The 60,948-nt window shown below is 45.3% G+C and overlaps 1 protein-coding gene and 1 non-coding gene across 2 annotated transcripts; both read left to right on the top strand.

Moving 5' to 3' along the window:
• The first annotated feature begins 490 nt into the window (after positions 1-490).
• On the top strand, positions 491-41,411 carry ZNF783 (zinc finger protein 783). The gene is made up of 7 exons (XM_049893707.1): positions 491-555; positions 2,875-3,273; positions 3,363-3,489; positions 3,628-3,747; positions 36,013-36,141; positions 37,138-37,248; positions 40,170-41,411. Exons 1-7 carry the CDS (start codon positions 532-534, stop codon positions 41,036-41,038), a joined length of 1,779 nt encoding a protein of 592 aa, XP_049749664.1. The 5' UTR covers positions 491-531; the 3' UTR covers positions 41,039-41,411.
• Positions 41,412-51,609: 10,198 nt separating this feature from the next.
• On the top strand, positions 51,610-51,681 carry TRNAC-GCA (transfer RNA cysteine (anticodon GCA)). Its single transcript has one exon. It is a non-coding gene; the product is annotated as a tRNA-Cys (tRNA).
• The last annotated feature ends 9,267 nt before the right edge of the window (positions 51,682-60,948 follow it).

The raw sequence follows: 60,948 nt of genomic DNA, 5'->3' as shown, positions 1-60,948 counted from the left end.
GGGACCCACAGGGCGGAAGGGCAGGTCCGGGAGCGCGGTTCTGGGGCCAGGGACGCGGGGGGCCGAGGAACGCGGTTCCGGGTCCGAGTCGGGTGGGGAGGCGGCAGGTCCCGGCCGGGACGCGGGGCTCCGGGACGGTCCGAGGCGCCGGGTCCCGGGCGCGCGGCTCCAGGCCAGTCTGGGGGTCTCGGGTCTGGCCGAGTCGGGCGCGGTGGCTCGGCAGCGCCGGGCGGGAGCGGGTCGTGGCGGAGGAGCGCGGCCAGGGTCCGGGGGGCCGGCGGCCGGGCGGCGCGGTCCTTCCGGCTGCAGGGGGCGCTGTGCGCGGCCGCGGGCGCGGCTCCGGTTAAAAGGCCGGGGCACGTGGCCGGGACGCAGCTGGCGGCCGCCGGCGGATCCCGCGGCCTCCTGTCCGTCCGTCCGTCCGCCTGTCCGTCCGTCCGCCCGCGGAGCCGCCCCCGGACCCGCCCGCCCCGCGCCCGCCCCGCGCCCGCCCCGCGCCCGCCCCGCGCCCGCCCGGCCCCGCGCGCAGCCATGGCCGACGCGGCGCCCGCCCGGGTAAGCGCCCCCAGGCCCCGCGGCCCGTCTCCTGCCCCGCCCGTGGCCTCCGGGCCCCGCCGGCCCGTTCGCCGCCCGCGTGGCCCAGACCGCGCGGCCCAGACGCGGGGCGCCCGACGGCGGCCCGGGGCGTCCGTGCGGCCTGCAGCCGGCCTCGTGGAAGCGCGGGCGGCCACCGCGCGGGGGGATGGGCCGGGCCGGGGCGCCGGGGCGGGGGTGGGGGTGCCGCCCAGGTGACAGCGGCTCGGCCGGCGGAGGGGACCGGCCCGGGGCACCGTGCCTGGCCCGCCGAGACCCCCTGTAAAGCCCTTTACGTCTCCCCAAGGGGAGGATGAATAAATACGGTCTACAATGGGATTGTGGGTGGGTATTAGCAAACGGCCAGGTTAGCAGATTGGAGAACGTTGCTTCGTAGTGCGCAGCCTGTCGAGTTCCCAGCGGAGAACCCTGTGCTGGTCTTTGACACACAGCAATAGCGCTTGTCAGGAGCTCAGTAAGCGGAGTTTGCTGTGATGAATGGATCTCCAAGAAGTTTTTGAAAGGCTGATTTCCCCAGATGCTCTTTAAGGGGAACCTCCTTCCCTTTAAAGTAGTGAGTTTGGTGCGTACTTCCTGGGTATGGAGCACAAGGAGCAGAGAGGTGGGGGCTTGTGCTGGCCGCCCCCTGGGAGGAAGAGCCCCGGACCCATTTACAGCCCCTCCTGACATCCTGCGCACTCAAACCTTTGACCCGGGTCCTGGAAACTACCCAGACAAGATCTTGCCCTCCACTCTGTGAGCCGGTCTTGTGGTCTCTTCTTCATATGTTTCCATGCAGGGCTTTTCTCCTGGAGAGGGACGGATCACCTCCAAACTTTTCTGCATCTCCACCATACCTTTGCTGTGATCAGTGTTCACAAATGGCACTGAGTGAACTGTTGTTCAGCTGTTCAGTCGGTCATTTGTGGGAAAAATACTTACTGAGCCTCTGCAGTGAGGAAGCCCTCCTTTAGAAGCTGGGAACGCACCAGGAAATAACAGACCCTGCTAGGGGAAGAAACCACAGAACCAGCAGACAGACACACAGCAGTGGATCAGTGCTGGGACACACTAGACAGGAGCAGACAGGGCCTGCTTGGGATGTGTGTGGGGGGAGTCTCCTGAGAGGCTGCGTTGAGGCTGAGAGGAGCCAGGTGTGCAGGATTGGTGGGAAGAGTGCAGGCAGAGTGGGGAGAGCTGGGCACATCCTGGGACCGCCTAGGAGGCCATGTGGCTAGAGTGTAGTAAGGAGGGAGATAAGATACGATGTGAAGCTTGGATTACCTCTGTTCGTAGGCACTGGGGACCCCGGAATGAAAGAGGTGGAGGGAAGAAGGCCACCTAAACGGTTCCCTACTGCATCCCCAGTAGAGCCATCTTGTCATCAACACCACCACCGTCACTGTAGCCGTGTCAGTCACAGGACGCACAGTTACCGAGATCTGCCACGTGCTGGGTTCTTGGTATCTGTGAAGGATCATCTCACCTAATTCTTACTACCATGTTATGTATTGCTAGCTGCCATTGAGTTGGCCCCTGACTCATGGTGACCCCATGAACAAGTGCTGCCTGGTCCTGCACCATCCCCGTGATTGGTTGCAGAGCACATAGTGATCCAAAGTGTTTTCACTGGCCGATTTCTGAAAGTAGATCGCCAAGCTTTTCTTCCTAGTCCTTCAGCCTGGAAGCTCCGCTGAAACCTGTTCAGCATCGTAACAACACATAAGCCTCCTCTGATAGACAGATGGTGGCAGTGCCTGAGGTGTGTTGGCTGGGAATCGAACCTGTGTCTCCCACATGGAAGGCGAGGATTCTACCACGGGACCACCAGTGTCCCCCTGCAAGCTGAGTAGGCTCCATTATTACAGTGTTCATTGTCTAGGTGTGGGAGGAAAGGTGAAAGACTTGAAAAATCAAACACCGTGGCCAAATCAACTAGCTGGTGAGGAGCAAAACTGCACCTTGCACCCGTGCTGTGCTCCAGAGCCTCCTGGGTCAGCCTTGTCTCATGCTCAGGACAGGAGACTAAGAACAAAGAAGGAGGCCTTTGTCTCAGACGGCACATACCTTTTCTCTTGGATTGTGTGTTTCCTCCTCTTTCCCACATGCTGACCCCTTGGTCCAGCTGGTATCTCCTCTTGCCGAGGCTGGACTCCAGGCTGTTGCTCGGCCTCACTCCAGCCCCCGCCCCACCTTCTACCTGAGTGTCACTCAGGGTTCCAGAAGCCTTTCTGAGGTTCCTTTTGAAGGGGGACATTTGATTGTATAGTTGCAATCACATCTGTCTTTTCTTGTGAACAGGATCCAGAGAGGGACAGGCAGACAGGGGACCAAAGGCCCTCGACACCTTCATTGCCCCAGCTGACTGCTGAGAAGAGCTCCTACCTGTACTCCACTGAGATCACACTCTGGACTGTGGTGGCCGCCATCCAGGCCTTGGAGAAGAAAGTGGACTCCTGCCTGTCCCGCTTGCTGACTCTGGAGGGGCGCACGGGGATGGCTGAGAAGAAGCTGGCTGACTGTGAGAAGACGGCCATGGAGTTCGGGAACCAGCTGGAGGGCAAGTGGGCCATGCTGGGGACGCTGCTGCAGGAATACGGGCTGCTGCAGAGGCGGCTGGAGAACACGGAGAACCTGCTACGCAACAGAAACTTCTGGATCCTGCGGCTGCCCCCGGGCAGCAAGGGCGAGGTACCCAAGGTCAGCTCGTGGGCATCCTGGGGTGGGGGAGCCAGAGCGGCCAAGCCTGTAAGTGTGTGTGTGAGCGTGTGTGGCGCTTGTGGTTCCAGGTGCCCGTGACCTTTGATGATGTAGCCGTGTATTTCTCGGAGCAGGAGTGGGGGAAGCTGGACGAGTGGCAGAAGGAGCTCTACAAGCACGTGATGAGGGGCAACTATGAGACGCTGGTCTCCCTGGGTGAGGCTGGGTCACTCTGTCTACAGCTTGGCCTTTGCGTTCTCTGCTTCTGTTACTTGGGGCTTCTCTGCGTCTCTTTGGGCAGGAGGGGGGCAGATGTCTGGTCCTGACCCAGATTCTTCCCCCTTCGGTACACAGACTACGCTATCTCCAAGCCTGACATCCTCACCCAGATAGAGAGGGGAGAGGAGCCTTGTCCTGAGGACCAGTGGGGCCAAGAGAAGAAGGAAATGGTGTGCCCCAGGAAGACGGAATCTGGTGAGTGTGGGAGCACACAGAGTGGTGCCCCTCTCCCCGGGCTTCCAGGTGTTCCACGAAGCCCCTCTGACAACCCACGGTGGGACACACCCTGACCGAGGCCACCCCAGTCAGGACGGGCATGGGGCTTTGTCTCATAGTGTGGTTTCTATGTCGGTGTGGGGGTCATGACGCTCGCCTCTCACGGTTGGTGTGGATTAGTGAGATGGTCAAAGTAGAAAATACATGCAAGTAGAGAGAATAACATGCTGAACTTCCAAATGGTCATCACCAGATGTAACAGTGGTCATGATTTTACCACACTCACTTCATCCGTTTTTTCTTTTTTGGAAGCAAAACCACAATACAATTATTACACCCAGCAGACTGTCATCTGACATCTAGTCCACGTCTCAAAGTGTTTTCTTTATGGATCCTAATTCTAACAAACCAGGGTCCCCATATTATAGTTGGTTTGTGTCTTTTAAGTCTCTTTACCAAAGCTGCCCCTTTTTAACAGCTTTATTGAGATATAATTCATTAAAAGTATATAATTCAATATTTTTCTGTGTATTCACAGATGTATGCAACAATCACCACAATCTAATTTTAGACCATTTTCATCACCCGTGTCTATCTCTGGCCCCCAGCCGTAGGGAACCACTAATCTATTTTTTGTCTCTATGGGTTTGCCCATAGTGAATATTTCATATAAATGGAATCACACAATATTTGTCATTTTGTATCTGGCACCTTTCACATAGCTTAATCTTTTCAAGGTTCATCTATGTCGTAACATGTATCAGTCTTTCATTTCTCCTTATGGCTGAATAATGTCCCGTTTTATGGATAGACCACATTTTGTTTATCCATTCATCTCTTTTGCACCCTCCACCTCCTTTTTAATGTCATTTATTTATTTATTTTATTTATTGGAAAAAAATTTTTTTTGTAGTTTTTAGCGGTAGGTGGGGATTTTTTTTTTTAATTTTTATTGTGCTTTAAGTGAAAGTTTGCAAACCAAGTCAGTCTCTCATACAAAAACTTACATACACCTTGCTGTATACTCCTAGTTGCTCTCCTTCTAATGCAAGAGCACACTCCTTCCCTCCACGCTCTATTTTCATGTCCATTCTGCCAGCTTCTGACCCGCTCTGCCCCGTCACCTCCTTTCTAGACAGGAGCTGCTCACATAGTATCATGTGTCTACTTGAGCCAAGAAGCTCACTCTTCACCAGTATTATTTTCTATCATGTAGTCCAGTCCAATCCCTGTCTGAAGAGTTGGCTTTGGGAATGGTTCCTGTCTTGGGCTAACAGAAGGTCTGGAGTCCATGACCTCTGGGGTCCTTCTAGTCTCAGTCAGACCGTTAAGTCTGGTCTTTTTATGAGAATTTGAGGTCTGCATCCCACTGCTGTCCTGCTCCCTCAGGGGTTCTCTGTTGTGTTCCCTGTTTGGGCAGTCATTAGTTGTAGCCAGGCACCATCTAGTTCTTCTGGTTTCAGGCTGATGTAATCTCTGGTTTATGTGGCCCTTTCTGTCTCTTGGGTCATAATTACCTTGTGTCTTTGGTGTTCTTCATTCTACTTTGCTCTAGGAGGGTTGAAACCAATTGATGCATTTTAGATGGCCACTTGCTAGCCTTTAAGACCCCAGACGCCACTCTCCAAAGTGGGATGCAGAATGTTTTCTTAATAGATTTTATTATGCCAGTTAACTTAGATGTACCCTGAAACCATAGTCCCCAAACCCCCACCCCTGCTACGCTGGCCTTCGAAGCGTTCAGTTTATTCAGGAAACTTCTTTGCTTTTGGTTTAGTCCAGTTGTGCTGACCTCGCCTGTATTGTGTGTTGTTGTTCCCGTTACCTAAAAGAGTTCTTATCTACTATCTAATCAGTGAAACCCTTCTCCCTCCCTCCATACCCACTCGTAACCATCAAAGAATACTTTCTTATTCTGTTTAAACTATTTTTCAAGTTCTTATAATAGTGGTCTCATACAATATTTTTTGTTTTGCAACTGACTGATTTCACTCAGCATAATGCCTTCGAGGTTCCTCCACATTATGAAATGTTTCACAGATTCGTCATTGTTCTTCTATTGATGCATAGTATTCCATTGTGTGAATATACCATAATTTATTTATCCATTCATCCGTTGATGGGCACCTTGCTTGCTTCCATATTTTTGCTATTATAAACAGTGCTGCAATGAACATGGGTGTGCATATATCTGTTCACATGAAGGCTGTTATTTCTCTAGGATATATTCCAAGGAGTGGGATTGCTGGGTCATATGGTAGTTCTATTTCTAGTTTTTTACCAAAAAATCAGACCCGACCAGTGCCGTCGAGTTGATCCCGACTCATAGCGACCCTATAGGACAGCATAGAACTGCCCCATAGAGTTTCCAAGGAGCGCCTGGCAGATTCAAACTGCCAACCCTTTGGTTAGCAGCCATAGCACTTAACCACTACACCAGCAGGGTTTCCCTAGTTTTTTAAGGAAGTGCCAAATCAATTTCCAAAGTGGTTGTACCATTTTACATTCCCACCAGCAGTGTATAAGTGTTCCAGCCTCTCTACAACCTCTCCAGCATTTGTTATTTTGTGTTTTTTGGATTAATGCCAGCCTTGTTGGAGTGAGATGGGATCTCGTTGTAGTTTTGATTTGCATTTCTGTAACGGCTAATGATCATGAGCATTTCCTCATGTATCTGTTAGTTGCCTAAATGCCTTCTTAGTGGAATGCCTGTTCATATCCTTTACCCATTTTTTAGAAAATTTTTATTGTGCTTTAAGTGAAAATTTACAAATCAAGTCAGTTTCTCATACAAAAATTTATATGCACCTTGCCATATACTCCTAGTTGCTCTCCCCCTAATGAGGCAGCACACTCCTTCCCTCCACTCTCTCTTTTTGTGTCCGTTCGGCCAGCTTCTGACCCCTGCTGCCCTCTCATCTCCCCTCCAGACAAGAGCTGCACACATAGTCTCATGTGTCTACTTGATCCAAGAAGCTCATTCTTCACCAGTATCATTTTCTGTCCCATAGTCCAGTCCAATCCCTGCCTGAAGAGTTGGCTTCGGGATTCGTTCCTGTCTTGGGCTAACGAAGGTCTGGGGACCATGACCTCTGGGGTCCTTCTAGTCTCAGTCAGACCATTAAGTCTGGTCTTTTTAGGAGAATTTGAGGTCTGCATCCCACTGCTCTCCTGCTCCCTCAGGTGTTCTCTGTTGTGTTCCCTGTCTGGGCAGTCATTGGTTGTAGCCGTCCTTTGCCCATTTTTTAATTGGGTTGTCTTTTTGTAGTTGAGTTTTTGCAGTGTCATGTAGATATTAGAGATCAGACGCTGATAGGAAATCTCATAGTTAAAAACTTTTTCCCAGTCTGTAGGTAATCTTTTTACTTTTTTGGTGAAGTCTTTGGATGAGCATAGGTGTTTGATTTTTAGGAGCTCCCAGTAATCTAGTTTCTCTTCTCACTTTTGTGCATTGTTAATATTTTCTGTAGTGTTTATGACATGTATTAGGGCTGCTAGCATTGTCCCTATTTTTTCTTTTATGATCTTTATCGTTTTAGACATTATATTTAGGTCTTTGATCCATTTTGAGTTAGTTTTTGTGCACGGTGTGAGGTATGGGCCTTGTTTCATTTTTTTGCAGATGGATATTTTGATCTAGTTACACCAGCACCATTTGTTAAAGAGAATGTCTTTTCCCCATTTAACTGACTTTGTCCTTTGGCAAATATCAGCTGCTCGTATGTGCATGGATTTATATCTGGATTCTCAATTCTATTCCCTTGGTCTATGTGTCTGTTGTTGTACCAGTACCAGGCTGTTTTGACTACTCTGGCAGTATAATAGGTTCTAAAATCAAGGTAGAGTGAGGCTTCCCACTTTGTTCTTCTTTTTCAGTAATGCTTTACTTATCTGGGGCCTCTTTCCCTTCCATGTGAAGTTGGTGATTTGTTTCTCCATCTCATTAAAAATGTCGTTTGAATTTGGATCAGAATTGCATTGTATCTGTAGATGGCTTTTGGTAGAATAGACATTTTTACAACGTTAAGTCTTCCTATCCATGAGCAAGGTAAGTTTTTCCACTTACGTATGTCTCTTTTTGTTTCTTGCAGTAGTGTCTTGTAGTTTTCTTTGTATAGGCCTTCTACGTCTCTGGTAAGATTTATTTCTAAGTATTTTATCTTCTTGGGGGCTACAGTCAATGGCAATGATTCGGTGATTTCTTCTTGGATGTTCTTTTTGTTGGTGTAGAGGAATCCAACTGATCTTTCTATGTTTATCTTGTATCCTGATACTCTGCTGAACTCTTCTATTAGTTTCAATAGTTTTCTTGAGGATTCTTTAGGGTTTTTTGTGTATAAGGTAATGTCATCTGCAAATAGAAATACTTTTACTTCTTCCTTACCAATCTGGATGCCCTTTACTTCTTTTTCTAGCCTCATTGCTCTGGCTAGGACCTCCAGCACAATGTTGAATAAGAGTGATGATAAAGGGCATCCTTGTCTGGTTCCCGATCTCAAGATGAATGCTTTCAGACTCTCTCCATTTAGGATGATGTTGGCTGTGGGCTTTGTATAAATGCCCTTTAGTATGTTGAGGGATTTTTCTTCTATTCCTATTTTGCTGAGAGTTTTTATCATGAATGGGTGTTGAACTTTGTCAAATGCCTTTTCTGCATCAATTGATAAAATCATGTGGTTCTTGTCTTTTATTTATATGATGGATTACATTAATTGTTTTTTTCTAATGTTGAACCATCCCTGCATACCTGGTATGAATCCCACTTGGTCATGGAGAATTATTTTTTGGATATGTTGCTGAATTCTGTTGGTTAGAATTTTGTTGAAGATTTTTGCATCTAAGTTCATAAGGGATATAAGTCTGTAATTTTCTTTTTTGGAGTCTTTACCTGGTTTTGGTATCAGGGATATGCTGGCTTCATAGAATGAGTTTGGTAGGATTCCGTCCTTCTCTATGCTCTGAGATACCTTTAGTAGTAGTGGTGTTAACTCTTCTCTGAAAATTTGGTAGAACTCTGCAGTGAAGCCATCCAGACCAGGGCTTTTTTTTTTTTTGTTGGGAGTTTTTTGATTACCTTTTCAATCTCTTCTTTTGTTATGGGTTTGTTTAGTTGTTCTACCTCTGTTTGTGTTAGTTTAGGTAGGAAGTGTGTTTGTAGAAATTATCGTCCATTTCTTCTAGGTTTTCAAATTTGTTAGAGTACAACTTTTCATAATAATCTGATATGATTCTTTTAATTTCAGTTGGGACTGTTGTAATATCACCGTTCTCATTTCTTATTTGGGTTATTTGCTTTCTCTCCTGTTTTTCTTTTGTTAATTTGGCCAATGGTTTATCAGTTTTGTTAATTTTTTGAAAGAACCAGCTTTTGGTCTTGTTAACTCTTTCAATTGTTTTTCTGTTCTCTATTTCATTTAATTCTGCTCTAATTTTTGTTATTTGCTTTCTTCTGGTGCCTGAGGGTTTCTTTTGTTGCTCTCTTTCTGTTTGTTTAAGTTGTACGGACAATTCTTTGATTATGGCCCTTTCTTCTTTTTGGATGTGTGCATTTATTGCTATAAATTGACCTCTGAGCACTGCTTTAGCTGTGTCCTAAAGGTCCTGATGGGAGTGTTTCATTCTCATTGGATTCTATAGATTTCCTTATTCCATCCTTAATGTATTCTATAACCCAGTCGCTTTTGAGCAGGGTATTGTTCAGTTTCCAAGTGTTTGATTTCTTTTCCCTGCTTTTTCTGTTATTGATTTCTACTTTTATAGCCTTATGGTCAGAGAAGATGCTTTGTAATATTTCCATGTTTTGGATTCTGTTAAGGCTTGCTTAATGACCTAATATGTGGTCTATTCTAGAGAATGTCCCATGTGTGCTGGAAAAGAAAGTACACTTGGTTCCTGTTGGTGGAGTGTTCTGTATATGTCTATGAGGTCAAGTTGGTTGATTGTGGCATTTAGATCTTCCATGTCTTTATTGAGTTTCTTTCTGGATCTTCTGTCCTTCACTGAAAGCGGTGTGTTGAAGTCTCCTACTATAATCGTAGTGCTGTCTATCTCACTTTTCAATGCTGTTAGAGTTTGTTTTATGTATCTTGCAGCCTTGCCATTGGGTGCATAAATATTTAATATAATTATATCCTCCTGGCATATTGTCCCTTTAATCATCATGTAGTGTCCTTCCTTATCCTTTGTGGTGGATTTAACTTTAAAGTTTATTTTGTCAGAAACTGATATTGCCGCTCCTGCTCTTTTTTGTTTGTTGTTTGCTTGATATATTTTTTCCATCCTTTGAGTTTGTGCCTCTAAGTCTAAAGTGTGTCTCCTGTAGGCAGCATATAGATGGATCGTGTTTTTGTAATCCATTCTGCCACTCTCTTTCTCTTTATTGGTGCATTTAGTCCATTTACATTCGGCGTAATTATGGATAGATATGCGTTTAGTGCCGTCATTTTGATGTCTTTTTTTGTGTGTTGTTGACAGTTTCTTTTTCTCATTTAATTTTTTGTGATTAGTAGTTTATGTATTGTCTTTTCCTCTTATTTGTTGTTATTGATTTTGTTTCTGCTGAGTCTCTCTTTTTTTCTTGTATTTTATTTTGATGAGTAGGATTGTTAGTCTCCTTTGTGGTTACCTTAGTATTTCCCCTTTTTTTCTAAGTTTAAACCTAACTTTTATTTCTTTAAATTGCTTTGTCTTCCTCTCCATATGAAAGATCTATGAGTACATTTCTTAGTCCCTATTCATTGTTTTAATGTTGTCATCTTTTATATAATGACATCGCTGTTTCCCTGTTTTGAGCGTTTTTTTTACCTTGGTTAATTTTGTGATTCCCCTATCTGGGTTGACATCTGATTGCTCTGCCCAGTGTTCTAGTCTTGAGTTAATACCTGATATTGTTGATTTTCTAACCAGAGAACTCCCTTTAGTATTTCTTTAGTTTTGGTTTTGTTTTTATGAATTCCCTAAACTTCTGTTTATCTGGAAATGTCCTAATTTCACCTTCATATTTGAGAGACAGTTTTGCTGGATATATGATTCTTGCTTGACAATTTTTTTCCTTCAGTGCTTTATATAAGTCATCCCATTGCCTTCTTGCCTGCATAGTTTCTGTCAAGTAGTCTGAGCTTATTGTTATTGACTCTCCTTTGTAGGTGACTTTCTGTTTATCCCTAGCTGCTCTTAAAATTCTCTCTTTATCTTTGGCTTTGACAAGTTTGATTATAATATGTCTTGGTCACTTTCTTTTAAGATCTACCTTATGTGGAGTTGAGTGAGCATCTTGGATAGATATCTTCTCATCTTCTGCAATATCAGGGAAGTTTTCTGCCAACAAATGTTTAACAACCCACTCTGTATTTTCCGTTATCCCCCTGCTGTTCTGATACTCCAATCACTCATAGGTTATTTCTCTTGAGAGAGTCCCACATGATTCTTAGGGTTTCTTCATTTTTAGAGATTCTTTTATCTGGTTTTTCTTCAGATTTATTGGTGCCAAGTGCTTTATCTTCACATTCACCAATTCTGCCTTCCACTTGCTCAGCTTTGCTCCTCTTTCTACTGAGTTGTCTAATTCTGTAATTTTATTTGTTAATCTTCTGAATTTCTGATTGCTGTCTCTCTGTGGATTCGTGCAACGTATTAAATTTTTCATTATGTTCTTGAATAACCTTTTTAATTTCTTTAGCTGCTTTATCCATGTGTTCCTTGGCTTGTTCTGCATATTGCCTGATCTCCTTCCTGATGTCTTGAAGAGTTTTGCATATTAATGTCTTGTATTCTGCATCCATTAATTCCAGGAAGGCAACTTCATCCAGAAGATCCTGGATTCTTTGTTTTGAGAGGCTGTTGATGTGATCATGGTCTGCTTCTTTATGTGATTTGGTATTGAATGTTGTCTCTGAGCTATCTATAAGTTATTGTATTGGTTTATTTTATGTTTGTTTACTGTATCCTAGCTTCTTGCTTTGTTTTGTTTTGGTTATGCCCAAATAGGTTGCTTGAGTGAGCTAGCTTGATTATTTTTGCCTTTGAAGCTCTAATGTCCTGTCACCAGATGGCTGGAGCTGTTATCAGGTATATGAGCCTAGGAGTCCATTCACTTTTCTTATATTGATTCAGCTTAGGTGTCCAGGTAGTTGGTCATCAAGTGTGTAGTACAGGCGCTGTCCTACAGTCTTAGAGGGGCAGTGGGGATTGGTGTAAGTACAGGTATCTGGTTGCAGTAGGGGGCCATGCTCTGAACAACGCTGGGGGCTGACAACCATCCCCCAAGTGTCTATGTGGAAAGCGCATCTGTGTTCCCTAGAGCACGCAGGTGGGTGGGTTCTGCAGATGGACCATGGGCACCCAGTGATTTTGGTTGTAAGGACTGGGAGGTACCAGTTATCCTTGGACTCCTGTCATGGGTGGCTGGGTGACCTGAGTGGAGCCAGCAGTCCTTAGGCCCATGATGTGGGTAGGTGAGGACCCTGTTTAATAGGCAAAGCAGTGTCAAACATCAAACACCCACTTCACTGCCGCATAGCTGAAACAGTTGTAGTTTGCCAACAAGTGCCTATTCTTGTGAAATAGGCCCACACAGGTCCATGCAGAGGGGAAAGATATTCAAAGTCCATGGACTGTTTATGCCTGGACAGGAGCCACTTCTGTCTTGAGCTCCCCAGGTTAGTGGAGGTGGCAGATTATCTTTTCCCCAGTTGTGAATTTATTCCTTCTCCAAGGCCAGGAGAATGGCTCATGGTGCACAGCAGGACCTATCTCAGGCCCAAGAAAATCAACAGCCACTGAAGCTAGCTTGGAGGCTGGGGGAGCAGTAAAGTATACGCAAGTACTTAGCTTTTGCCGAGAGGGCCGTTCTTCTCTGGTTCCGGAGGTGTGAGTAAGCTGTACAGCTGGCTTTTCTCCCTGAGGAAACTGTGGCCGAATGGTACCACCAGCCCGCTGCAGCCACTCCCAGCAATGGTGCCTGAGAGCTCCAGGCGATTCAGGTCCAGTAACTCCTTCCTGCTTTTGAACCATCTCTCCCTCCCCATGCTGCTCAGTCCATTTTCTAACTTTGCCTTTGATGTTCAGGGCTCCTAGCTTGTCATAAATATACTCGTTTCACTTGTTTTTTCGGGTCTTTGTTGTAAGAGGGTTCACCAGAAGTGTCTGACTACTTTGCCATCTTGGCCCTGCCTCTCTATTTATTGAAATTTTTCATGTCATTTATCTGAATGTCTTTTTTAATGCCATCATGTTCCACATTCTGGATTTGGTGTCATTTACCACGTTCTTCTTGTTCCTCTATCTCCTATAATCCGGCAGGCAGATCTAGATCTGGCAGGCAGATCTAGAGGCTCGTTTAGATTCGGGTTCAGTTTACTTCAGAGGTGGCACTATGTACCCCCTTCTGTATCACAGCAGGAGGCACAGAAGGTCTGGTTGTCTTTCTTTTGTGACTCTAGGACTGCTTGGTGGGTTCAGGTGTTATCAGCCTTATCCTCCTATTTGAAGTTCCCACCAGCTTTTCACTTCATGGATTTTAGTAGTTATTGTAGGTTGTTGCCTAGGTTCATTATTTCATTAAAGGTTGCAGAATAGTGAGATTCTGTCATTACTTCTCTACTCAGTAGCTGGAGTTCTTTTATAAGGACTAATGTCCCTGATCAACTCTTTTGTTACCCTGAAATACAGTCTGTACAGAAAGGACAGAATAAATGCCTAATTCTTTCCCTTTGCCATTTTCAGAATGATGAATTGGTGCCTTAACAGCCAACAAGGGTGACTGGTGACTTGGCATTTTTGTCTTGTTTTTTGAGTATCGATAAGGTCACAGTTTGTTGAGTATATTATGTGCCAGTCCTTGCATTTGTTGCTTTTCATGCCTTTAGCTAGTGGGAGCACCTTCAAGTTACCTATAGGTCGTTAAAAAAAAATTTTTTTAGAAAATTTTAATGGGGTAAAACGTATATAACAAAACATTTGCCATTTTAACCATTTTTAATTGCAGAATTCAGTGGCATTAACTACATTCACCGTGTTGTCCTACCATTACCACTGTTTCCACGTTTTCATCATCCTTCATGGAAATGCAGTGCTCCTTAAGCAGTCACTCCCAGTCACTGCTCCCGCCACCCTTGCTGACCACTGACACACTCTGGTCTCTGTTCATTTGTTCTCAACACGTCATGTAGGTGGAGTCACACGATAGTTGCCCTCTCATGCCTGACTTTTTCAGTAGCATAATGTTTTCAAGGTTCATCCATGTTGTAGCATGTATTAGAACTTCATGGCGAAGTCATATTCTGTGGGGATCAATCAGATATACTGTTTCTGACACCAACAGAGAGAATAAATAACAATCTCAACTTTTCTGCTCTGACACCAGCTGCACATGTGGCACTTCTTCCTCTCACCCCCACCACCTGGAGTGAGGTCAGAGCTCACAAGTTAAAGGATTAGGCCCAAGGCTTCACATGCCAGCCACAAGCTTGGGAGTCCCATGGCTCTTCTCACTTCTGACCTTCTGGCTTCCGTTACTTCCTCAGGGTCTGTAATTCACTAGGATGATTCACAGAACTCACAGAAAGCGCTCTATGCTATACCTATGATTATAGTTTTATTGCAGCAAAAAGGGTATAAATGAAGAGATGCCTAGGGTGAAGTCTGAAAAGGTCCCAACACAGAGCTTCCACATCCCACAGAGGGCGTTATCACCCTCGCGAGAGCATATGCCTTTCACCAACCAGGAAGCTAATGGAGATTCAGGGTCTATAGCTTTTCCTCAGGATCTTCCATGTCATGTGAGGTGATCGTCATGAGATTGGTTCCTCTGGCCTATTTGGCTCCCATCCCAGAGTCACCTCATTGGCATATCCTGTCAGGTTTGGAGTCCTTATCAAAATTCCAAGGTTCTAGAGATTATCTCTTAGGCACCCAGGGCAAAAAACAAATTTTTGGGTAAAGTTAAAATTCCAAACCCCACATATTCCATTGTATGTATATATCACATTTTGTTTATCCATTCATCTGTTGATGGACATTTAGGTTGTTTTTGCCTTTTGGCCGTTGTGAATTGTCCTGCCATGAACATTTGTGTGTAAGTATTTGTGTTCCTGCATCCGCTTATTTTGGGTATACACTGAGGAGTGGAATTTCTGGGTCATGTGGTATAGTGGTTAAGTGTTTGGCTGTTAACCAAAAGGTGAGCAGTTCAAATCCACGCCACTCCTTGGAAACCCTATGGGGCAATTCTACTCTGTCCTGTAGGGTCCTTATGAGTCAGGATTGACTCGATGGCAATGGGTTTTTATGGTAATTCTATGTTTAACTTTTTGAGGAACCACCAAACTGTTTCCCAAGTGGCTGCACCATTTTACAATCTATCAGCAATGGATGAGTGTTCACATTTCTCCACATCCTTGACACTCATCTATCAGCAATGGATGAGCGTTCGCATTTCTCCACATCCTTGTCAACACTTGTTGCTTTCCATTTTTCTGATCATAGTGATCCTAGTAGGGTCGAAGTGGTATTTCATTGTGGTTTTGATTTGCATTTCCCTGATGACTAACGAACATCTTTTCCTGTGCTTATTGGCCATTTGTCCTCCTTCTTTGGAGAAATGTCTGTTCAAGCCCTTTGCCTATTTTTTTTTTAAATTGAGTTGTTTGTCTTTTTGTTGCTAAGTTGTAGGAGTTCTTTATATATTCTAAATATTAAGCCCTTATCCCATGTTTCGTTCCTAAATATTTTCTTCTAAATAGGCTGTCTCTTCACTTTATCGGCAGTCCTTTGATGAACGAAAGTTTTAAATTTTGATGAAGTCTAGTTTATCTGTTTTGTCTTTTGTTGCTCATGCTTTGGTGCCATATCTAAGAACTGTTGTCAAACACTGGATTCTGAAGCATTACCCCCTATGTTTTCTTCTATGAATTTTATGGTTTTAGCTCTTACATTTAGGTCCTTGATCCATTTTTCAGTTAATTTTTGTATATGGTATGAGGTATAAATCCAGGTTCATTTTTTTTCCAAGTTTTGTTTATATTTTGTTGTTGAGAATATACGGAGCAAAACATACATTAATTCAACAGTTTCTACATGTAGCATTTAGTGACATTGATTACATTCTTTGAGTTCTACAACCACTCCTACCCTTCTTTTCTTGAGTTGTTCTTCCTTCATTAACATAAACTCACTGCCCCCTAAGGTTCCTATCTAATCTTTCAAGATGTGGTAGTCACTTTGATCCCATAAATATATAGTTCTTAAAAGAGCATGATGCTCAAGGCAGACCTTTTTTACTAGTTAAACTAAACTATTGTTCAGTTTTGAGATGACTTCAGGGGCTATTTTTTTTTTTAATTTTTATTGTGCTCTAAGTGAAAGTTTACAAATCAAGTCAGTCTCTCATACAAAAATTTATATACACCTTGCTATATACTCCTAATTGCTTTCACCCTAATAAGACAGAACACTCCTCTCCACCGTCTATTCCTGTGTCCATTCAGCCAGCTTCTGTCCACCTCTGCCTTCTCATCTCCCCTCCAGAGAGAAGCTGCCCACATAGTTTCAGTGTCTCCTTGATCCAAGAAGCACTCACTCCTCACCAATATCATTTTCTATCTTATAGTCTAGTCCAATCCCTGTCTGAAGAGTTGGCGTTGGAATGGTTCCAGTCTTGGGTTAACAGAAGGTCTGGGGACCGTGACCTCCAAGGTCCTTCTAGCCTCAGTCAGACCAGTAAGTCTGGTCTTTTAATGAGAATTTGAGGTCTGCATTCCACTGCTCTCCTGCTCCATCAGGGATTCTCTGTTGTCACAGGATATTTTTGATTTAAGGTTTAAAGATTAACTCAGAGCAGTAGTTTCAGGGGTCATCCACCCTCCATGGCTCCAGAAAGCCTAGAGTCCATGAGAATTTTAAAGTCTGATCTGCATTTTCCCCCTTTTGATTAGGATTCTCCTATGGAATCTTTGATCAAAATGTTCAGTAATGGTAGCCGGGCACCACCCAGTCCTTCTGGTCTCATGGCAAAGGAGGCAGTTGTTCATGGAGGCAATTAGCCATGTATTCCATATCCTCCTCCTATTCCTGACTGTCCTTCTTCCTCTTCTGCTGCAGGTGAACAGAGGCCACTTGTTGTACCTTGGACGGCTGCTTGCAAACTTTTAAGACTCTAGGCACTATGCCTCAAACCAGGAGGTAGAACAGAAGCACTAAACAAGTTATTAGACCATTTAACTGGGATGTCCCATGAAACTGTGACCCTAAACCTCCAAGGAACCAAATCCAGTGAGTTGTTTGGTTGTACATAAGCAGCCTCAGCAGCTACTCTTTTTTTTTTTTTTTTTGTAAATATATCTATCATACAACTTTTGCCAGTTCAACTTTTTAGAGGTGTACAGCTTATTGACAGCAATTGCAATAATTGGCTGTGCAACCCTACCCTTAACCAATGCTATTTTTCCATCACTGTTAACCCCTCTGTTTCCCCTCCTTCCCACCCCTGGTAACCACTAATAAACCGTGGTCTCTATACATTTGCCTTTTCTTGTCTTTTTATATAAGTGAGGTTATACAGTGTTTGTCCTTTTGTGATTGGCTTATTTAGCTCAGCATAATGACTTCAAGCTCCATCCATATTGTAGCATGTATCAAGACTTCATTTCTCCTACTGGCTGAGTAGGATTCCATTGTATGTATGTACCACATTTAGTTTATCCATTTATCTGTTGATGGGCATTTAGATTGTTTCTACCTTTTGGCTATTGTGGACAGTGCTGCAGTGAGCATTGATATACAAGTCTCTGAGTCTCTGCTTTCAAGTCTTTTTGAGTAGATACCTAGAAATGGAATTGCTGGGTCATATCTGGAAACCCTGGTGGCACGCTGGTTAGGAGTTATGGCTGCTAACCAAAAGGTCGGCAGTTTGAATCCACCAGGTGCTCCTTGGCAACTCTATGGGGCAGCTCTACTCTGTCCTGTAGGGTCGCTATGAGTTGGAATCGACTCGCAACAGGTTTGGTTTTTTTTTTATGGTAGTTCTGTTTTCAGTTTTTTTGAGGAACTACCATACTGTTTTCCACAATGGCTGTCCCATTTTGCATTCCCGCCAGCAATGAATAAGGATTCCAATTTTCCCACATCCTTGCCAATATTCATTCTTTTTTTTGTCTTAGCCATCCTAGTAGGAGTGAAGTAGTATCTTGTTGTGGTTTTGATTTGCATTTTTCTGTTGACTAAAGAGGCAAAACATCTTTTCATGTGGTTGGTGGCCATCTGAATGTCCTCTTTAGGGTCGCTGAGTCAGAATTGACTTGATGGCAACAGGTATTTTTTTTGTTTGTTTGGTGAAATGTCTATTCAAGTCTTTTGCCCATTTTATAATTGAGTTATTTGTCTTTTTGTTGTTCAGTTGGTGAAGTTTTATATATATTTTGGTTATTAGATTCTTGCTGGAAGAATGATTTCTCTGAAGATATTCTCCCAGCTGATAGCTTGTCTTTTCAGGTTTTTGGTAAAGCCTTTTGATGAACAAAAGTTATTAATTTTTAGGAAGTTCTATTTGTTTTGTCTTTTGCTGTTTGTACTTTTGTTATTGTGTTAGATAATCCATTGTTGAAAGCTGGGCCTGACAGCGTTGCCCCTGCTTGTTCCTCTAAGAATTTTATTGTTTTATCCTGCACATTTAGGTCCTTAATCAATTTTGAATTTATTTTTGTGTATGGTGTGAAGCATGGATCGTGTTTCATTTTTCTGCATGTGGAAATTCAGTTTTCTCAGCACCGTTTACTGAAGAGACTCTTCTTTCCCCATCTAATGGACTTAGCACCCTTGTTGAAAATCACTTGATCATAGATATGTGGGTTTATTTCTGGACTCTCAATTCTATTCCATTGGCCTGTATCTTTATTGTTATATCAGTACCAGGCTGTTTGGATTACTGTAGCTGTACAGTATGTTTTCCCCCACGTGTCTGTCAGTTTGTTGTACCGTGTGGCTTGCATGTTGCTGTGATACTGGAAGCTTTGCCTCTGGTATTTCAAATACCAACAGGGTCATCCATCATGGACAGACTTCAGTAGAGCCGCCAGACTAAGAGAGACTAGGAAGAAGGATCTGCAGTCTACTACTGAAAAAATAGGCCAGTGAAAAGTTTATGAATAGCAGCAGAACATTGTCAGGTATAGTGTCAGAAGATGAGCCCCTCAGGTTGGAAGGCACTCAAATACAACTGGGGAAGAGCTGCCTCCTCAAAGTAGAGTCAACCTTAGTGATGCGAATGGAGTAGAGCTTTCAGGACTTTAATTTGCTGAGATGACATGACTGAAAATGAGAAGAAACAGCTGCAAAGATCCATAAATAATCAGAACATGGAACGTACAAAGTATGAAACTAGGAAAATGAAATGAAATGTATAAGATTGATATCTTAGGCATTAGTGAGCTGAATTGGACTGGTATAGGCCATTTTGAATCAGATAATCGTATGGTATACTATGCTGGGAATGACAAATTGAAGAGGAATAATGTCACATTCATCATCAAAAAGAACAAGATCTATCCTGAAGTGCAATGCTGTTAGTGATAGGATAATATCCACCTGCCTATAAGGAAGACCAGTTAATATGACTATTATTTCAAATTTATGCACCATCCACTAATGCCAAAGATGAGGAAATTGAAGATTTTTACCAACTTCTGCAGTCTGAAATTTATCAAACTGCATTCAGGATGCATTGGTAATTACCAGAAACTGGAATGCAAAAGTTGAAAACAAAGAAAAAGGATCGGTAGTTAGAAAATAATGGCTTTGGTGATAAAAACGATGCCAGAGATCACATCACAGAATTTTGTAAGACCAACAACTTTCCATTACAAATACTTATTTTCAGCACATACACAGCGATTATACAAGTAGACCTCACCAGGCAGAATACACAGGAATCAAATTGACTACATCTGTGGAGAGTCTGAGACGATGGAAAAGCTCAATATCATCAGTCAGAACAAGGCCAGGGACTGGATGCAGAACAGACCATCAATTGCTCATATGCAAGTTCAAGTTGAAGCTGAAGAAAATTAGAACAAGTCCAAGAGAGTGAAAATAAAAACTTCAGTATATCCTACCTGAATTTAGAGACCACCTCAAGAGTAGATTTGATACATTGAACACTAATGACTGAAGACCAGATGACTTGTGGAATGACATCAAGGACATTATACATGAAAAAAGCAAAAGGTCATTAAAAAGGCAGGAAAGAAAGAAAAGACCAAAATGGATGTCAGAAGAGACTCTGAAACTTGCTCTTGAATGTAGAATAGATAAAGGGAAAAGGAAAAAATGATGAGGTAAGAGAGTTGGATAGAATATTTCAAAGGGTGGCTTGAGGAGACAGAGTATTATAATGAAATGTGCAAAGACCTGGAGTTAGAAAACCAGAAGGAAAGAACATGCTCAGCATTTCTCAAGCGGAAAGAACTGAAGAAAAAATTAAAGCCTCAAGTTATAAATATTGAAGGATTCTAGAAGGCAAATCTGCTGCAAAAGACCTCTTTAAAGTGTTAAAAACCAAAGATGTCACTTTGAAGACTAAAGTGCACCTGGCCCAAGCCATGGTGTTTTCAGTTGCCTCATATGCATGCGAAAGCTGGGTAATGAATAAAGAAGACCGAAGTAGAATTGATGCCTTTGAATGACAGTGTTGGCGAAGAATGTTGAATATATCATGGACTGAACAAATCTCTCTTGGAAGAAGTACTGCCAGAATGCTCATTGGAAGCGAGGATGGGAGGACTTGGTCTCACATACTTTGGACATGCAATCGGGGGAACCAGTCCCTGGAGAAGGACATCACGCTTGTTAAAGTAGAGGGTCAACAAAAAAGAGGAAGAGCCTCAATGAGATGGATTGACACAGTGGGTACAGCAGTGAGCTCAAGCAAAACAATGACCGTGAGGATGGTGCAGGACCAGCAGTGTTTCATTCTGTCTGACTGAGACTGGAGGAACCCTAGAAGACATGGCCCCCAGACCCTCTGTTAACTCAGAACTAAAACCATTCCCAAGGCCAATTTTTCAGACAAAGGATAGATTGGACTGTAAGACATAAAATGATACTCATGAAGGGTGTGTTTCTTAGTTCAAGTAGATGCATGAGACTAAATAGGCAGCTCCTGTTCAGGGGTGAGATGAGAAGGCAGAAAGGGATAGGAGCTGGCTGAATGGACACAGGAAATCCGGAGTGGAAAGGAGGAATGGGCTAATGAGCTGTCACATTATAGGGATAGCAACTAGGGTCACATGACAATGTGTGTATAAATTTGTATGAGAAACTAACTAGAGCTATAAACTTTCACCTAAAGCACAATTAAAAAAAAAAAAACTTAAAAAAAAAAGTTGGATTTTATCGAATGCTTTTTCTACATCCATAGAGATGATCATGTGTTTCTTTTCCTTTGTTCTATTGATGTGGTGTATTATGTTAATTGATTTTCTTATGTTGAACTATCCCTGCATTTATGGAATAAATCCCACTTGGTCATGGTGTATGACTCTTTTAATATGCTGTTGAATTCTGTTCACTAGTATTTGGTTGAGGATTTTTGCATCTATATTCCTAAGAGATATTGGCCTGTAGTTTTCTTTTCTTGTGGTATCTTTGTCTGATTTGGGGATCAGAGTTATGTTTACGTCATAGAATGAATTAGAGAATTCCTTCTCTATCTTTTGTAAGAGTTGAAACCATATTGATGTTGATTCTCTAAATGTTTGGTAGAATTCCCCCGTGAAGCCGTCTGGTCCAGGACTTTTTTTTGGGAGGTTTTTGATTGTTTCACTTGTTACGGGTCTGTTGAGACTTTCTATTTCCTCTTGGGTCAGTTTGGTTAGGTTATGTTCTTCTAAGAATTTGTCCATTTCATCTGTGTTATCCATTTGTTGCCATACAGTTGCTCATAATACTCTATCATAATTCTGTCAGGTCAGTTGTAGTGTCCCTGCTTTCATTTTTTATTTTGGTTATTTATATCTTTTCCATTCTTTTTTTTCCTATTCTTTATCAGTCTAGCTAAAGGTTTGCCAATTTTATTAATCTTTTCAAAGAACCAACTGCTTATTTTATTGATTCTCACTATTGTTTTTCTGTTTTCAATTTTATCTGTGATCTGATCTTTGTTATTTCCTTTCTTCTGATATGTTTAGGCTTAGTTTGTGCTTCTCTGTCTAGTTTCTGGAGTTGTCAGGTTAGGCTGTTAATTTGAGATCTTCTTTTTTTATGTAGACATTTATTGCTGTAAGTTTCCCTCTGAGTTCTGCCATTACTGCATCCCATAAGTTTTGATATGTTGTGCTTTCACTTTCATTTGACCCTAAGAAATTTGTGATTTCTTCCTTGACCCGTTGGTGGTTTAATAGTGTGTTGTTTAATTTCCATATGTTTTTGCATTTTCCATGTGTTTTTGTTGTTGTTATTGATTTCTAGCTTCACTCTGTTGTGGTCAGTGAAAATATTTTTTGTATGATTTCAGTCTTTTTAAATTTATCAAGACTTGCTTTGTGACCTATTCTGAAGAATGATCCACATGCACTGGAGTAGAATGTATATCATGCTGTTTTTTGGTGGAGTGTTCCATATATATGTATTTTAAGTCTAGTTGCTTTATAGTGTCATTCAGGTCCTCTGTTCCCTTGTTGATTTTCTTTCTAGATGTTCTGTCCGATATTGAAAGTGGTGTATTGAAGTCTCCGACTAGTATTGTGCTCCTGTTTCTTCCTTCAATATTGTAATGCCATATGACAGGTGCTATAATAAAAAGTGTGCACAAAAGGTTATGGGGGCACACAGGAGAAAGTGAATAATCTCCCTGGGTGGGTAGGAGAAATTTTATCTAGAAGGTAACTTTTCAGATAGGTCTTGAAACCTGAGTAGGGTTTTTGTTGTCATAGAAGAGCGTTAGAACGTTGTAGGCAGAAAGAATATATTACTATGCATTTCTTTGCGAGTCCAAGAAGATATCCATTAAAAAACCACTTAAAAAAAAATTTATTGTGCTTTAAGTGAAAGTTTACAAATCAAGTCAGTCTTTCATCCAAAAATTTATATACACCTTGCTATATACTCCTAGTTGCTTTCCCCCTAATGAGACAGCACACTCCTCTCCACCCTCTATTTCCATGTCCATTCAGCCAGCTTCTGTCCCCCTCTGCCTTCTCATCTTCCCTTCAGACAGGAGCTGCTGCATAGTCTCATGTGTCTACATGATCCAAGAAGCTCACTCCTCACCAGTATCATTTTCTATCGTATAGTCTAGTCCAATCCCTGTCAGAAGAGTTGGCTTTGGGAATGGTTCCTGTCTTGGGCTAACAGAAGGTCTGGGGACTATGACCTCTGGGGTCCTTCTAGTCTCAGTCAGACCATTAAGTCTGGTCTTTTTATGAGAGTTTGAGGTCTGCATCCCACTGCTGTCCTGCTCCCTCAGGGGTTCTCTGTTGTGTTCCCTGTCAGGGCAGTCATCGGTTGTAGCCGGGCACCATCTAATTCTGGTTTCAGGCTGATGTAGTCTCTGATTTATGTGGTCCTTTCTGTCTCTTGGGCTCATAATTACCTTGTATCTTTGGTGTTCTTCATTCTTCTTTGCTCCAGGTGGGTTGAGACCAATTGATGCATCTTAGATGGCTGCTTGCTAGCTTTTAGGACCCCAAATGCCACTCTCCAAAGTGGGATGCAGAATCTTTTCTTAATAGATTTTATTATGCCAATTGATCTAGATATCCCCTGAAACCATGGCCCCAACCCCTCACCCCTGCTACACTGGGCTTCAAAGCGTTTGAAAAAAAAAAAAAAACACTTTTAAATAGAGCTTGAAAATATTTTAAAATTAATTTCAAGTGGTTTCATTATGCCCTGTCATAATGTTTCAGAGCTACTTCAAATGATGAAATAAAATATGTTAGGATTTGAGGTAAATGGTAAGTATATTTTTCAACCCTCAGATTAGAACACATGATCTGAAAAGTACAACTGTAATTTTGAGGATAATAGAATAAACTATTTGAATTTGGATCTGTCTAGGAAAATCCTCAAAGTATTTCTCCCTTCAATACTATCAGTGTTTGTTTTATGTATTTAGGTGCCCTGATGTTGGATGCATATATATTTATGATCGTGAAATCTTCTTGATTAATTGACCCCTTTTATTGCTGTGCGATATCCATCTCTACTGTTCGGTTTTGTCTTAAAGTCTACTTTGTTTGATATTAAGATTGCCACACCAGCTTTCTTTTGGTTATTATTTGCATGGAAAATTTTTTTCTGTCCTTTCACTTTCTACCTATTTGTGTCCTTGGTTTAAGGCGTGTCTCTTGTAAACAGCATATAGTTGGATCTTTTTTTTTTTTTTAATTCACCTTGCCACTCTCTGCTTTTTAATTAGAGCATTTAGTCCCTTTGTATTCACTGTAATTACTGGTAAGAAGTGACTTCTGCCATTTTGTTGTTTTCTGTGTGTCTTAAGCCTTCTTTGTCTTTGTCCTTTAGTACTGTTTGCTTTTGTGTTTTGTTGGTTTATTGTAGTGAGCCTTTTTGGTTCCTTTCTCCTTTCCTTTTGTATATGCTTTTTATATATTTTCTTAGTGGTTAACATGAATATTACATTTAAGAGCTTATATTTATAACATTCTAGGGTAAGCTGGTACAAATTTAACTTCAGTAATATACAAGAAATTCTGTATTTATGCCATTCCTCTCCCCACTTTTGTTGTTATCACTAATTACATCTTTATGATTCATGTGTCCTGTAATGTAATTTTATCCTTGCCTTTTATATATTTGTTATTAAAAAACATGAAGGGTAAAACATTTAGAATTATTCAGCATGAATACCTTATTACTAGCCCTTACATTCATCCATGCATTTCCCTTTTTTAGGGATCTATCTTTTTATGTATTGCTTTGAATTACATTCTACTGTATTTTCCCTTTCATCTACAGAACTCCCATTAGTCTTTTTCTGTAGGGCCAGTCTGGTGGATATGAACTCTCTTTTCACTTCTGTTTGTCTGGGAATGCTTTAATTTCACCCTCATTCTTGAAGGATAGTTTCGCTGGGTATAGTATTCTTGGTTGACATTTTTTTTTTTTTCTTTCAGCACTTTAAGTATATAATTCCATTGCTTCCTGGCCTCCAGTGTTTCTGAGGAAAAACCTTATTGGGGATCCTTTGTATGTGACCATTTGCTTCTCTCTCACGGCTTTCAGGATTCTCTGTTTATCATTAATTTTTGAGAGCCTGGCTATGATGTGTCTTGGTGTAGATCTTTCTGGGTTTATCCTGCTTGGGGTTCTTTAGGCTTCTTGGATTTGTAGAATCATGTCTTTTGTTAGATTGGGGAAATATTCTTCAAATATTCTTTCCCTTTCTTTCATCTCCTTCTGGAATTCCCATGATGCATATATTAGGTCTCTCATTGTCCCATAACTCCATTAAACTGTGCTCAGCCTTCTTGAGCCTCTGTTCTTATTGCTCTTCAGCATCTGTAGTTTTAACTATCTTATCCTTTAATTTGCTGATTGTTTCTTCTGTCTGATTAAATCTGTTGGTAAGTCCTATTGTGTTTCTCATTTCAGTTATCGTCCCTTTCAGGTGTGATATCTCCTTTTTCAGATCCTCATTTTGTTCTTGCATTGTTTTCCTTAGGTCTTTAGCTATGTTTAATGTTGTTGTATTATATTCTTCCATTTGTTTTAACTGTTTGGTCATCCCTACATGTGCTTTCACTCCCTTTGTCATGTTTATTTGGATGTGCCATCATTTCTCTGGTCTTTGTGTGTCTTGTGATTTTTTGGTTGGGGCATTGGAATTTTCAAGGAGTGTTAACCTTCTCAGTTTTCCCTGGTATTTGGTGCTCTTGCCTACACTACTTTCTGCAAGAAACTTTGAGGTAGGCAGAGCCTTCGGCCTTTACTTACAGTGATAGCTGCTTCTCTCTCTGTGGTTTTAATTGGGATTCCAAAGTTCCAGACCTCATTTTTCAACTTTCAATCTCTCCCAAACACACCAGGGAAACCCTGGTGGCGTAGTAGTTAAGTGCTACAGTTGCTAACCAAAAGGTCGGCAGTTCAAATCCACCAGGCGCTCCTTGGAAACTCTATGGGGCAGTTCTACTCTGTCCTATAGGGTTGCCATGAGTCAGAATTGACTCGACAGCAGTGGGTTTTTATTTGGTTTAAACACACCAGAAGATACACTGTGGTCTATCAGCAGGCATTGCCACTCAAGCAAGATATCATGCACTAATCAGTCTGTCCACCAGGGGGTGTAGTCCCCTCTCTCTGGTTATTACTTCCTTTCCTTCTCTGTTTCTGCAACCACATTTTTAGTTGGAAAACCCCCACATAGAGAGGGACTGTGGGTGTTGCCCTCCGGCTTTGCCCAAGGTTTCCTTCCCTGCTCTGTGGGGGCTGCTTATATCTCAGCTGGCATTCAGGGAATGCAAAGGCAGATTTTTCTCCATTTCAGGAGGAGGAGGGGCTGGCACTCCCCAGAAGGACTTCCAATAGATCTGTGTTGATTTCAGAGCCCCCATGGCCCTGTGGTGGTTGGGAGAGCAGTCTCCACTTAGGTGACCCACCTCCTGACTGCACTGTAGGGAACCTTCTCTAGTTCATATCAGCCCAGCAGCCAACAGTTATGGGTTGGGGGAGGAGTAGTCACGTTCCATATGGATTACCAGGGGGGTCTCCGTTGTTGCTATCAGAGCTCACCTCATAGTGTGTTAGCTGTGGGTGTAGCCTCCACTCAAGATGCCTGCTTCCTAGCACAGCAGCCGTGGCCAGCAGTCCTCTGCGCCAGCTGCAAGGGGGAGCAGACAGATCCAAACTGTTCCCCACAGAGATCTGTCCTGTCGGTTTCAGAGGCCTGAGCTATGGGGTCCACAGGGAGGCAGGCAGAGTGCTGACTGTGGGAGCAGACCCCACTGCAGGGCCCTTTTGTAGCAGTTCACAGCAGGCTTACAGTGACAGTGTCTGGGTGGGGGAGGTACTGGCACACTCCAAAAAGACCCCTGGGGGGCCTGCCTTGTTGCTATCAGAGCTCTCCCTGCCCCAGAGTATGTTGACTGTGGGTGTATCCTCCACAAAAGATGCCTGCTTCCTAGCACACAGCAGCCCCAGTCAGCAGTCCTTACCACCAACTGAAAGAGGGAGCAGACAGACCAGAACTGACTCTCCAGTAGGTTTGTCCTGTTGGTTTCAGAGTCCTGAGCTATGGAGTGCGCAGGGAGGCAGGTGGAGTGTTGACTCTGAGAGCACACTCCACTGCACTGACCTTCTGTAGCAATTCACAGTAGGTCTGCAACTGACATTGGGCGGGGGAGGTGCTGGCACACTCCAAATGAACCCCTGGGGAGAAGCTTGGGGTCTTGTCCCTTTGTACAGGCCAGGGCTGTGTTGGTTAGGGAAGCAGGCTATTTTTCTGGGGCCACTACTCCAGTTCACAGCAGCTGGTGGCCCACGTGGCTGGGGGAGGAGCAGGGGCAGGGGGAGAAGTGATTTCCCAACCCTGCGTGACTCATTGATTCTTGGCTGTCCACCCTGCCCCACTGCTTTCCTCTGCTCCTCTATTCAGAGCCCCTCAAAGCTGAACACCGTTTCCTTGTATTTCTTGTTTTATTTGTGGGGGAGGGTTAGAATGATGGCTTGTTATGCTACCAGCTTCCCAGAATCCCCTCCAGGTTCATTCTTTTTATGTGAGAATCCAGTTGTCCCAGCATCATTTATTGAAGAGCCTATTTATTCCTTACTCATTGAATGAACTTAGCATCTTTGTTGAAAGTAAATTGATCATAGATATAGGGTTTATTTCTGGATTGTAAATTCTATTCCACTGATCTCTATATCTGTCATTATACGGGTACCAGACTCTTTGGATTTCTGTAGCTTTATACTTTGTTTTGAAGTTGGAAAGTTTGAGTCTTCCTACATTGTTCTTCTTTTTCAAGACTGTTTTGGCTATGTTGGAACCCTTGCAATTCCATATAAATTTGAGGGTTGGCTTTTCCATTTCTTTGAAAGAAGCTGTTGGAATTTTCATGGGAATTTCATTGAGTCTGTAGACTGCTTTGGATAGTGTCTACCTTTTCTGCATCCCATAAATTTTGATATGCTATGTTTTCATTTTCATTTGACTCTAGGTATTTTCTGATTTCTCCCTTGACCCATTGGTTGTTTAATACTGTGTTGTTTAATTTCCACCTATTTGTATATTTTCCAGTTTTCCTCCTGTTGTTAATTTCTAGTTTCTTTCCATTGTGGTTGGAGAAGATACTTTCTCTGATTTCAACTTTTTTTTTAATTTATTGAGAATTGTTTTGTGGCCTAATATGTGGTCTTTCCTGGAGAATGATCCATGTGCACTAGAGAAGAATGTGTATTGTGCTCTTGTTGGGTGGAGTGTTCTACGCATGTCCGTTAGGTCTAGTTCGTTTATACCACCATCACCAACCACCAGGTGCCGTCAAGTAGATTCTGGCTCATGGCAAATCTGTGTGTGTCAGAGTAGAACTGTGCTCCATAAAGTTTTCAGTGGCTGATTTTTCAGAAGTAGATCACGAGGCCTTTCAGTACACTCAAACCTGCAACCTTTTGGTTAGCAGCTGACTGCGTTAACCATTTGCACCACCCAGGGACTCTAGTTGGTATGAAACATGGTTCATATTTCTTTATTTATCTTCTTTCTAGATGTTCTGTGTATTACTAAAAGTGGCATATTGAAGTCTTTAACTATTATTGTAAAATTATCTATTTCTTTGTGTAATTCTATTGGTGTTTGCTCCATATGCTTTGGGGGTTCTGGTGTTAGGTGCATATATATTTATAATGGATAGATCTTTTTAAATTTTTTTATTTTGTTGTTTTTGAGATATACACAGCAAAACATAAACCAATTCAACCGTTTATGCATGTGCCATTCAGGGATATTGATTACATGCTTCGAGTTGTGCAGCCATTCTCACTTTCATTTTCTGAGTTGTTCCTCCTCCATTAACAAACTCACTGCCCCCTAAAGTTCCTGTATGATCTTTTGAGGTGCTGTTGTCACTTTGACCCCATATAGATAGTTCTTAAAGAGCATAATGCTCAAGGCAGACATTTTTTACTAGTTAAGCTAAACTATTGTTTTTATTGTTTGGTTTTAAGAAGACTTCAGGGAATTTTTTTGGTTTAAGTTTTAAAGATTATCCCAAGGCAGTAGTTTCAGAGGTTCATCCAGCCCCCTTGGCTCCAGAAAGTCTGGAGTGCATGAGAATTTAAAATTCTTTTCTGCACTTTACCCTTTTTGATCAGGATTCTTCTGTAGAATCTTGGTCAAAATGTTCAGTAATGGTAGCTGGGCACCATTCAGTTTTTCTGGTCTCACAGCAAAGGAGACAGTTGTTCATGGAGGCAACTAAACACATATTCCATATTCTACTCCTGTTCCTGACTCTCCTTCTTCCAATTGTCCTGCCTTGGAGGGCCTCTTGCAAGCTTTTAAGACCCCAGGCACCACACAGTGAACTAGGAGGAAGAACAGAAGCGTTAAACACATTAGGCCAGTTAACTGGAATGTCCCATGAAACTATAATCCTAAACCTCCAAACCAAGGAACCAAATCCTGTGAGGTTTTTAGTTGTACATAAGCAACTTCAGCAGCTACTCTTTTTTCTTTGTTGTTGTTGTAAATATATCTATCATACAACGTTTGCCAGTTCAACTTTTTACATATCTACAACTTGCTGACAGCAATTACAGTAATTGGCTGTGCAGCCCTACCCTTAATCAATGTGTTTTTTCTATCACCATTAACCGTCCCTTTCCCCTCCCTGTATTATAGGCGAGGTCATATAATATTTCTCCTTTTGTGACTGACTTATTTTGTTCAACATAATGTCTTCAATCTCCATTTATACTGTAGCATATATGAAGATTTCATTTCTCCTAGTTGCTGAGTAGTATTCCATTGTATGTATGTACCACATTTAGTTTATTCATTCATCTTTTGATGGGCATTTAGGTTGTTTCCACCTTTTGGCTATTGTGAATAGTGCTACACTGAACGTTGGTATACAAGTCTCTGAGTCTCTGCTTTCAAGTCTTTTGGGTATATACTTATGTCTTAGTCATCTAGTGCAGCTATAACAGACATACCACAAGTGGATGGCTTTAGCAAAGAGAAGTTTGTTCTCTCACAGTCCAGTAGGCTAGAAGTCTGAATTCAGGGCCCTGGCTCTGGAGGAAGGTCTTTGTCATCAGTCTTCCCTTGGTCTGGGAGCATCTCAGCATAGGAACCTCAGGTCCAAAGGATGCGCTCTGCTCCCAATGCGGCTTTCTTGGTGGCATGAGGTCCCCGTGTCTCTCTGCTCGTTTCTGTCTTTTATACCTCAAAAGAGATTGGCTTAAGACACTGTTTAGTCTTGTAGACCTTATCGACATAACTGCCGCTAATCCATCTTATCATATCATAGTGTTAGGACTTACAACATATGAAAAATCACATAAAATGGTGGACAATCATGCAGTCATACAAGGGAATCATGATCTAGCCAAGTTGACAGATATTTTGAGGGGGACACAATTCAATCCATGACAGCTTAGGAGTGGAATTGCTGGTCATATTATAGTTCTATTTTTAGTTTTCTTTAGGAACTGCCACACTGTTTTCCAAAACAGCTGTCCCATTTGCATCCCCACCAGCAATGTACAAGGTAATGGTTAGATCTTGATGAATCGATCCTTTTATTATTATATAATGTCCTTCTTTGCCTCTTATAACAGATTTTTACTTTAAAGTCTATTTTGTCTGATATTAACATAGCCACCCCAGCTATCTTTTGGTTATTATTTGCATGGAATATTTTTTTCCATCCTTTCACTTTCATCCTATTTGTGTCTGTGTGCCTGAGATGTGTTTCTTGTACACAGAATGTAGATGAATCATGGTTTTTTATCCATCGTGCTACTCTCTGCCTTTTGATTTGAGAGTTTCTTAGGCTGGTTCTCTAGAGAAGCAAAACCAGAGAGAGAGAGAAGAGAGACCTATATCAAGGAATCATGTGGTTGTAGAGGCTGGAGACTCCCAAGTCCGTGGGTCAGGCTGGAGGCTTCTCCTGATTCACGTAGCTGCAGGGGCTGGCGAACCCAAGATCAGCAGGTCAGCTGCTAGCTCAGGTCCCAAGAACCGGAGGTCAGATGAACAGGAGCCAGCTGCAGGATCCAGAGCAAGCAGAAGTCTGCGAACTTTGCCAGAAAGTCCACCTGTATTGAATGCAGGCTGCACCCCCAGGGAAGCTCCCTTTCAACTGATTGACTACTCACAGCAGATCCCATCATGAAAGTGACCATATCAGATCTCATTATGGAGATGATTACATCATAATACAACTGCCAGACTACATCATAACTGCCAAACCACTGAGAATCATGGCCCAGCCAAGCTGATACACAACCTTAATGATCACAGAGAGTTTAATTATTTTTCATTTAAGGTAATTATCCATAAAGAAGGACTTATTTCTACCATTTTATTATTTGCGTGTGTGTGTGTCTTATACCTTCTTTGTCCCTCATTTCCTCTGATACTGCCAACATTTGTGTTTAGTTGATTTCTTATAGTGCATTATCTTGTTTCCTTTTTCACTTCCTTTTGTGTACATTTTAAAGCCATTTTCTCTGTAGCTACCATGAGGATTACATTTAACATTTTACTTTTATAACAACCTAGTTTAAATTGATACCCGCTTAACTTCTGTAACATACAAAAACTCTATTGATACCACTTCTCTCTTCTCTCATTTATGTTGTCATCCTCTGTTACGTCATTATTCAGAGGTATGTGTCGTGCTCAGTAATGGTGTGATTGTCCTTATGAAGCATGTAGGACATAACTAGAATTACGAACCAAAAATATCTTAAAACTGATCCTTATATTTGCATGACTTCAGGTTACTATCTAGTATTCTCCTTTTCCGTCTGAAGGACTCCTTTTAGCATTTTTTATAGGGCAGGTCTACTCATAACAGACTCCCTCAGCTTTTATTTATCTGTGAATATCTTAATTTTGCTGTCATTCTTGAAGGACATTTTTGCCTGATGTAGTGTTGCTTTTTTTTAAATCTAGTAGATGAGTTTATTCAGGCAGACGGTTTGCAAATTGGGCAGTACCAAACCAAAAGTGGAAAAGCACTCTGCTCAGTATCAGCAGTGACTGGCTTTTTATTCACAAAATGCAGAAACAAAAGAAGTTATTTCTGATTGGCTTATGCAGTTTACTGTTGAAGCACTGTCAGGTTTCATTGGTCAAGGAGGGTAGAAATGCTGTTAGGGTCTCATTGGTCAATGAAAGTGGCCTGATTTACAGGAAAGCTAGGCTTAAGTTTCTATAAAGACAAGTCTTAGGGTCATGGTCCACTTTACTGCTGATGCCATTTTGTCAACCACATGACTCCATTTTTATTTCTTTTAACAATTCACCCTTTTGATCAAGACCTTCAAAGAAAGAATTTGATCAAGTTACTGACACTTCATTTTGCCTTTCCATGGGCCTTCTTCTGCATGGACTTTCGCTGACCAGTGTCTGATGATGGCCTCTTAATTTCTGAGTCTTCACCATGCCATAGCTAAGGCTCCAGGCAATGTTAACCAGACTGACTAATGGAATAACAGTGTGTTTGAGAAATGTCATCAGCTGTCAAGGCCCCACAGCTCGATTATTTTTGCTATCAGAGGCAAAAGAAGTATCTTCTAGAAGCATTATTCTGTGGAGGGAATGAATGTTGGTGGATTGATTACAAACGCCCTGAAAATAATCTGTAATATATTTGATCATTCCATAGAAAACAACAATCATGATTAAAATTATAATTGTTTGGATTAAAGAACACATCCAAGACCCTACATCAGTAGGGAGCCAGCTAAACAGATCAAATTCCCAGTTGGGATGAGATTCTACTTGGTATAACCAGTGTGCTTGCTCTTGGGTTTTGGTTACAGCTTGTTCAACTTGTCCAGTGGAATTTATCCATGTGCAACAATTGTGAGCTATCGCACATATGCCTCCTTTTTGGGCTAGAAGAAAATCTAAAGAAATTCTTTATCAGATGTAGTATCCTTGGTTGCCAATTCTTTTCTTTCAGCACTTTAGATAACATGTTTTCACTGCTTTGTGGCCTCCAAGTTTTCAGAGGTAATTAATTTTATTGGTAATCCTTTATATGTGACAGTTTGTTTCTCTCTTGCTCCTTTCAAGATTCTCTCTTTATCTCTAGTTTTTGAGAACTTGATAATAATGTGTTTCGATGTGGATCTTTTGGGGTTTATTCTGCTTGGAGTTTGTTCAGCTTCATGGATTTTTAGATTTATGTCCTCTGTCAGCTTTGGAAAGTTTTCTGCCGTTATTTCTTCAGATATTCCTTCTGTCCTTTCCTCTCTCTCCTTCTGAGATTCCCATGGTGCATAGTTTAGTTTGCTTGATGGTGGCCCACATTTCCAGTATGCTGTGCTCAGCAGTCTTGATTATTCTCTCTTACAGTTCTTCAGACTCAATACTTGCTTGACCTTATCCTCTAGTTCACTGGTTGTTTCTTCTGCCAGTCCAAATCTGCTGTTGAATCCTTTTGTTGAATTCATCGTTTCAGTTATTGTATCTTCCAGCTCCAGTATTTGTTTGCCTTCTTTTTATAGTGTGTATATCTTTATTTTTTTTATATCTTTACTGGAAACCCTGGTAGCATACTGGTTAAGTGCCAAAAGGTGCCAAAAGGTTGGCAGTTCAAATCCACCAGGCACTCCTTGGAAACTCTATGGAGCAAGTTCTACTCTATCCTATAGGGTCGCTATGAGTCAGAATCGACGCAACAGTAATGAGTTTGGGTTTTTTTGGCTATATCTTTATTTATATTCTTGTCTTATTCATGTATTGTTTTCCTGGTTTCTTTTAGTTTTTTGTACATGTTTTCCTTTAGTTCTTTGAGGATGTTTAATACTGTTGTCTTAAAATCTTCTAATCTGTCCATTTTCCAGGCTTCCATGGAAATGATTTCTCACCTTTTGTCCAGGCTTTCAAACTGGTTTGTTCTGGTTCAAACCTCTGCTGAGAATTTGAATTTTTAGCAAGTTCCCTGCTGAGAATCTGTATTTCCAGCCCAGATATACTGAATCAGAATCCACATTTTAACAAGATCTCCAGGTGATTCTTATGTATAACTCCTTGGGTACTTGTTAGAAATGCAAATTCTCACAGGGAACTTGTTAGAAATATGAAATCTCAGCAAGGGTTTGAACCAAAATGGACCAGTTTGAAGACCTGCTTTTTCTTATTCTTTTGAATGGGCTATTATTTTTCAGTTTCTTTTTGTCCCTTGTGATTTTTGATGAAGCCTGGACATTGGAATATTAGTGTGTTAGCTTTCTCAATTCCCATGTAAACATGGTGTTTTAAAAGCACTTACTTCTGCAAGAAACTCTTAGGTGGGCTCAGCCTTCAGTCTTGCCTCGCTGCTCCCTGCTCACCCTGTAAGAACTCCAGTTCAGGCCGACACAGATTTCAGTCCTTCATGCCTCTCCCCTCCGGCAGCACATACACTGATCAGTCCGCCAGTAAGATCAGTCCTGTTTACTTCCAATCCTGAGATCAGGACCCTTTTTTTTTTTGTGCACAGGGGAGCTGTGGACAGCTGGGGCACCACTGTAGCCATCTGGCTGCCACACTGGGAGGAGGAGGGCAGGACAGTGAAAAAAGAGATTTTCCTATCGTTTAAAATTTGCTTTGAGCTTGCTTCTGTTCGCAGCTCATTGTTTGCAACCTTCACTGACTCCTTCAGGGTTCTTATAGGGTTTGGCACAGATTTCCAGTTGCTTCTTTCAGTGCTTGTGTAGGAGGGTCAGGATCTGGACCTGCTCATGCCACCATCTTCCCCAGGTCTCTCTTTGCAGCTCGTTTTGTCCTCTGCTTTGGGGGCTCTGATGTTAGGTGCATATATTACAATGTGTTATTCCACTGAGCTAATATTCTACCCAGGACTTAGACACAAAATGCCTTTTAAAGTTATTTGAAATAATTATTTTCACCAGTGTGGTATGCAGTTAAGTTCATTTGCTTCAGTTTATTTTCAAATCTTTGTAGATTTCTTTTTTCTTTCTGATTTAACTTTTTGCATATGTAAAATATGTTTACAAAGTCAAAATTATTTATCAGGATATATTCAGAGAAATTTCATTACCATCCTTAACCCCTCCTCCCTAGATAACCATTTTTATTTATACTTCTGCTGTTTCTTTTTGAAAATATAAGTAAACACACAGATACATTTATGTACCCCACCCCTATAACTGAGTGCTGTCTGGAGATTGCTTCTTGTCGGTATGTGGAGGCCTTCCTTACGTCTTTCTGTGGGTGCATAGTGCTCCATGGTGTGACATACCATAGTTTATTTCACCAGTCCCCCTTGGTGGACATTTAGGTTATTCCCAATATTTTGTTGCTATAAATAATGCTGCAATGACTACTTTGTACATAAGTCACATCATAGGTTCTAAGTCACTAGATTCTAAGTACTTAAGTCACTTTGGGGTAGATTCGTAGAAGTTGGACTGCTGGATCAACAGGTATGTGAATATGTCATTTGGCAAGACAGCACCAAGTTCCTCTCCCTCAGGCTGGTGTCATTTTGTGCCCCGTGAGCACTGCACAGAACACCTCCCCACAGCGTTGCCAACAGAGAACGCTATCCAACTTACAGGACTTCTGTCAGCGTAAGAAGTGAAAAGCGGCGTTTCAGTGTAGTTTTAATGGCTTCTCTCCTGAGTTTGGTTGACTGTCTTTTTGTACACTTAAGAGATATTTTTTCTTACTCTGTGAACTGTTTGTCTCTTTTGACATGAAAATATGTACTTTTAGGCCCCACCTAGAACTGCTGATCAGAATCTTGAGGGTTCTCCTTGCTAGCCTGGGAGAGGGCCTGGGTTTGAGAGCCACTGTTGGCTGTTCTGAGCTAGGTGTCCCTGCTGTGTCATGACCTGTCTAGTGTCTCTTGGACAGGAGGCCTCAGGCCAGAGTCCCGTCACTAGCGGCCTGTAATGTCCACAGATCCTGTGCTTGGTCCCATGCCCCAGGGCCCCAGACTCTGCCTCTAGCTGACCCCATAGGGTGTTCTGGTGGGGACTCCAAGGGGCATCTCCTGGCCACCTGCAGCCCTCTGTGTGGTCCTCAGTGTTCCTGGTCTTTGTCCCCAGGCCTCACTCCAGACCCAGAGCACGTGCCTGGACCAGCCAGCCCGGCCCAGGAGGAGCCAGGAGCAGGGCAGACACCGGGGCACCAGTGGGCCTTGGAAGCAAGAGCGACACCTCTTGGGCTGAGCACTGGTGAGTGAGGACAGCAGAGGTGGCAGCCATCCCATCCCTGGTCGGAGTCTTGGGTGCGAGTAAGAGCTCTAGAGCTTGGGGCGGCAACAGAGCTGGGCTGGGCTGGCCAGGCTTCCTGGGAGGGCCTGGGGCAGGCCTTGAAGAAGGGCATGCGAGGCTGCGGCAGGGCACCCCAGTCTGGCTGTGGCTGTGCCTCAGGTTGTATGACAGTTACAGTAAATGGGGTGACCTGGGTCACATGCCTGGCATTGTACCAGCATTGCGGTTCTTGAGGAAATACACTCTTTCTGAAGACCTACCAGAGACTTTGTGGCTTTCGTCCTCCTTCCAGTATTTTCTGTCTTAATTTGAAGACAATTTCTGTTACAAAAATGGGACCTAGCCCAGAGGGCATTTCACGTAACACTGGGCACATAGTTTGAAGAGTCTGTTTTCTGTCTCAAGCCCGCGTGCCCTGCTGGCCCAGCCTCTGCTGCTGTCCCCGGCTGACGTCCCCTGCTGGCCGGATGTCCCCTGCTTCCCATGGCTGGTCCTCCTCTACTTGTTTATGAGCTCCCTAAGGTGGAGGAGATATGACCCTCTTCACAGGGTTCTCCTTCCCCAGCCAGGGTGTAGGTTTGGGCCATGCCCCTGGAGCAGGAGTGCTGGGACCTTCTTAGAAGGAAGGCAGCATTCCTGTCCCATCTCTGGACCTTGTCACTGTGCCCAGCCAGGCCTCCCAGTCCTCTGTCTCTGGGGGACCGTGAGCATGACAGTCGGGTGCTGAGGGCCCATGGTCACACTGCCTTCATCAGAGTGGGGTGAGGCCTTCACAGCTCCTTCTTCCCACTGAGTGGAGGCTGCTGAGTGGGCACTGCAGCCCCTAGACAGGCCCTGGGATTTTTCCCTGGCAGGTGCCTGCATGTGTCCAGGGCTTGCTAGGGAGGGGCAGGTGCTACCCCTATCCCCCGCACTATCCAGGGCTAGGGAAAGGCCCAACAGCACTCTCTCCCACAGAGCCTCCAGCCAGCACCCACGTCTTGTCCTCGATTAAACAAGAGGAAAACTCTTCTGGTGAGGAGTCGCGCACCTCCTCTCCTAGCGAGACCTTGCCTGACATGGGGCCAGGTGAGTGGAGAGGCAGCCCCATAGCAGAGCCACATAGGCTCTGGGAGCCCTCTGGCGGGTGGGGCAGATCCCAGAACTGGCCTGGGGGTAGGGATGGCTGAGATGGGGCTCAGCATTGACCCACCCTCTCTGCTGCCAGCCTCGTCTCAGGCCCCTGCATCTCACAGCTCGAGTGTGGTAGGCTGGGGCCTGTGCTCCCCTGGTAGTACCAGGCTCACCCCTGATCAGCAGGGAACAGGGAGCCATCACTGCCATTCTGGCCTTAGGACAGGGCTTCCACCCTAGTTCTGTCCTGCTACCTGTCTGGGCTTGGTGGGTGGTGGAGGCAGGTGAGTCTGGGGCTCAGATACACCCCAAAGTTCAAGAATACCACTATATCCACTGAAATGCAGTCAGTTGTTACCGAGAAGTGTAGGTGACCCCCCGTAGATCCAAATGGTTCTGGAGCTACAAGATAAGTTAAAAAATGGTCAGGCCATTTCTAACAGAAATGAAGTTCTTATCATGAGTTGTGCATGAGGGTCACTGGGTCAGTGGTAGACATCAGAGAACCAAGGCGCTGGGCGGTGGAGACCTGCCCAGGGGTGGGGGGTGTCAGCAGTTCAGTGGCTCCTCCTCACAGCAGCCCTGGCCCTGATTTAACTTCCTCCTTCAGCAGGATGGTAGTTACATGGGCTTGGGCCTTGGAAGTTGCTCACAGAGGGCTAGAGAATTCCATCAGAAATGTGCAGAGGGCAGGGGGCAAGGGGCAGGGGTTGGCTGCAGAGCAGACCACAGGGCAACAGCCGAAGTGGGTGTCTTAGTTATCTAGTGCTGCTGTAACAGAAATACCACAAGTCGATGGCTTTAACAAAGAGAAATTTATTTTCTCACAGTCTAGTAGGTTAGAAGTCCGAATTCAGGGCGCTGGCTCCAGGGGAAGGCTTTCTCTCTCTGTCAGCTCTGGAGGAAGGTCCTTGTCATCAGTCTTCCCTTGATCTGGGAGCATCTCAGCGCAGGAACCTCAGGTCCAAAGGACGCGCTCTGCTCCTGACGCTGCTTTCTTGGTGGTATGAGGTCCCCTTGTCTCTCTGCTCACTTCTCTCTTTTATATCTCAAAAGAGATTGGCTTAAGACATTATCTAATCTTGTAGATCTCATCAGTAGAACTGCTGTTAATCCATCTTATTATCATAGTGATGGGATTTACAACACAGGAAAACCGCATCAGATTACAGAATGGTAGAGAATCATACAACACTGGGAATCATGACCTAGCTAAGCTGACAGATATTTTTGGGCACACAATTCAATCTATGACTGTGGGGGTGCCAGGAGAGCAGAGAGGAGGGTGCAGAGTACCAGGAGAGCAGAGAGGAGGGTGCAGAGTACCAGGAGAGCAGGGAGGAGGGTGCAGGGTACCAGAGAGTAGGGAGGAGGGTTCAGGGTACCAGAGAGCAGGGAGGAAGGTGCAGGGTACCAAGAGAGCAGGGAGGAAGGTGCAGGTTACCAGGAGAGCAGGGAGGAGGGTGCAGGGTACCAGGAGAGCAGGGAGGAGGGTGCAGGGTACCAGGAGAGCAGGGAGGAGGGTGCAGGGTACCAGGAGAGCAGGGAGGAGGGTGCAGGGTACCAGGAGAGCAGGGAGGAGGGTGCAGGGTACCAGAGAGCAGGGAGGAGGGTTCAGGGTACCAGAGAGCAGGGAGGAAGGTGCAGGGTACCAAGAGAGCAGGGAGGAGGGTGCAGGTTACCAGGAGAGCAGGGAGGAGGGTGCTGGGGTACCAGGAGAACAGGGAGGAGGGTGCAGGTTACCAGGAGAGCAGGGAGGAGGGTTCAGCATACCAGGAGAGCAGGGAGGAAGGTGCATGGTACCAGAGAGCAGGAAGGAGGATGCTGGGGTACCAGGAGAGTAGGGAGGAGGGTGCTGGGGTACCAGGAAAGCAGAGAGGAGGGTGCTGGGGTACCAGGAGAGCAGGAAGGAGGGTGCTGGGGTACCAGGAGAGCAGGGAGGAGGGTGCTGGGGTACCAGGAGAGCGGGGAGGAGGATGCTGGGGTACCATGAGAGCGGGGAGGAGGATGCTGGGGTACCCGGAGAGCGGGGAGGAGGATGCTGGGGTACCCGGAGAGCAGGGAGGAGTGTGCAGGGTTGCCAGGAAACCAGAGAGGAGGGTGCAGGGGCCGACATGCTCCGAAAGGCTTTCAGGAGACGCCCAGAGAACAGTTTGGGGATTTGGGAGAATATCCAGTATTCCAAATAGGAGCAGGGGTGGGACCTTCCTTCCTTGTTTTAGGGACCTTGGTGGCTGTGTGCCGAGGCCTCGGGTGAGCACCCCGGCCACCTCTGCCTGCCTTCTCCTGGCCCAGGCCCACCCCACCACAAGAAAGTGGGTACTCAGCAGGTATTTGAGTGGAGTAGGTCCCCACACCACGAGGTTCTGTAGTCTGGATGGCTTCTGGCCCCCAGAGCTTACAGCTGTTCATAGATCACAGCTAACCATCAAGCTGGCCAGTGTCTCATTGTCCAGGGCCCCTTTGAGCCTCTCTGTCCCCTTTCATGACCCCCCACCTCTGTCTGCTCCTGCTGTCTGAACCTGGCCTTAGCTCCCTAGTTCCTGGCCTTGCAGCTTGCTCTCCCTCCAGTGTCTGTAGCTTGGCCTTCAGGAACAGACCATCTGAATGGCCTGTTAGTCCGTGGGATAACAAGCAGGATTAGGTGACAGCAGAGGGCCTGGTGCCTAGTTGGCAGGCCCCCCCACCCCACCCCGTGTGCGTGGGCACTTGGAGGAGGAAGACCCAACCCCTGAGCAGTGGGCATTTGGAGGAGGGGATCCCCAGGAAGTTAGAGGCAGGAGTAGGAGCGGGTGCCCCGAGAGCCTGGTGCAGGCGATCAGGCGGCCCGGTGGGGGCCCAGCATACATGTGGGCTCAGTGGCCATTTTTCACCAGGTGGGGGCCGCGCAGTCATCAAGACCGAAGCCCAATCCGAGGATAAGCTGACCCAAGAGCGGCTCTTCCTGGGCGAGTCATCGGGCCAGGCCGAGTGTGGGGCCTCCAAAGGGCCCAGAGACAGAGCCGGGGGCCCCAGCCGGCATCACAGCAGGGGTGTGCCAAGGGTGAGGCCAGGGACCTTTGGCCCTCCTGGGGCCTCTGGGGAGCCACTGCGCATCCTCCCTCGCCGCCAGCAGCGGGCTTTCCCCTGCCCGGACTGCGGGCAGAGCTTCCGCTTGAAGATCAACCTGACCATCCACCAGCGGACCCACTCGGAGGAGGACCCCGGCGTCCCCCACGGCGGCCTGCCCCCTGGCTGGGGGGACGCCCAGCCCGCGCTGGAGCCGGGCGAGGTGGTGGTGCCCGGCCCAGTCATCCGCTGGCTGCCCGGCGAGCCCGCGGCGCGCGACGCAGCGGACCGGGCCCTGGGGAGACGGAGGCTGGGCGCCGCGGCGGCCAAGGTGTACCACTGCAGCGAGTGCCTGCGCTCCTTCCAGCAGCGGAAGAGCCTGCTGCTGCACCAGCGCCTGCACACGGGCGACAGCCAGGGCTGGCCCGCCTGCTCCTACTGCGGTAAGGCCTTCCGCCGGCCCTCCGACCTCTTCCGCCACCAGCGCATCCACACGGGCGAGCGGCCCTACCGGTGCCCGCAGTGCGGCCGCACGTTCAACCGCAATCACCACCTGGCCGTGCACTTGCAGACGCACGCCCGGGACCAGGCGGGCCCGCCCCGCCCCAGGCCCAGGCGCCGGGAGGAGGGCCGCCCCCCGCCCCAGGAGCAGAGGGCAGTGCCTTCCCCGCCTGACGCCTGGGCCTCGGGAGAGTGAGAGTGTTTTTTCTCATTCGAACGGGAAGCGGCGGCCCCCGTGTGACGAGTATGACCAGATGCCTCGGTTTCCTAGGTTGGTCACGCTTTGTTGCTCTTCCCACATTCCTGACGCATAAGGGTCCCAAGGCTTAAGAGAGGCCGGTTTTTGGTGGGCGCTCAGGCACCACAGTCGGTCACCAGGGCCAGATTGAGGCTCCCCGGCGTGAGGCAGAGACACTGGGGCCTGCGGTTTTGATTTTGTGCACAAAGGTCTTGCACATGAGCCAACGTGAGAAGCTGTAAGTGGACAGACGGCCGGAGAGAAGGCACTGAGATTGGATTTTTCTACTTCGTTATTTGGAAACTTTATTTCCTCTTAATAAAACTTTTCTTGTGCTTTTGTAAGTGCTGTGTGTATAGCAAAGGGGCCCAGGAGCTCCGAGGGGCAGGAGCTGAGAGAGGAGCAAGTCTGGACAGCTGGTGGGTCCTCAGCCCGGCCCTGGAAACAAGGCACTTCTCGGGGATCCTAGTCCTTTCCCCAAAGAGTGTTCCCATCCACTGTTTGTCTGGTTGTTAGTTGGGACGGGGGCTAAAGCCCAGAATGAATGACCCTCCCAGGGATCTCAGTGTTAATGGGTGAATGCAGTCTGTCCACTGCACCCGGTAGCTCACCTTAGTGGGGGTGTGGAGGGAGTCCAGGAATGGAAGCCGGTGGTCGGGAGAGGCTAGTCAATCGACCGGGCTCTGGGGTGTGTGTGTGTCTGTCTGTGTGTGTCTGTGTGTGCGTGCGTCTTGTCTCGTGTGTCTGTGTGTGTGCACGTGTCTGTGTGTGCGTGTGTATCTGTGTGTATCCGTGTGTCTGTGTGTCTGCAGGTGTATCTGTGTGTATCCGTGTGTATCTCTGTGTGTGTCTGCGTGTGTGGTGGGAGGTGTCTGCTCCAGCTCTGGGCCAACTTGCCGGCAGAGGGCTCTGGGTGGAGTTAGGGCTGGGAGATCCCCGTGGATCTTCGACTCACCCCCGCCTCCCCTCACCTGTCCGAGGGAAAAGCGTCCCCAGTGATTCCTACCTTCCCTCAGGGTTTTCTCAGGGTGGTCAGGGACACAGTGGGCTTGGGGTGTGCGCACAAGGTGAGGCCCTCAGTTAGAGACCCTCGGGAAGACGGTCTTCGGGAGTGAGGGGAGGCCTTCCCACCGGTATTTCCCTGGGTCACAATCTTACCAAAGCCGTGGGACTTCAGGAGCGCCGGCTGCACCGGAGCCTCGAGGACAGCGCTGCTGCCTAAGTCACCCGACCGGGGGGCTGCGGGTGGCCGGCCATCTGTCGACGGCGCTCAGGCTCTCCTGGGGCGCCGACGCTGCGCCCTCGGGCCCCCATTCCCACCGCCCGGCGGGGCGTCCGCAGCGCTTCTTCGCGGAGCCAGCTCCGGACGGGCGGGGCTCGGACCACGTGGCCTCGGCGGCCTCCAGGGAGACGGACCCCGGAAGTAAACGTGGGGGAGTCTGCGCGTGCGTGCACGGCAGCCCGTAAGGGGCGGGGCCCGGACCACGTGGCCTCGGCAGCCTCCAGGGAGACGCACGGACTCCATAAACCTGGGGCAGTCGGCGCGTGCGCGCACGGCAGGCCATGAGGGGCGGGGCCTCCAGGGCCGCTAATGGGGAGCCGGGCTCGGGGCCGTGGGGGCGTTGCTAGGGGCCCGGGGGCGAGGGCGTAGGGGGCGGCCGAGGGCAGGGGAGAGCTTTCCAGGCCGCCGATGGGGATACTCCTCCGGGGGCAGGGCCGCGGGCCGGAGGCGGGGCTTTCCCCCTGGGGAGCTGGGTCCTAGCGCGGGGCGGTGCCGGGGGCGCAGGAAGCCGGCGGAAGGGGCGGGGCCTGCGTCAGACCACAGACGAAGCCCCTCCTCCCCTCCTGCAAGTCCGTGTCCGCCGGTTCCTAGCTGCTGGTCCCTGTCAGCCCGTCCCTATCTGCCTGTCCCTGTCAGCCCGTGCCTATCTGCCTGTCCCTGCCAGCCTGTCCCTGTCTGCCTGTCCCTGTCAGTCCGTGCCTACCTGCCTGTCCCTGTCAGTCCGTGCCTATCTGCCTGTCCCTGCCAGCCCGTCTCTGTCTGCCTGTCCCTGCCAGCCCGTCCCTACCTGCCTGTCCCTGTCAGTCCGTGCCTATCTGCCTGTCCCTGCCAGCCCGTCCCTGTCTGCCTGTCCCTGTCAGTCCGTGCCTATCTGCCTGTCCCTGTCAGCCCGTCCCTACCTGCCTGTCCCTGCCAGCCCGTCCCTACCTGCCTGTCCCTGTCAGTCCGTGCCTACCTGCCTGTCCCTGTCAGCCCGTCCCTACCTGCCTGTCCCTGTCAGTCCGTGCCTATCTGCCTGTCCCTGTCAGCCCGTCCCTACCTGCCTGTCCCTGTCAGTCCGTGCCTATCTGCCTGTCCCTGTCAGCCCGTCCCTACCTGCCTGTCCCTGTCAGTCCGTGCCTATCTGCCTGTCCCTGCCAGTCCGTCCCTACCTGCCTGTCCCTGTCAGCCCGCGCCTATCGGCCCGTCCCTGCCAGCCCGTCCCTGTCTGCCCGTCCCTGTCAGCCCGCGCCTATCTGCCCGTCCCTGCCAGCCCGTCCCTGTCTGCCCATCCCTGTCAGCCCGCGCCTATCTGCCCGTCCCTGCCAGCCCGCCCCTGTCTGCCCGTCCCTGTCAGCCCGCGCCTATCTGCCCGTCCCTGCCAGCCCGTCCCTGTCTGCCCGTCCCTGTCAGCCCGCGCCTATCTGCCCGTCCCTGCCAGCCCGCCCCTGTCTGCCCGTCCCTGTCAGCCCGTGCCTATCTGCCCGTCCCTGCCAGCCCGTCCCTGTCTGCCCGTCCCTGCCAGCCCGTGCCTATCTGCCCGTCCCTGCCAGCCCGTGCCTATCTGCCCGTCCCTGTCAGCCCGTCTCTGTCTGCCCGTCCCTGCCGGCCCGTGCCTATCTGCCCGTCCCTGCCGGCCCGTCCCTATCTGCCCGTCCCTGCCGGCCCGTCCCTATCTGCCCGTCCCGTTCTGCCCGTCCCTGCCGGCCCGTCCCGATCTGCCCGTCCCTGCCGGCCCGTCCCGATCTGCCCGTCCCTGCCGGCCCGTCCCTACCTGCCCGTCCCTGTCGGCCCGTCCCTACCTGCCTGTCCCTGTCTGCCCGTCCCTATCTGCCTGTCCCTATCCGCAGGGCCCTATCTGCCTGTCCCTATCCGCACGTCCTTATCTGCCTGTCCCTATCTGCCTGTCCCTATCAGCCCGTCCCTATCTGCCTGTCCCTATCAGCCCGGCCCTATCTACCTGTCCCTATCCGCAGGTCCCTATCTGCCTGTCCCTATCTGCCCGTCCCTATCTGCCTGTCCCTGTCCACCTGTCCCAATCCGCCCATCCCTATCTGCCGAATGGGAGGCTGGGCCTGAGCAGATTCGGGCTCCTCCAACCCTGGGATCTGGACAGAGGGCTCTTACTGTAGGTGGAGATGGGGCTGGACACCCTAATTCCAGAGACCAGCTCCCCACAGAGCTGAGGGTCTCAGGGGCACAGCCTGCTGCTCCCTCACTCCTTTCCAGGGGTCCCAGGTCTGCCAATGCACAGGGGACTCAGTCTGCAGCCCTGTCATCCGATCCTTACCTGAGCGTAGGTGTTCAGGTGCCTTTCCTGTGGGTCCTGCTGGCTCCCCCACACCGCCCGCTGCTTGATCCGGAGCAGAACTTGCTGGGGAGGCACAAGCTGGACTGTTCCTAAGGCAGAGAGGAGGAGGCCCTGAGGGCACCTAAGCCCCAGGAAGACTTCTCTCCCTATCTCAGCCTGAGACCAGACACCCCAAAGACTCCCAGCAGAGTGGGCCGCAGCAGAGGCAGGGCAGCAGGATTTCTGAGGACGAGTGGACAGGTTTCCAGGCGGGGTCCTCAACACCATCCACCACCTTCAACAGCAACAGAACACTTGCGTTTCTGCTGAACACGAGGCTTCCTCGAGTAAAGGCCACACTCGCGGGCTTCCACTGTAAGTGTGGCCACGCGGTGGGTTCTGAAGAGTGGGGCGCTGACCAGTGAGACCTGAGGGATTCTGCCTCTTACCGCTATGTGACAGTTGACTATTTATTTAAGCTCTCTGTGCCTCGGTTTGTTTATAGCATGAGGAAACAAAAGGATCATGTAACAATGAAGTGTATGTATGAATATTTGCAAGGTACATGATAAATACTAAATAGGTGTTTATTAAATAAAAATTAATGTGTTCCTCTAAAAGGAAAAGGCATCCCCTCTTCTTGCTTCCTTCTTCATGGCTACAGTGACTATCCTATACCATGGCAACGAGGTCATACCTAGGCAAGGTGGACCAACAAGAGGAAGGAGCTGGGCCTCCAATACTTGAGTGGCTGGACAAGTCCTGTGGTGGGAGAAACAAGCCACTCTTATCTAAGCTATGGGTTTTTTCTTAGTCTCTGTTACAGCAACCAAACTTGCATCCAACATAATACAGTGACCAGGAGTAAGTGTCCTCACCAATCTGCACTCATCTCTAAGACTCATCTTAAGAGGAGGGAATAATGACTGCTCCTCCTTCCTGTCCAGGTCTTGGTACAGGGTAGGCACTTTCTTTGTTAAAGAGATGAGAGTGTAGCGAACATTCCAAGCCACCAACATCCAGTAGCTAACTATGCAAAGAGATCAATGCTATGCCAGATTCTACACTGAGGACTACAGGACACATCTCTTCCCTGTCTACACTGTGTATTGTATATATCCTGCTGTTGTTGTTAGGTGCTGTCGAGTCTGTTCCGACTCATAGCGACCCTGTGCACAACAAAACGAAACACTGCCCGGTCCTGCGTCATCCTTACAATCGTTGTTATGCTTGAGCTCTTTGCAGCCACTGTGTCAATCCACCTCGTTGAGGGTCTTCCTCTTTTTTGCTGACCCTGTATTCTGCCAAGCGTGATGTCCTTCTCCAGGGACTGATACCTCCTGATAACTTGTCCAAAGTATGTAAGATGCAGTCTCACCATCCTTGCTTCTAAGGAGCATTCTGGTTGTACTTCTTCTAAGACAGATTTGTTCGTTCTTTTGGCAGTCCATCGTATATTCAATATTCTTCGCCAACAGCACAATTCAAAGGCGTCAATTCTTCTTCGGTCTTCCTTATTCATTGTCCAGCTTTCACATGCCTGTGATGCGATTGAAAATACCATGGCTTGGGTCAGGTGCACCTTAGTCTTCAGGGTGACATCTTTGCTCTTCAACGCTTTGAAGAGGTCCTTTGCAGCAGATTTGCCCAATGCAATGCATCTTTTTGTTTGTTTGTTTTGTTTTAATAATTTTTATTGAGCTTTAAGTGAACGTTTACAAATCAAGTCAGTCTGTCACATATAAGCTCATATACACCTTACTCCATACTCCCACTTACTCTCCCCCTAATGAGTCGGCCCTTCCAGTCGCAATGCATCTTTTGATTTCTTGACTGCTGCTTCCATTGCTGTTGATTGTGGATCCAAGTAAAATGAAACGCTTGACAACTTCAATCTTTTCTCCATTTATTATGATATTGCTCATTGGTCCAGTTGTGAGGATTTTTGTTTTCTTTATGTTTAGGTGTAATCCATTCTGAAGGCTGTGATCTTTGATCTTCATTAGTAAGTGCTTCAAGTCCTCTTCACTTTCAGCAAGCAAGGTTGTGTCATCTGCATCTGCAGATTGTTAATGAGTCTTCCTCCAAACTTGATGCCCCGTTCTTCTTCATATAGTCCAAGTTCTCGTATTATTCGTTCAGCATACAGATTAAATAGGTATGGTGAAAGAATACAACCCTGCCGCACACCTTTCTTGACTTTAAACCAGTCAGTATCCCCTTGTTTTGTCCAATCAACTGCCTCTTGATCTGTGTAAAGGTTCCTCATGAGCACAATTAAGTGTTCTGGAATTCCCATTCTTCGCAGCTTTATCCATAGTTTGCTATGATCCACACAGTCAAATGCCTTTGCGTAGTCAATAAAACACAGGTAAACATCCTTCTGGTATTCTCTGCTTTCAGCCAGAATCCATCTGACGTCAGCAATGATATCCCTAGTTCCACATCCTCTTCTGAAACCAGCCTGAATTTCTGGCAGTTCCCTGTTGATATACTGCTGCAGCCGTTTTTGAATGATCTTCAGCAGAATTTTGCTTGCGTGTGATATTAATGATATTGTTCTATAATTTCCACATTTGGTTGGATCTCCTTTCTTGGGAATAGGCATAAATATGGATCTCTTCCAATCAGTTGGCCAGGAAGCTGTCTTCCATATTTCTTGGCATAGATGAGTGAGCATCTCCAGTGCTACATCTGTTTGTTGAAACATCTCAATTGATATTCCATCAATTCCTGGAAAATATGGCCTTGGTGATAGAAACAGTGCCAGAGACTGAATGATAGAATTTTGCAAGACCAGCGACTTCTTCATCGCAAATACCTTCTTTCACCAACATAAACAGTGACTATACACGTGGACCTTGCCAGATGGAACACACAGAAATGAAATTGACTACATCTGTGGGAAGAGACGATGGCAAAGCTCAATGTCATCAGTCAGAACAAGGCCAGGGGCCGACTGTGGAACAGACCATCAATTGCTCATATGCAAGTCCAAGCTGAAACTGAACAAAATCAGAGCAAGTCCACAAGAGTCAAAATATGACCTTGGGTATATCCCACCTGAATTTAGAGACCACCTCAAGAATAGATTTGACGCATTTAACACTAGTGACCGAAGACCAGACGAGTTGTGGAATGACATCAAGGACATGATCCATGAAGAAAGCAAGAGGTCACTGAAAAGACAGGAAAGAAAGAAAAGATCAAGGTGGATGTCAGAGGAGACTCTGAAACTTGCTCTTGAGCATCGAGCAGCTAAAGCAAAAGGAAGAATTGATGAAGTAAAAGAACTGAAAAGAAGATTTCAAAGGGCATCTGGAGAAGACAAAGTAAAGCATTGTAATGACATGTGCAAAGAGCTGGAGATGGAAAACCAAAAGGGAAGAACATGCTGGGCTTTTCTCAAGCTGAAAGAACTGAAGAAAAAATTCAAGCCTCGAGTTGCAATAGTGAAGGATTCCACAGGGAAAACATTAAATGATGCAGGAAGCATCAAAAGAAGATGGAAGGAATACACAGAGTCATTATACCAAAAAGAATTAGTCGATATTCAACCATTTCAAGAGGTGGCATATGATCAGGAACCGATGGTACTGAGGGAAGAAGTTCAAGCTGCTCTGAAGGCATTGGCGAAAAACAAGGCTCCAGGAATTGATGGAATAGCACTTGAAATGTTTTAACAAATAGATGCAGCGCTGGAGGTGCTCACTCGTATATATCCTATATGATGTATATTCTACATAGTGTATATGCTAGATGTTCCACACACTGCATAACATATATTCTATATACTGTGCATAGTATATATCTTAGATACTATATATATGTTCTGCATACTGCATGTGCTGTATGTCTACGTACTGTAAGTGCTATATGTTCTGCATACTGTATATGGTATATATTCTGTATACTGTATATGCTAGACGTTCTACACACTGCATAACATATATTCTACATACTGTATGTGCTGTATGTTCTACATACTGTATTGCTGTATGTTCTACAGACTGTATGTGCCATATGTTCTACACACTCCATGCGCTATATGTTCGACATACTTATGTGCTATATGTTCTACATACTGTATGTGCTGTATGTTCTACTTACTTATGTGGTATATGTCTACATACTGTAAGTGCTATATGTTCTACACACTATGTGCTATATGTTCTACACACTGTATGTGCTGTATGTCTACATACCGTAAGTGCTATGTGTTCTACATACCGTAAGTGCTATATGTTCTACACACTGTAAGTGCTGTATGTTCTACATACTGTATGTGCTATATGTCTACATACTGCAAGTGCTATATGTTCTACATACTGTATGTGCTGTGTATTCTACACACTGTAAGTGCTATATGTTCTACATACTGCAAGTGCTATATGTTCTGCATACTGTGTGTGCTGTATATTCTACACACTGTAAGTGCTGTATGTTCTACATACTGTATGTGCTATATATTCTACATATTGAGTGTGCTATATGTTCTACACAGTATATGTACTATATGTTCTACATACTATATGTAATGTATGTTCTGCATAAACAACAACAAGAAAAAACAAGCCTGTTGCAGTCGAGTTGATTCCAACTCATAGTGACTCTATAGGGCAGAATAGAAGTGCCCCATAGAGTTTCCAAGGAGTGCGTGGTGAGTTCGAACTGCTGTCCTTTTGGTTAGCAGCTGTAGCACTTGACCACTACGCCACCAGCGTTTCCACACATGTTCTACATACTGTAGGTATATTCCACATACTGTATGTGATATATATTTTACATATTGTATATACTGTACATCCTATATATTGTATGATGTTCTGCATGCTGTACGTGGTATATATTCTACATACTGTATGTGCTATATGTTCTGTGTACTATATGACATATATTCTCCATACTCTATGTCTGTATATTGTACATACTACCTTTCAGAGCCTGGACACACCCTGGGCTACTTTCAGCCCCTGCGTTAGTGTCCTGGGGCTGCCGTAACAACATACCACAAAGTGGGTGGCTTATAAGAACAGGAATGTATTCTTCCACAGTTGTGAAGGCTGGGGGTCTCATTCAGGATGTTGGCAGGGCCACGATCTCTGCAATGGTTCTACCGGGTGGTCCTTCCTTGTCTTACTCAGCTTCTGGTAGCTCCAGGCATTCCTTTAGGTGCATCTTCACACGGCCATCTGTCCTCGATCTCTCTCTGTGTGTTTGTTCTCTTTTATAAAAAAGGACAGCACTCAGGTAGGACCTCATGTTAACCTAACTGATAACACCTGCAAAGACCCTGTTTCCAAACAAGGTCACCTTCACAGGTACTGGGTGTTAGGACTTTAATTTATCCTTTTCAGGGTCACAATTCAACTCAGAACAGCCCCCCAGCCCCATTTACTACCAGATGGGACCCAGAGCATTCGGCCTGTGTTGTGTGGGGTGGATTCATGGAGACGAGGAAGGAGGTCGAGGGTGCTGCAGGAGGCAGCCAGAGGCCCCCCTGTAGGGCGTCTGTCAGGGGAAGGTGTCCCAGGGCTGGGCTGACTGGGTTCTGGCTGAGAGGCAGAGGCTCCATCTGGGCAGATTGGGGCCCAGACCCTCAGCTCTGGGGCCAGTTCCAGCTCCTTCCCCTACAGTCAGCTGGAACTAAAAGTATCACCCCCTGGGGCCAGTCAGGGGAGGCTCCGGTCAACACTGGCACACACCAGTGGCTGTGGAACAGAGGAAAGAACAGTAAGGACGAAGTCACTCCCAGGGGGCTAGGTAAACTGGGCACAGCCCGCCCAGAGAGCCTAGAACCCGCCCCCCGCAGGATTTCTGGACAAAACAGTCACTTGCCCAAAGCCCTTGTGAAATCCATAGACTTATTGGAGGCTGCTTTTATGGGGAGGAGAGTGGGGCGCTGGGAAGTCAAGGAGGGGCCACCCTGCACCCCAAAGCCCTTTCTGCGTCTCCGCCCATGCAGGAGATGTCTTGACTGTATCCTCCCAGTGCCTTCATTCCGAGGTGGCGTGCACTGCCCTCTCCTGGCTGCGTCCCCATTCTTGTTGCTCTCTGGATGAAGTCCTGGCTCTTGTTCTTTATCACGGTGTTTCCCCAAAAGCAGAGGGACTCTGGAGCAGATTCACCTAAGTTCTCCAGTGCATTTGGTGGGTTGTAGGGCACTGAATTAAGCACGTGGTGGGAAGAGAGAAAGGGGGTCATCTTGTGTCTCTGGATGTAGGTCCGTGCACAGCGAGGAGGGAGCAAAGCCAGTGGTCCCACTGCTGGGTGGGCGGGGTGGGGCGGGGCTGGTGGGGGCGGGGACGGGGGCGGGGGGCGGGGGGCGGGCTACGGGCGAAGAGGCGCGCAGAGGGAGGAAGGGAGGAGAGTGGGAAGAGCAGGAGAAGGCTGTGCCTGGCTGGCGGAGGACCTCAGAAGGGTTTACAGGCTGTGTTAGTGTTCTAGTGCTGCCCTACGACAAGTGGGGGCTTTAAAGAACAGAATTTTATTTCCTCACATGTTTGTGGGCTAGAGGTCCAAATTCAGGGCATGGCTCTAGGGGGAGGTCCTTCTTTGTCTCTTTCAGTTTCCAGTAGCTTCCGTCAATCCTCAGCGTACCTTGTCTTGTAGGTGCATCCGCCCGGTAGGTCTGTGTTCACGTGGCATCCTCTCCCATTGTCTCTGTGTCTATTCTGCTCTTTTTATAACTCAGAAGTAATTAAGTTTAAGACCCGCCCTACTCTGATAGGGCCTCGTTTACATAGCAAACGAAAACCCTACTTCTGCACAGGGTCATATTTACAGGTACAGGGGTGAGGACTTCAACAGAAGTTTTTGGGTGAGGCAGTTAAATCCGCAAGTGAACCTTTAGTGCGTCAAAGCACTGACGGCCGGGCTGCCAAGGATGGGGGCCGAGGAAGGCTGCCAGCTCCTGGGAGCTTGATTGAGTCCAGGACCAGGAGCTGGCTGCACAGTTCAGATTTAAAAGGCATGTCTGGGGGTATAGCTCAGGGGTAGAGCATTTGACTGCAGATCAAGAGGTCCCCGGTTCAAATCCGGGTGCCCCCTCGCTACACTCTTACATTCCAGAGAGTAAAACTCTGAAGTGTTAACTGACCTCCCTCCAACATCCCCACTGTCCCTCCCGCTAGTTCCTCACTGTCCCTCACCCAGTCACTCTCCATCACCCTGTCACCCCACTGCCCCTCCCCTGTCACCCCACTGCCCCTCCCCCCATCCTGCAGGGTGGGCAGTGCTGGGCACAGTTTGCTGTCTGGGTCACACCCCAGCTCCAGTCTGTCTGGGACTGGCTTCTATTCTGCAGCCTTTTTCCTCATCTCTATAATTAGACAACAGCAGGTGGTTGTGAGGATTCATTCAGGTCATGCCTGGTCATGCAGTGTGTCACAGGCTTTCCCCCAGTGACAATGGCTGTGGGAAATCCAGCCATTTCCTGGATTGATGAGCTCACTTTTGCTGTCACTGAGCTCCAGATATGCCTGACCCATTTTTGGTCTTTGCTCTTATTCTTCCCATGGCCTGAAGGCCTACCCCCAGCTCCTTTGTCTGGCAAACTTCTCCTTCCCATGTCCTCTAGGAGTGCCCTCACCAAGCAGCCCCTTCTCTCTGATCCCACAGCTCTCTGCTTAGGCTCCTGTCACTTCTGTGGAAATATTTTGGCTTGAGGGTTGGGCTCCCCTTTGGACTAAAACTCTTTGAGGTGTAAAATGGTATAATCACTATGAAAAATGGTATGGTGCTTCCTCAAAAAGTTAGAAATAGAAATATCTTATGATCCACCAATTCCACTCCTAGATACAGGCCCTGGAGATCTAATAGCAGTGGCATGGATAGACATATGCACACCTATGTTCGCTGCAGCATTATTCACAATAGCAAAAAGATGGAAACAACCTAAGTGCCCATCAACAAGGGAATGAATAAACAAATTGTGGTACATACAATGGAATACTATGCATCTACAAAGAATTATGATGAGCTCTAGAAACAAAGTATAACATGGATGAATCTGGAGGACATTATGCTGAGTGAAATAAGTCAATCACAAAAGACAAATATTGTACGATCTCACTTTTATAAAAAGAAAAAAATAGGCATACATACAGAAAACAATGTTCATTGGTGGTTGCCAGGGATGGGAGAGAAAGGGAGGGGGAATCACTTTCTAGACAGTAAATGTGATCATTAAGATTGTGTGTCAACTTGGCTGATCCATGATTCTCAGTCGTTTGGCAGTTATGATGTAGTGTATCAGTCATATAATGATGTGATCACCACCATGATGAGATTTGATATAATGTGACCACCTCCATGATGGAATATACTGTGAGTGGCCAATCAATTGAAAGGGAGTTTCCTTGGGGGCGTGGCCTGCATCCAATATAGGTGGACTTTCTGGCAAAGTTCGCAGACTTCTCCTTGCTCTGGATCCTGCAGCTGGCTCCTGTTCGTCTGACCTCTGGTTTTTGGGACTTGAGCTAGCAGCTGACATGCTGATCTTGAGTTCGCCAGCCCCTGCAGCTACGTGAATCGGGAGAAGCCTCCAGCCTGACCCACGGACTTGGGACGTTCCAGCCTCTACAACCTCATGAGCCATTTCCTTAATATAAATCCCTCTCTATATATTTTTATATGCTATCCTGGTTTTGCTTCTCTAAAGAACCTAGCATAAAACAATAGACAATTTTTATTTTTGGTGATGGGAAAGGAAATACCAAATGCAGGTGAAGTCCGCACAACTTGACTAAGGTAAATGATGACACTGAAAAGTACGCAAGAATAAGGGACATTTTTGGTAAATCCTGTAACATATGCAATTTTGCAACAACAGCAATATCAACCAAAAATATATATATTTAGCTACATACGTAGATAAGTATGTATATACGTGTATAGGAAGGTATGTGTGCACATAAAGGTGTATCTGTAGGCATAGCTGTATATATGTTTTCTGTTCTGCATGTATATTTATATATATTATAAAGCACATAGGGGTCATAGTTACTGATACTTCCTAGACATAGGCAAATACCATGCGGTATTGGTTTGAAGGCTTAGGACCATAGCCTTGTGGGACAACTTGGTCAATTGGCATAACATTGTTCATAAAGTTTATGTTCTACATCCTAGTCTGGTGAGTAGCATCTGGAGTCTGAAAAGCAGCCATTTAAGATACAGCTATTGATCTCTGCTCATCTGGGGCAAAAGAGAAAGAAGGAAACCAAAGACTCAAAGAATAATCTACTCTGAAGGACTAATAGCCCATGGCCTCATCTATCCTGAGACAATAAGAACTAGACGATGCCCGGCTACCACTACCAACCATTCTGACCAGGGACACAATAGAGGGTCCTGGACAGAATGGGAGAAAAACGTAGAACAAAACTCAACTTCTTAAAAAAGGCCAGACTTACTGAACCAATGGAGACCAGATAAACCCCTGACACTGTCTCCCAGAGACACCCTTTAACCCTGGAATTGAAACCATTCCTGGAAGTCACCTTTCAGCTAAATAACAGATTAGTTCATAAAATAAACAATATCACTGTGCTCTTAAAAAAAAAAAAAAAAAAAAGCAAACCTGTATAAGAACAAATGGTCAACATTTACCCTAAAGCAAAGATGAGAAGGTAAGAGGAGGGGGGTAGGGAAGCTACATTATTGGAAATAAAACAAACAGAATAGGAATAATGAGAATGTTGACACATTGTGAAAAATGTAACAAATGACACTGAACAATATGTATAGAAATTGTTCAGTGCGAATCTAATAACCTAATTTTCTGTGTAAAATCTCACCAAAAACACAATAAAACATTATTTTAAAAAATTAAACTGCTACAGCATCTTAAAAAAAAAAAAAAAAGACTCTTTGAGGAACAGGTCTGGCACACAACACATGCACCACAAATGTTTGAGGAGTCAGTGAATGAATGAGCAAGGGGAAGGATGAGCAACTCCTGAGGCCGTGGAGGGGGCAGAGGAAACTCCCTGGGCTGTGTGTGCACTGAAGACCCAGGACTAACAGCTCCTGTCCTGACACCTGTCTGCGAGGCTCAGGGAGTGCGGTAGCAGAGACTCTAATGTCCTTTCCACTAGCGAGGCTGGTGCCCTTATCACGACCTGAGGAAGAGGAGGGTAGAAGGCTGGAGAGGGGAAGAAAGGTGAGCTAGCTACAGTGGAGACGATTTGCCAGCTCCAGGGATATGGAGAAAAACAGTACAGATATGTAGATATCCTGGTACAGTGCTTTGGGTGAAAGGGTGTTAATGAGAGGACATTTGTATGCGGGCTGTAGCTAAGGGATTGAGCATTTGACTGCAGGTCAAGAGGTCCCCAGTTTAAACCCAGTTGTTGCTGTTAAGTTCCAACTCATAGCAACCGTATTTACAAAGGAAAAAACACTGCCCAGTCCTGCACCATCCTCACAATTGTTGCTATGCTGGGGTCCATTGTTGCAGCCACTACGTCAATCCATCTCCTTCAGAGTCTTCTTCTTCTTCACTGACTCTCTACATTACCAAGCATGATGTCCTTTCTTTTCCAGGGACTTCTCCCTCCTGATAACATGTCCAAAGTATGTGTGAAGAAGTCTGGCCATCCTTGCTTCTAAGGAGGATTCTGGCTGTACTTTCTCCAAGACAGACTTGTTCATTCTTCCAGCAGTCCATGGTATATTCAATATTTTTCACCAACAGCATAATTCAAAGGCATCAATTCTTCTGTCTCCCTTATTCATTGTCCAGCTTTCACATGCGTATGAGACAATTAAAAATACCATGGCTTAGGTCAGGAGCAAAATGACATCTTTGCTTTTAAGAGGTCTTTGGCGGCAGATTTGCCCAATGCAATGCGTCCTCTGATTTCTTGACTTCTGCTTCGATGCGTGTTGGTTATGGATCCCAGTAAAATGAAATCCTTTCCAACTTCAACCTTTTCTCTGTTTATCGTGATGTTGCTTATTGGTCCAGTTGTGAGGATTTTGTTTTCTTTATGTTGAGGTACAATCCATACTGAAGGCTGTTGTCTTTGCTCTTCATCAGTAAGTGCTTCAAGTTCTCTTCACTTTTGGCAAACAAGGTTGTGTCATCTACATATCACAGCTTGTTAATGAGCCTTCTTCGAATCTGGATGCCCTATTCTTCATATAGTCCAGCTTCTCGGATTATTTGCTCAGCATACAGACTAAATAAGTATGGTGAAAGGATACAACCCTGAAGTACACCTTTCCTGAATTTCAACCACACGGTATCCCCTTGTTCTGTTCGAACAAGTGCCCTTGGTCTATGTACAGGTTCCACATTAACACAATTATACCCATTCTTTCCAATGTTACCCATAGTTTGCTATGATCCACACAGTCCATTGCCTTTGCATAGTCAATAAAACACAGGTAAATGTCTTCCTGATGTCCTCTGCTTTCAGCCAGGGTGGACATGGGACATCAGCAATGATATCTCCCGTTCCATGCCCTCTTCTGAATCTGGCCTGAATTTCTGGCAGTTCTTTGTCGATGTACTGCTGCAACATTTTAAATTATCTTTGGCAAAATTTTATTTGCATGATATTGTTTGATAATTTCCAAATTCTGTTGGATCATTTTTCTTTGGAATGGGCACAAATATGGATATCTTTCAGTTGGTTGGCCAGTTAACTGTCTTCCAAATTTCTTGGCATTGATAAGTGAGTGCTTCCAGCATTGTATCCATTTTTTTGAAACATCTCAACTGGTATTCCATCTATCCCTGGAGCCTTGATGGTACTGACAGATGAGTCGTGGCAAATGTGAGTGCCGCCTACTTAGTCAACCTTTTAAATCACTGAAGCAGATGCTGGAATTTCTGCTTCTTCTCCCTACATTTGGCCATCAAAGTAATGTGTTTTGTCTGTGGTAAAAACTTAGGGTCTAGATCAAGACCACCACCAAGGAGCACCCCTACAGTTATCCAGATAAAAGCTACTAGGGTTATATCTCAGTAAAGAGGCCCATTAAGTTAACCTAGCCCACTCTGTACCTGGTGATCTTGCCCTTGGTGGTCATGTGAGGACTTCACTTTCTCTCTCTGAATGTCTCATTTCCTCAGCCCCACTCTCAAGAGGAATGATGTTGCACTCGTTGTTAAAAAGACCATTTCGAGATCTATCCTGAACTACAATATTGTCAGTGATAGGATAATATCCATTTGCCTACAAGGAAGACCAGTTAATATGGCTATTATTCAAATTTATGCACCAACTGCTAAGGTCAAAGATGAAGAAATTAAAGATTTTTACCAACATCTGCAGTCTGAAATTGATCAAACATGCAATCAAGCACATTCATAATTACTAGTGATTAGAATGTAAAAGTTGGAAACAAAGAAGGATCAGTAGTTGGAAGATACGGCCTTGGTGACAGAAATGATACCAGAGATTGCATGGCAGAATTTTACAAGACTAATGACTTATTCATAGCAAATAGTTTTTTTTCAACAACATAAATGGCGACTATTCATGTAGACCTCACCAGATGGAATACAAAGGAGTCAAACCAACTACATCTGTGGAAAGAGATGATGGAGAAGCTCAATATCATTAGTCAGAAAAAGGCCGGGGCCAATTGAGGAAAAGATCATCAATTGCTCATATTCGAGTTTAAGTTGAAGCTGAAGAAAATTAGAGCAAGTCCACAAGTGCCAAAATATAACCTTGAGTATATCCCACTGCAATTTGGAGCCCATCTCGAGAATACATATGATGTGTTGAACACTAACGACTGAAGACCAGAGGAGTTGTGGAAGGACATCAAGGGCATCATACATGAAGAAACAAAAGGTCATTAAAAAGACAGGAAAGAAAGAAAAGATAAAAATGGATGTCAGAAGAGACTTTGAAACTTTCTCTTCCCTTGCTAAAGCAAAGGGAAGAAATGAAGTAAAAGAGCTGAACAGAAGCTTTCAAAGGGTGGCTCAAGAAGACAAAGTTAAGTATTATAATGAAATGTACGAAGACCTGGGGTTAGAAAACCAAAAGCGAAGAACATTTTTCAAGCTGAATGAACTGAAGAAAAAATTCAAGTCTCAAGTTGCAATACTGAAGGGTTCTATGGGGAAAATATTGAATGATGCAGGAAGTATTAAAAGAAGTTGGAAAGAAAATACAGAGTCACCGTACCGAAAAGAATTGGTCGACATTCAACCATTTCAGGATGTAATATGTGATAAAAAATTGATGGTACTGAAGGAAGAGGTCCAAGCTGCACTGAAGGCATTGAAGAAAAACAATGCTCCAGGAATTGACAGAATACTAATTGAGATGTTTCAACAAACGGATGCAGCAGTGGAGGTGCTCACTCATCTATGTCAAGAAATTTGGAAGACAGCTACCTGGCCAACTGACTGGAGGAGATCCATATTTGTGCCCATTCCAAAGAAAGGTGATCCAACAGGATGCAGAAATTATCAAATAATATTATTAATATCACATGCAAGCAAAATTTTGCTAGAGATCATTCAAAAGCGGTTGCAGCAGTACATCATCAGGGAACTGCCAGAATTCAAACCTGATTCAGAAGAGGATGTGGAATTGGGGATATATTGCTCATGACAGATGGATCATGGCTGAAAGCAGAAAATACCAGAAAGATGTTTACCTGTGTTTTATTGACTATGAAAAGGCATTGACTGTGTGGATCATAACAAATTATGGATAACATTGCAAAGAATGGGAATTCCAGAATACTTAATTGTGCTCCTGCAGAACCTGTACATAAACCAAGAGGCAGTCATTCAAACAAAACAAGGGGATACTTCGTGGTTTAAAACAAGGAAAAGTGTGTGTCAGGGTTGTATCCTTGCACCATAATTGTTCAATCTGTATGCTGAAAAAATAATCCGAGTAGCTGTACTGTATGAAGAAGAATGGGGCACTGGGATTGAAGGAAGACTCATTAACAATCTGCATTATGCAAATAACACAACCTTGCTTGCCATAAGTGAAGAGGGCTTGAAGCACTTACTGATGAAGATCAAAGACTACAGCCTTCAGGATGGATTGTACCTCAACATAAAGAAAACAAAAATCATCACAACTGGACCAATAAGCAACATCATGATAAAGAGAGAAAAGATTGCAGTTGTCAAGAACTTCATTATACTTGGATCCACAATCAACACCCATGGAAGCAGCAGTCAAGAAATCAAAGGATGTATTACATTGGGCTAACCTCCTGCAGAAGACCTCTTTGAAGTGTTAAAAAGCAAAGGTGTCACTTTGAGGACTAAGGTGTGCCTGACCCAAACCATGGCATTTTCAGTCACCTCATATGCTGTGAAAGCTGGACAATGAATAAGACTGAAGAATTCATGCCTTTGTATTACGGTTTTGGTGAATAGTATTGAATGTACCATGAACCGCCAGAAGAATGAACAAATCTGTCTTGGAACAATTTCAGCCAGGATGCCCCTTAGAAGCAAGGATGGAGAGATTTTGTCTCATGTACTTTGGACATGTTATCAGGAAGGACCAATCCATGTAGAAGAATATCATGCTTGATAAAGTAGAGGGTCAACAAAAAAGAGGAAGACCCTCAGCAAGGTGGATTGACACAGTGGCTGCACCAATAGAGTCAAGCATAACAATGATTTTGAGGACAGCACAGGACCGGGCAGTGTTTCTGTTGTACCTAAGTTCTTTATTAGTCAGAACTGATTAGACCGCACCTAACACCACCACCAGCCGGCAGTCACTTCCCCCCATTTCTTGATGATCTTGGCTTATGACACAATTTCACTCCTTCCGACCCAGCCTGTTGGTTCTCAAACTCCTCTCCTCCAGTGATCCTTTACTTCAGTCATCCCTTCTATGGTAGGTAATTCTTTAGACTCTGTCACTACCAATAACTACAACCTCTCCATAATCTAAATTTCACATGTTTCACTTTCAGACCACTACTTAGGATCTCAGGCTCCTCTGTCACTTCTACTGATGAAATTAAGGATGTCTAGGAAAGCAAGGTATTATTACAATTGCATGGGACTCTGTCAGCTTCCATCTGTGAAACATCTTCAACCTTTCCAAAGCACTCTCCATTACCATGCACCCAACAGTCCTTTCTCCATTTTCCGGAAGGACTTTCCATCCATCAATCCTACTGAATTTTCACTGTCCCTCACTCCTTCTTTATTTGTCAATATTCCATGATACATTATTATAACCATACCCTTGCATATACCCTCCATTCCCTTACTCTGTTATGCTTGGCAAAACCATAAAAAGAAAAACATAACTTTGGGTAAATCTACTTTTTCATTCCACCATGTGTTTCAGCTTGTTGTACTGTGGTGACTTGTGTGTTGCTGTGATACTGGAAAACTTTGCCACAAGTATTTCAAATACCAGCAGGGTCACCCTTGGTGAACAGGTTTCAGGGGAGCTCCCAGACTAAGACAGGCTAGAAAGAAGGACCTGACAATCTACTTCTGAAAAAAATGACCAGTGGAAATGTTGTGAATAGTTGTGGAACATTGATATAGTATGGGAAAATGAGCCCCTCAGGTTGGAAGGTACTCAAAATATGACTGGGGAAGAGCTGCCTCCTTAAAATAGAGTGGATCTTAACGACGTGGATGGTGTCAAGTTTTTGGGACCTTCATTTCCTGATGTGGCACAACTCAATGAAAGAAACAGCTGCAAACATCCATTAATAATTGGAATGTGGAATCTACAAAGTATCCATCTAGGAAAATTGGAAGCCATCAAAAATGAAATTAAAAAAAGTAAAAATTGTTCCTTCAGAGTTTATGCGAGTTGAAGTGGAGACTCATAAAAGTAACTTTTCCTACTTTAAAATTTCCTCTAAGGACATTGCCGCTGGTAATCATATTTTCAAATTTTTATTTTTTATTTATTAGGCATTTCTCAGTACTAGAAACACATTACAATAATAAGAAATCAAGAAAACAATTTAAAATAAATAATAAAAAATGAAATGAAACACATAAAGATCAATATCCTAGGTGTTACTGAGCTGAAATGGACTGGTATTGGCCATTTTGAATCAGACAATCATATGGTTTACTACGCCGGGAATGACAAATTGAAGAGGAATGGTGTTACGTTCATCATCAAAAAGAACATTTCAAGATCTGTCCTGAAGTACAACTCTGTCATTGATAGGATAATATCCATAATTTTCGCCGTAGAATCCTTCAATATTGCAACTTGAGGCTTGAATTTTTTCTTCAGTTCTTTCAGCTTGAGAAATGCTGAGCATGTTCTTCCCTTTTGGTTTTCTATCTCCAGCTCTTTGCAGACGTCATTATAATACATTATTAAT

Source organism: Elephas maximus, chromosome 8, assembly GCF_024166365.1.
Source record: "Elephas maximus indicus isolate mEleMax1 chromosome 8, mEleMax1 primary haplotype, whole genome shotgun sequence".
In the NCBI taxonomy this organism is placed as follows: domain Eukaryota; kingdom Metazoa; phylum Chordata; class Mammalia; order Proboscidea; family Elephantidae; genus Elephas; species Elephas maximus.
This window is presented reverse-complemented; position numbering and strand designations above follow the sequence as displayed.

What these genes read in the sequence shown, in the direction of transcription:
- ZNF783 (XM_049893707.1), top strand. Translation starts at nt 532, where the DNA reads ATGGCCGACGCGGCGCCCGCCCGG. An exon ending in TGAGACGCTGGTCTCCCTGG is followed by an intron (nt 3,490 to 3,627) that starts GTGAGGCTGGGT and finishes TTCGGTACACAG; the next exon opens with ACTACGCTATCTCCAAGCCT. An exon ending in ACCTCTTGGGCTGAGCACTG is followed by an intron (nt 36,142 to 37,137) that starts GTGAGTGAGGAC and finishes TCTCTCCCACAG; the next exon opens with AGCCTCCAGCCAGCACCCAC.